The sequence below is a fragment of the Hyposmocoma kahamanoa genome, unplaced genomic scaffold, assembly GCF_003589595.1.
Source record: "Hyposmocoma kahamanoa isolate Upper Pololo Valley unplaced genomic scaffold, ASM358959v1 116, whole genome shotgun sequence".
NCBI lineage: Eukaryota > Metazoa > Arthropoda > Insecta > Lepidoptera > Cosmopterigidae > Hyposmocoma > Hyposmocoma kahamanoa.
This window is the reverse complement of record NW_020653391.1, coordinates 1,332,015-1,404,103: the sequence shown is the minus strand read 5'-3', so window position 1 is coordinate 1,404,103 and position 72,089 is coordinate 1,332,015.

Below are 72,089 nucleotides of genomic sequence, written 5' to 3'. Positions count from 1 at the left end.
GATATTTTGTGATTCCCCCGCATAAAACCACCTAATACAACAACAACAACAGGATTAGTAGGCTGCAGAAGTTGTGTAGCGCGTCTGCCATGTTTGCGGAAGCGCAGACCGCCTTTTTTATAATATTAAGTGATGGCACAAACAAGCGTCCATCTAGTGGTAAACGACACGCCTAGTTTCATAATAATAATAACAATTTCTTGAAAACCCCGTATCGCGGGTGCCATGGACACACACATAGGTAGACAACCACAAATTACACCCAAACTTACGAGAGAAATAAATATAGGCCATGCAAATATTTCTCTCGGCCCTGGAATCGAGTCCCGGCCCTCTGCCTAGCAGCCCAGCATGGTCGCCGTTCGGCCACAGAGGCAGTTGTAGCGCAGCAGTTGCAGTGCTACTCAGAGCTTTAAATCGCAAAGTCAAGTGCACTGTCACTGCACCCTGAGACATAACGTCGGGGATAGTGCAATAACGCAGAACTAGCATTGGATTATAAGTTTCCATTTCGATAAATTAGTGGCCAAATCAAATAGTATGCGTAACAGTCATGGCAACCAAATTAGCGCGATTCTATTGTTATCAGTCTGTAGATAACATAAACTAAATGATTACTGTGCAAAATTGAAAGTCGTAGCCGTTGAAATAACAAAGTAATGACGTAGAAATTTGGTTTTGTGCATATACGCACCTTTTACCAATGCTACTTACGCGGATTTGCACTATCCCCGACGATAAGTTGACAAGTACCACGTGCCTGTAACTTTACAAGCACCCTTGTATAAGGGTTGAAAGTATTTTCAAATCGGAACGCAGTAATGCAGACATTACTGCTTGGCGGCAGTATTTCCCTGAATGAACGCTTTCACAAGGTGCTCTATTGCTTTCTCTACCGTACTACGTAACTGTAGCAACGGCATACTGAGAATTGCAGGAACTCTAAGAAAACTCCTCATAGAGTTTACTAGATCGATTAAAATAATGTATTATTACAGTTTATAAGTCTCTTACTAATTAGGTATGGATTTATGTTGCCTGAAAAACAAATTATTATTATTATAAAACTGTTGATAATAGAATCTTAAAACCCCTCATCTAAAAAGTTGTCATTTTGCAGATGTGGTCTTATTACACCAAGGGATGGGGTACACGTAGCAAATACCATTGCCTTTGTATGTAATAGTAATACATTATGTATTAAGGGCGTTAAATAAGATATTATTAGAAGTCGAAGAGGCTTTCGGAGCGAGGTTCGTCATTCCTGTACAACCCGTGAAATATACAATGTTTTTCATCAAATTTGCATTTAAATAGTACGATTGCATGCAGACTAACTTGACTATAATGACCCAAGTAAAACACTGGGGCCTTTTTTTTTCTCATTGAAGCCATGATCGGTAATGAGAAGACGAAATGCCCGGGGGTTTTGTGTTTGGGGCATCATAGTCAGGTTGGCCAGCATGCAATCACACTATTTACGTGCAAGTGTGATGGAAATGTTATCATTATTAACTTACTATCGTAACGTATTTAGCAGTAGCGCTCCTTGTGAAAGAGTTCGTCCAAGGTAGTACTGCCACCTTACCTAATTCTGCCGCCAATAAGGGTGCTGGTGAAATTACAGGCACATGGGACTTGTCGACCTATGTTTCAGGGTGAACGGGTGCACTGGTAGCACTCAAATCTTTGCAATTTAAGGCTCTGAGTGGCACTGTAACTGTTAAAGACAGGCGTGTAGTTTACCATCAGATACGACTTGTTCGTCTCGTCAATTGATATTTAAAAAAAAAACAACGGGGATGATTATGACTGCTCTGAACTAAAAATATGTATTTTGTCCTTTTCTAACCGATATCAAACGGGAGGGACAGATGCGCAGAACTAACTTTAATTCGCGTTCGAGCCGTTGGGTCACTAAACTGTAGATAACGTCAATCGCGCGATTGTTTATAAGTACGCGCAATAGGTTAATCGAAATAATAACCAATACTGAAGTTGACGTGGTTAAAGTAACCAGACCGGAGTTACACTGAAGGTAACCTTTAAAATGTTACAATAAACACTGATAAAAATATAAGCGTAGAGTTATTCACGCAAAAACGTTTAAAAAAGATTGAGATTATTTCGTTTTCAATATTTTGTAACAATTTGGTGTTGATGAGGTATAACAAGTTAACGAATTTTTCTTTTATAGTTTTTTTTTTGTTTAAGATGTAGTGATGTTTTATTTAACATTAAGTTAATTGAACTTTCTTAATGCGTAGTTATCGAATTACAACTTTTCAAGTGACATGTCATCATCAACAGTTATCAAACGTTTGACATCAAAACATAAGAACCGGGTATATAAGAATTTAAAAAAAATCTAAATTAAATTTTTAATGCATATTAGGACTTTTTACTAGTTTCTTATTTACAATTATTATGAATAAAGATCGAATACAACATTGACTTACAAATAAATGGACGACGGGTCTAATACAAAAACCACGAAAAAAATGTCCCAAGTCAACCTATTCGAAATTTAAATTGTAATGTCATCGCAGTATCGCGCTGTCAGTAGAACAAATGAAGACTAAAGCGGAGTGTCGCGCTCTGTATACGATTTTAGCGCCTTACAAGTGCGGACACTTTTTAGCGCGGACCCGACGTCCATATACTTGTAAGTCAATGGAATACAAAGAAAAATTCCTTTATTCAGAGAGGACTCCAGCATGCTGATTTTGGTTCAAATTGAAATCGAACCGATCGGGTAGTCTCTAAATCAGATGGGTTTCCGAGCGAGAAGATGAACCTGATTCCTACTATACCTTTCTAATTTGTGAGTTAAATCAACTATTGTTACGATTTGAAATGTCAAAAGTTTCCGATCAGCCAGTTGTGAATTGCAATTATGCGCCTCGACTCGGAAGAGATCTCGAATCCCGTCTTCAGAAAAGGAGGAGGTTCTCAATTCGTTTGTATGTATGTTATTACGCGATCACTCCGAAATATTTGTGAACCGATTTTAATTTTTTTTTTTTTTTTTGTGGAAAGAGGGTACATCAGAAGTGGTCCCATTTAAACTTGAAGAAAATATTCCACCTTTAAAGGTGGCAAAATAGGGGATAAATGAGTATTGGGTCGGTTTTTTTAGTACTCTGCACTGAGATTACAATTATAAGAATCCTTAACTTTTTTTAAATTTATTTATTTAAAACAATTCGACCATGTTCCGTTATTACATTTTAAAATATTTATATAATTTTATAGAAATTAGCCAGTGTAATTACTGATTTTTATGGTATCGTACCCGTGTGTTATATTTTTTATAAAAAAATTTAATTGTTGTTTTCTCCTCGACAGTACTATGATTAGAGATTTGATAAAGGTTATTTCAAAGTGTTTGTACATACACGACACTCCTATTTATAATCTGTAATGGATAACGCATAAAAAATAACGGCTTAGTTTTATTACTATATGAATTATGAACAACCTAAATAAACCTATAAGAGAACTTTGCAGAAACATTATTTACACTAAAAGTGTCATATCGACGAAAATTTTACTGCCTCCTTGGTCGAACGGTTACCATGCCGGCCACGCAGACGCCTTAGGTTCCATTCCCAGGCCGGGACAAACACACTCTTTTGCAAAAAAAAACGGGCACCTAAGGAAATTTACGTTCTAAAGTCGATTTGAGTTAATTAAATGAAATTTATTTCTTTGACTTAGTCTGTATACTTATAATCGTGTAAATTAATGCGCGTGAAGTGAATTCGGGCAATTAAAAGAAAAAAAAAACGATGGATTCTTTAAAACCGATGTACACGCCCAAACAATAAGAAGTGGTCGGCAATAAAGACAAGATTTTTTTTTACTTTTTTTAATTAAATAAAGTTCAAATGTAAAAACCTAATAACGAGTGTGACCTCCTCTTGCCAAAATCACAGCTTGAATCCTTCTGGGCATGCTTTCCACGATGTTTTTAATAACGTTTTGAGGAATACGTTCCCACTCTTCTGCAATAACTCTTTTTAGCTCCCTGATGTTTTGTGGAGCAGGTTGCACTGATCTTACCCGTCTCTTTAGAACATCCCAGACATGCTCAATTGGATTAAGGTCAGGACTTCGAGCTGGCCAATCTAAACGACGGATCCCAACTTCTTGCATGTACGCTTCCACGTCGCCAGAACGGTGCGGGCGAGCATTGTCGTCCATAAAAATGGAATCTTCCCCAAGTGCAGTCAATGTGGGTTGTGCATATGGAATTAGGACTTCCATTATGTACCGGTGTGCATTTAATGTTCCATTTTCTATGAAAACTAACTCCGTACGCTCCGTCGAATTAATTGCTGCCCAAAACATAACGGAGCCTCCGCCATAAGGAGTGATTTCTTCGAAACACACTTCCGCATAGCGTTCCCGTGGTCTTCGCAGCACTCGCCGGCGTCCGTCCTCTCCACACAAAGAGATTCTAGCTTCATCAGAAAACAATACTTTATTCCAGTCCTCCAGAGTCCATGAAGCACAGTTCCGAGCAAACTGAAGTCGAGCAACACGGTGCTCACGGAGTAATTTAGGGCCCCGAGCTGGGCGGTAACTCCTGATATTGGCAGCCAAAAGCCTCCTCCTGACCGTCCACAAGCTAACTTCTACTCCTCTTACTTCTTCAAGGCTCTTCTTCAGGTCCACACTTGACGCCTTACGATTCCGCAATGCCTGACTCACCAAAAAGCGTCATCTCTTGGTTCTGTGCATCGTTTTCTTCCCTAACCGGGTCTTCTTTTGACCGAACCGGTCTCTTGATACCGTTGCCAAGTCCTCTGGACAGTTGAACGACTCACATTTAGCCGCTGAGACACGTAAGTTTGCGAACAACCTTCTTCAAGTAGGGCTATAATTTTACCGGCCCTTATCACTTTATCACTCATATCAAAAAGTGGTATTTAATGTAAAAAGAAAGATTAAATTGTTTAATTTGCAGAAAATATCCAAAATGTTTTAAAATATCGTAATCAGTTAAAAATCGTTTCAGCAATTCGCGCCATTAGTAAAGCAATTTTAGAATAATCCACAATAATCATTATTTTTCTTTTATTAATTTCAAATTTTAAATTTGGAACGTAAAGAATCATGCCAGGATACTCCAAATAACATGCCAATATATCGTCAAATTAATAAAACCTATTTCTTGGTCTTCTTCATTGAAGTAGAGAAAAAAATCTAAAGTGGCCGTTTTTTTTGCAAAAGAGTTTATTTGAATGGTCTACATTTACTTCTCTCATGAGTTGGGGTGTAATTTGTGGATGTCTTTGGCACCCGCGACACAGGGTCTCCGTAGTGCGGGGCTATGTTTGAATGATGATGAGTGTGTGCGCTATTATTATTTCTTATCAAGTATATTAATTTGGATGCATTACTTTAAGAATAGGCGAAAGCTAGTGTATGAATATGAAGGAAATGTGATGTGAAATTAGCCAACTAAATTACATAATACAATCCATTTTCTGCAGTAACTTTGTGCTTTAAGATACGAATTTGAAAAAATTAAAATTAAAGAAAATTAAATTGACTTTACTTCACGAAATCAATAGAGCTAGTTAGCTAGCTAGCTAGTTGTGAAAGAGTTCGTCCAGGGTAAGTACTGCCACCTTACCTATTTCTGCCACCAAGCAGTAATGTCAGCATTATTGTGTTACAGTTTTGAAAGGTTAGGGCGCTGGTGAAATTACAGGCACATGGGACTTATCAACTTATGCCTTTGGGTGATGGGCACATTGGTATTGCCCCTTAGATCTTTGCGATTTAAAGCTCTGAATGGCACTGCAACTGTTATGGACAGGCGTGTAGCTTACCATCAGGTACACGACTTGATCGTCCCGTCACCGTTTTGACGCATTATGTCAGAAACGATAGGCACGCACGTGTTTGTTTGTTTCTATTGTATAGACTCATGTACTGCCATCTGTTATTATATTTTTGTTAATTTATCTTTTTGGTAGCAGTAGAGGTCCTTGTGAAAGAGTTTGCCCCGGGAAGTACTGCCACTTTACCTACTTCTGCAGCCACGCAGTAATGTGAGCTAAAATGCGTTCTGGTTTTGAAGGGTAAAGGCAGCGGTGAAATTACAGGCACAAGGCACTTGTTAACTTATGTCCCAGGGTGACGTGTGCGGTAGCAGTGCCCCTCAGATCTCTGCTATAGATAGTTCGTCCCGTCACTGAGTATTAAAAAAAAACCGCATTTTGGGAATTGTGCTTCCGCTACATGTTTCACCGAAATCAGAATTTTCGTCAAAATTCTTAAGTTATATCGACTGTGAAATTTCTTTGAGTTGTCATTTCTTATAAATTTGAAAATTATTTTATCGGTTTAAAGATTCTACGAACGAAATTGGTCGATAACTTTTTTTACGTTTAAATAGGAGAGTAATCAAATTTCGCGTACACATTTATTTATTTATATTTTGGAGGGCACAAACAGCTTATATTACAATAAAATAGAGACTTAATTAAATAATTTGAAGCAAAACAGTTCCCTACTGATAAAAATACAATAATATTTGATGCATTGATAACAGTAAGACAATATAACATTAACATTATAAATATAACATAACTCACACACACATAATTTGTTTCATGTCGTTTGTATTACTTTTATGACTTTCATGTGGTAAGAGCACACGTGGCTTTATAAAATATCAAAGGTAGGATTTCTCGATGTCTCCGCGGATGGTATACCTTAAGCCTGGTTTCAGAGCGGTGCTAATTTATCTGCCGACCGTTCGCGCAGAGCACCGGAGCGGATTAACATGTGTGGCGATAGTACATCATTTTAGGGCGCGTTTCCATTATGGCTCAACTCACACTGGCGCAGAGTCGAAGCGTCGCGTTGCGTCCTGTTTTTCAACTACAACGCCTGGCGACGCCGACGCGCGACGTGTGATCCGGGCGCACTAATGTGTAACGTGTAACGTTTTATTTGTCGTTGGACAACTGTTGCGTCTAACATGTTCCCATGTCACCACTATCTGTCGTGACTGAGTCGTGGACATTTATTTTATCATTGACCGACTGCCGTGCGTAGCTAGTCCCACTAGACCGTGACGACAATTTATCGGTTCACGGCAGCCGCCTTGTCGTTTGCACGACAGAATCGCTTGAAGCTACGACTATCTGTAATCGTCTGACGACTGTCGTTCAGCTAGAAAAGTTTCCCATTATCACGACAGTCTGTTGTGATAATGGGAATTGAGTGTCGAATAACACCGTATGGGAACTCCGCGCAAGGCGCCCGTGCGTTCATTGTAGGCGACTGTCTTCCGTTACGCACTAAGTTAAGTACTCGATGCAGAGCACTGCGGATTCTACGCATGCGGATAACCCGCTGGCGGACAGTCCGCACGGACCGTACGCATAGCTGTGAAACAAGTCTTATAAATAAACAAATGACATAATCGAGTACCATCACTATCTCTGTTAATGCCAGAATATTTATGTCATTGCCACCGGCGCCCGATAGTGTTATCAATGTGACGTGAAATTATTTTATAATCGTGTCCTAAATATTGACGTTTAAAGTACTGATATACTAGTTAGTATATTAATCCTCTGCAACCTAAATGTAATATAATGTTGTTTGGTACCCTAGGTAATATTAATGAGAGCTGCTGTACTAAGAGAACAATAGTTGCTCTTTAAAAAGGAGAAGGTTCTCAATTTGTCTGTGTCTTTTTTTGTGCGTATGTTTTATGACTATAATGGTAAATAAAGATAAAGACTAGAATCGCAATGGCAAATAGGCTTTCCATAAAAAAAAAACATATTTTCACCTCTACAATACCTATATAATTGAAAAAAAGATTCATCAAAACCTCTGTCTGGAGTACCGCACTATATGGATGCGAGACATGGACAATAACAAACAAAGACAGAGAGAGATTGGAGTCATTTGAAATGCGGTGCTGGAGGCGAAAGGAATAAAATGGACTGAAGAGACATCAAATGAGGAAGTTTTGAAAAGGGTTCCTGAGGAGAGAAGTCTTTTGAATGCAATAGATAGGAAAACGGGGAAAATATTTGGACATTTCGTACTGCTATTACAATGGCGTCGTAACTCAAGCGAAATTCAAGATTATACTATTGCTGAACGCAAAATTTGATTCTCTACAGGTGAATAAAACAGTCGTTGGAATATTGTAAGAAACCATAAATATAAAAAACACTTAACTCAAAATGAGACAAAATTTTTGTGAGCTAATTCTGGACAAAACAATCCTTACTCAAGAATATGAAGTTGTTATTTCAATTTTATTTTTAAATACATTTGACAAGCAGAAAATTGTTTAGATGTCTGTAATAAACTGCAACGTATACATAAATTTTAATAATTTTTCACCGGAAGTGAGTAATTCATTTTACACCGATTTTGAAAAAGAACACTTTTTGAGTTAATACACTATTGTATTGACAGTACAATTTTGTTGTGTAATGACAAATTTGTGAGAGTGATAATTGAGCGGAGGATAGAAGGGAAAAGAAAAAGAGGAAAATCAAGAATGGCGTATAGTGAACAAATAAAAAAGAAGATCAAAGTGAACAGCTATAGAGAGGCCAAAGGACTGGTTATGAACCGTGAGGAGAGGAAAAGGCTACACTGACAACAGTCTATAACTTAAATAAGATGAAGATGTTTTATATGATTACTCCGATATTTGTGAACCTATTTCGATGATTCATTTGTCCCATTCGAATTAAAAAAAAATGTTCCACCTCTAAGGGTGACAGTGTTTTTTTTTCATAATGTCAATTGACGTGACGAACAAGTCGTGCGCCTGATGGTAAGTTACACTCCTGTCGATAACAGTTGCAGTGCCACTCAGAACTTTAAATCGCAAAGATCTTAGGGGTACTGCTACTGCGCCCGTCTCCCTGAGACATAAGTGTGCCTGTAATATCACCTGCAGCCTTACCCTTCAAAACTGGAACGTATTAATGCTGACATTACTGCTTGGCGGCAGAAAAGGGTAGAAAAAGCAGTACTTCCATGGATGAACTCTTTCACGGGAAGTTCTACTGGCATTATTCAGGTTTAAAGATTCTGCAAACGAAATCAGTACCTAGTTATTTTTAAAAATTAAATATACAGTATAACTTGTTTCATGTAATTTGTCAAGTACTATTTTTGTGACTTTCATGTCATAAAATAACTTTTGATTCACATATAAATATCTTAAATTACAAAAATAATATAAAAATGTAAACATAACATAAACCCTGTAAATAAATTGCACGAATTGCACTTTTCGGCGACGTGTGGTGCATGGTGTCTGGAAACCGACCTCGAGATCGTGAGTAGACAACACCCTTAAATCTGATGTATTCCACTATCTCCTGAAACTTCGTGGAGTACCTAAAGCAGTCTCGACAGGTAGGTACAGCAGTGTCGTCGGTATAGCCGGATGCAGCAGATGGTTCGGTCCTGTCGGTGCTGTCCCATCGAGGTTACGGCTGGAGGTTTTCCATTTCGTGTTCTTTTACAATATTGACGATTCTAAATCCAAATCTAAATTGCTTATATTTGTTTTTTCAAACAAACCAACTGTAAGGGCTTTTTACAGATCCCCCATGATTATGCCTCACTGTGAAATCCACCTATTTTTTGTTACGTAGTAGTAAATGCACTTGTGCATAGAATCTCTTAAAACCATTTTATTTTCACAATTTAGTGCAATGAAGACAAATAAAAATGACAATTGTGTTCAAGCACTGAAGTGCTAATTGGTTGCATTAGTTCCATTAACTGCGCACAGTGACCTATTCTGTGGCAAAGTTTCTTTAACACATCAAACTCGTAACAAATGTTTTTCTTAGTTAGACAATATAAATTTTCTATCAATCTAATTAAAGTGCCTCTGTAGCCGAACGGTTACCATGCTGGACTGCCACGTAAAGTGTTCGATTCCCGACCTGGGAGAAACATTTGCGTGGCCTATATTTATTTCTTCGTGAGTTTGGGTGTAATATGTGGTTGTCTATGTGTGTGTCCTTGGCACCCGCGATTGTGCGTTATTATTATAAACTATTTTCCAAACAACGACCTCGGTAACCCAACAGTTTGCACCGTGGGCTCGACATGAGGAAGTCCTGGGTTTGATTCCCGATAAGACCTGAGAAGATTATTATTATTATTATTAATTTTGGAAATTAACTTCCTAATTGATTCTGATCTGAGTGTTCTGTGTACTGCCTGCGATTTTCGTTGTTCAGGTTCTCATAGCGCAGGAAATTTCCTAGTTTGAAATAAGGTTATTTTATGATTGCTTGGTACTTTATTAGTTCGTTCGTTAGTGGGATGCACAAAAGCAGCCTTCCCACACGACGAGCCATTCCATTTATGAAAATGTTATTTATGTTAAGAAAAATAAATAAGTATATCGAGTTCTTAGGTGTTCGCGTTTGTTACACATAGGAAATGAAACTATTTTGTTTTATTTAATTAAACTATAGTGAAAAAATAGGGTGGTTTGCATCAATATTAGACATAACTGGTTGAAGACTGTACCACCTCAGTCAACCGTGTCACGTGCAAAGGGCCCGAAACGACGGTTTGTTTGAAAAAACAAATATACGCGATTTAAATCCGGAAAAATAGTTTCATTTCCTAAAAATAGAAATTTTTTTATAACATTAATACGAGGAATAAAAATAAACTAGCTTGACAGTCGTCTTCATAAAGTCTAAAATTCATTTAAGGGGCAATGCATACGCTTTTATAATAAGATTCCGATTGATATTCAAAATTTGCCATTTACGAGATTTAAAACTATTGCGAAACAAAACTTTATACCAAAGGTTATTATACAACTTCTGCGTACTTGGATGACAAAAATCCCTGGTAGTGCCCCGTTTAGCTCTTTCAGGTATTCTCGATGTAAGATGTTTAAATTAAAAATTGTAATGATAAATGATAAAAGAGTAACCCTTAGAGTTTCTTGCTCATACTTCTCAGGCGAATCCGCCTTACGAATGAGCAGTAGAGTTTAATCAGTATGACGATTTCAAGTGTAATGTGCTTACCTGTGAAATAAAGATTATTTTTGACTTTAACTTCGACGGCATCCAGTTTCAAGTGTTAGCTGCGCCTTTAAATTTCTATCACATTACGCAAAAAACCAATTTAGTAGGTTATATGTCTAAAAGTCTGCTATTTTGGACTTAACGATACTTTAATAAATCACTAGCTGATCTGGACAATGGGAAAAAAATATTTTTGCCCAGATCAGTTTGACCATCAATCTGGCCAACGGGAAACAATGGAAATCTCCTTTTATAAAATATAGTAACGATAAATGTATTCAAATGTATATTTACAAAAAGCAACCCCTAGAGTTTCCTGCTCATTCTTCTCAGGGGAATCTGCCTTACGATTGAGTTTAATCAGTATGACTATTTCAAGTGTAATTTGCTTACCTAAGAAATAAACTTTATTTGACTTTGACATTCCTGTACGTCGCACATAACCGTAAATCCTTACACCACGATGGCAAGCATATAGTGTATGCCATCGGTACGACAAGAAGAAGGCTTACTTCAACAAAAGCTATGAAGTGGGCGATCTACTACTGTCTTTGACTACCTTTTATTCATGATCATTGGTCATTCAAAATCATTTGCTCGACAATCACTTTGTTACTTTCACTTTGTGTGTCGCTATTGTTATCATGTCTATGAATAAATAAATACATTTGTAATTAAATAAAATATAATAAACGTACGTTATGACTAACATAATTATGTAATATATAGAATTATTTTACCCTATAGGGTTTAAGTTGTTGACATTTGAATAATTGTACTTTAATTTTAATTTTATTTTTATTTTATTGAATAATTGTAACCATATCATATATAATATAACATTGTACACCCGACAGGGGTATGAACTGTTGTACTCAAATTACATGTAACATCTTCTTTACCAGTTCAAACAATAAACGATTCTGATTCTGATTCTGATTCTGTTTGCACTTTGTAGTTTGTCCAAAGCAACAAAGGACTCTCCTCAGTTGACAGCGCACACAAGCGTATAACTAACATAACAGGTAATAGGTAATAAGAGGATAGGTGACTCGGAATTAGTAGAGCTGCCGTCCACTAACTAAAACGCGGCTCACTCAAACCGTTTTTAATAGCAAAAAATTAAAATTAGTTAACCTGTTCGACTTATCGGAACTTACCCTAACGATGCGTAGCTGAAATATCATCAAACAATTTCAATATTCTAAAACTGGGTTACGGCCACGTTTAAGTTAGCTGTAGAGCCTTGAAAACCGCTGTAAAGTTGCCTGCTTTTCGGTGTCCTACAGGATATAACACAGACAGAGTGCGAGAGAGTTACACGATTTAATTCCGCTTTCTCCTTTCCATCATCGGGAGCTAGATTTAGACTAGGGTTTCACCCTTATATTATCGATATTCCAAGGATTCGCACCGTTTCGCTTCCACATTTAGATGGCGAACGGTTATGGAGTAGAATTCCCTGCCTGCAGACTTGTTTCCTGAACATTATAACTAGTGCCTTTTCAAGGCGTGAGTAAATAAATAAATAATAAATAAAATAAAAAGATATTTATTTCTTCATACACTCCAAACACAATACTTAAAAACAAAATGTGGACAAAAAGGTTAAAGAAAACATTGCAGATTTTCAGTCTTCATCTGCAGCTAGCTATTCGCTTGCTAAATAGGCATTATTTAGGTGTGCATGCTCCATCTTCATCATCTTCTTTTTCATCTTTTTCACTTTCCATCTCACCTGATCTTAACCACATATTACACCAAACAGCATTTTTTATATGCTTCATTAAAAAATATTCCGTTGTAAACTGAGTACGACACTGGATTTGCACCAGATAATTAATTGGTGCAATAATTGTCCTCTTAATTGCGTCCCGCGGGCTTGCCGCTTCGTCTCCGCATTCGTAGATATTTATTTTTGCGTATATTTATCGTCATTATTAAAACACATAATAGTGAATATTCGAAGAAGGTAAACATCATACGTCAAAAATTATTTTATCACATGAAAATCATAAAAATTATACGAACTATGTAAATGTGCACCTGATGGAAACTACACGCCTTAAAACTACAAAAAAACTAAACTAAACTAAAACTTACAAGCTTTAAATCGCAAAGATCTGAGGGGCACTGCCGCTGCGCCCGTCACCCTGAGACATAAGTTGACAAGTCTCATGTGCCTGTATTGCAATTTCACCAGCACCCTTACCCTTCAAGACCGGAACACAGAATGCTGACATTACTGCTTGGCGGCAGAACTTCCCTGGACGAACTCTTTCACTCACTCACTATCTATCACTTGTATATAATTTAAGATAAAAATATTCATCGGTTATTCGACTCTGTTTAACCAGTTCTGTTCCTACCTACCAACACAATCTGGTCATATACCGGAGTACAACAGAAGCAATATCCTTTAACACCAGCAATAGTTCAGATTCTGACCGTGATTTGATTCTAAAATTAATTATTTGATTAATTGCCGCAATCGTTATAAATACAAATACTATCATCATCATATTACCTTTGTTTGTGTTTTTACATTTTTTATCTACACAGTGCAAGACATTGTTTTCTATTTGCCATCTGTCCCAATATGTGACACCTAATTTAAACTCTAACTACCAGGAACGCATCATCCAAAAGTAGCACTCGCACAGGAAACCCCTCAATTATCCAAAAAGACATCAATCCGTCCAAATTAAACGTAATTCGGCGCGCGCGACTGGCAACAAACATTATCGGCGTGGTTCGAATTTCAAATTACGCCCGTGTCGGGTGGCGCCCTCGAGAGTTGCCACGGCAACGTACAGGTGTCGTATCGATCTTTATTCAAGTTATGGTTGCCTGGTAGGTTAAAATGTTTTAGTATTTTTTTCGTTATTGTTTTAGTTTATTGTACCGTTATATGGCTTCAGTTACGAAGTCCACCTCATTATTTGACGGAGAGTATTCAGAAACTAAACAAGGAGAATATGGCCTGCTGAAGATATGTTTATGTATCGCCAACTATTTTGTAATTAATTTAGTACTTGAAAAGGCACGTGCCCAATAGACCCGTGTCCAGTAGCAGCGGTTAATAAATAGGGTATCAACATCGGAAGCAGCCATCAATGTCTTATTACTCTAACTCTTCTCTGTAATTCGCCGGTAGCAAGCTGTCGCAGTTAATTGCAAGTTGCGTAGACGCAGTATGACGTTAATACGACGCAGCAAGCGTGCTCGCGATGACAGGTGGAAGTGGCGCTAATGAGATTCACTCAGTTTATAAAAGGAATTAAAAAACAAAATATGTTGGGTTGACATTATAAGACCCATAGATTTTAACTTTCGTAGTTTTAGACGATTGTAAGAAATATATCGGACTTTTGGTATGGCCGCATCTGCAAAATGACAACTTTTCAGGAAAGAGAAAAAATTTATAACTGTTTTAAAATAAAATAAGGAGAGTTTATCAAAAAGAGAGAAAATAGAGAGGAGAAAATTTCACATATTTATATATTTGTTTCATCTAATTCGTATTATTTTTCGGACTTTCTCGGACTGCATTAATGATTATTTTGTACCTTTGATATAATACAACCATATGTGATCATTCGCCAAAAGTGCTTTTATCATTATATTATGAAAGGCATAAAACGGTAATTGGCGGACTAGTGTTCACTTCCCAATTTTCGTGGCAATTTCTATTATTTAAATATTCAAGTATATTATCGTGCAATTATTAAATAATATTTCACACTATAAAAAAATCGATTACTTAAATAATAAAAATTGCCACGGTAATTAGGTAATAAACACTAGTCCGAGAATTACCGTTTCATGATTTTCATATGATAAATGCACTTTTGGCGTACGATCACATATGGCTGTATTATACCAAAGGTACGAAATATCATCAATGCACTTCAACAATTACAATAAAATAGTAAAGACCAGTTAATATGTTAGAATAAACAAACGTACAGCAAGCGGTGTTAATGTTATGTAGCAGTTTCTTTGAAGAAACGGGATAGAAAATTAGGTCTTGCAATGTAATAGTGGTGCAACTACATGACATATTCTAATAATAGTGCTTTAAATACAACTTTTATTTTGAAAAAAGAACTGTTACACGTATCATAAAGCCTTCTCTGTCAGACTTCGTCGTTCAGAAACTATATTCCGTTCAACCATTTATTTAACTTTTGACATGCCTCTGAAGTTCGGTAATTATTGACATACAACCATAGGCAAAAAAATGCAATACTTCCTGGATTCTTTTATTTTTTAATTTTAGTGAAGCGACGTGCTCGTTATCGATTTATCGAGCCAACAGATTATGTAACGAAGATTATTCAAGTTGATAAATTTTGGTACCAGTCTAATGAAATAAATTATAAATAATTATAATATATTCTTATTGTTTATTATAATGAATCGTCGGATTCTTCTCTATATCAGAAATCATCACATGAATCCTCCTTAACATTAATTATTAACTCTTGAGTGCATAAATTGTCAAACGCGATATCACGCTCCCCATCAGACAATATCTTCTTTTTTGAACCCGTTCACATTCACGATTAAAACTTCTTCATAAATAAAATCGATTGTTATAAAAAAATCGAATCGGAAACGCATTAGTATATCACTGATTGATTAGAATATACCCATTCCCACTAAGTTCACAATACTGCACACATACTACAATACATATTTGAATTCTACGTGAGACGCACTTTAAGTTCCCGGAATAAATAAGAAAAAAATACAATAAATAGTCAAAAATGAATTTATTGTTTTTCATAATATTCTGCGTCAGCGTTAATGCACTTTTTCACACGAATGAACCAATTTTGAAAACATTTATGCCACTCCTCCGTGACAATATCTGAAACATATTTTTCATACTCTTCGACAGCCTCTTCAGGTGATGAAAATCGTTGACCGCGTAACTGGTTCTTAATTTTTGGAAATAAATAAGAGTCACAAGGTGCCAGGTCGGGAGTGTACGCGAGTGGCTCAACTCAATAAGGTCAACGTTGTTCATCTTCAAAAATTCATTTGTCTGTCTGGCCGTAAAGAACTGGCATTATCGTGGTGCAAGATGAAACGGCGTTTACGGCTATTTTTAGGGAGTTTGTCAATAACTTCCGGCAAACAAATGGTCGTGTACCAATCACTATTCACGGTACAACGATTCTCCAAAGAAACAGTAGCCATGTGTCCGGTTTTATTAAAAAAAGAAGCAATCATCCGCTTAGAGGCACTTCGCACGCGCGCCACTTTGGTTAGTTTCGGTTCATTTCGAAAGACGCATACGCTCGATTGCTGCTTTGTTTTGGGATCGTAACTATAAATCCATGATTCGTCACCTGTTACTATGTCCCACACTAAATTTGACGTCCCTTCGTTGAATCTGGTAAGCATGGCATTACACCAAGTGACGCGATCCGTTTTTTGAGCCTCAGTCAAATTGTGTGGGATCCACCGAGAGCACAGCTTTTTCACACCCAAATGTTTGTGTAGTATTGATTATGTTTAACTCATGCCTATGCCTAAAGATGCCCGAATCTTGACAGTTAGATGAAACATACTGTATTCTACAGCCAAAGAGTTCTATTTTCAAATGTCGTAATTACTTTTTAAATATTGTTTATGTAAGTGGCCAGTTTCGGAAACTTATAGTGCGCCTTAAGTACATATATACAAAGAGATAGGGGAAAGAACAAAGTTGGGAGATTAGGAAGTGTTCTTTGACGAGTCACTTGAAAGGAAGGGGATTGTTGAATAGATTCAAGGAGGTAATTCAAGCCAGATAGCAGCAACGTTGGAAGGGTTAGAGTAAAGATTCGAGATATATGATATTCCAGACATCAGTCAAACTGTATAGTTGACATAAACATGGAGCTCGTAAAACTCTTCAAATCTTTTGATAACCGATTGTAAATCGTAATAAATATATATGTGTTACGGGCAATTTGTTAAGCCCTGTCATTATGAATAATGACCAGTCTGTACTAACTATGCCCACATCAAACGGGTAATAAAATTTATTAACTGCATGATTAGGTAATTGTTTTTCTCAGTGAATATGAATAATAACCAACCACCCTGTCTTGGTCAAAGTAATAGATAGATGATAGATTTGAAAAACTTTATTTAATTCCATGACATTTTATTTGCTAAAATGAATACAATAACTATAAAATGAAACTATTTAAAAGAAAAAAATTATAGAAGGAACTTTCAACTTCACATTAAAATAATTAAACTAAATCATTTATGAAAGCCATGGAAGAAATAAAGCAAATGATCTGTAGTGTTATGTCAAAAACAAGCTTATTACCGCGAGAAGTAGGCAATTATTCACACTGCCCGGGCCAAGTGAAAAATTGACGCCATCTTAAGCCATGATGTGGCTTATTTTGCATGGTACAATTATAACGGCTACATAGAATTCCATATTAAGTAATGTACAAAAAAGTATTTTTTGTGTTATTAACCTGGAAAAATAAAAAAACGATTCCTTTTGTAGATTTGCCTGAAAATGCTTCTTTAGATATATTTCTTTGACACTCTGTTTCTTAGATTAATGCATGTAGTCGTTTTCCATAGCGCCACATATGTATCCTGTCCCGTTAGCAATAGTGAACATCATGATCATAATCTTTCATAAAATTGCGATCAAAACAAAACAATAAAAGACAAATGTAAATTAACCGTACTAGAGTTTACAGTTGTCTTGTCCTAAACTGGGACATAACTTTAAATTTAAACTGCAAAGGCCGTTTTCATTTGCATGGCGCGTGACCGTCTGTCGCTTCGTCTAGTCTTCTCATCAACTGCGATTAATTTGTACTACGAGCATGGCTTAATTCACGAGAGGTAATGACAGCGGAAGGATGAGCGGTAGCGTTTTAATTTTGGTTTAGATCATGACGGGCAGAGATCGTGCGATGATGAGAGGAAGCGTTTTAATTTACATAATGCGTGCTGTACTAATAAAGATTACAATTTTTAAAGCTTATTGTCAGTCTTTTTATACGTACAATCTGTGGCTGGACTATACGCGGAGGACATACAACGGCATGCATATCACGAAGGTGCACACAGACGGATTTGCAGCCATCATGCGCAAGAAGTGCGCCTCAATGCTACGCCGCCGGCGCGACAATCTCATCCTGAGCGTTTTGTCCGCACGCTGGCACTCGTCGGTGTTCGTTCATTGGATTTTTATTTCTTTTTGTGTTGCTGTGTTTGTATTGTGTAACTAACCCTTAGACTTAAACATTTTCTACTTTACTAACATTCTAAAATAAATGATGATTATTATTATTATGTTCTTCATTATTTTTCTCAACCTGTTGGCTTGTTTAAACCACACTTACGGATCGAAATCAAATAATGCACTAAGGCATGTATGTGAAAGATGTGTAATAAGTGCTACTTAGTCCTCTTCCATTTGTATGAACGTTTTGACAATGCGGTATGCACCCTTCAAGTGAGCGGTTTAAAAATGGTACAAACGAAATTGTTCGATGACTTTTCATGCTGAAATAGGAGAGTTATAAAATTTCACATTTTACGTTTATACGCATAATAAACTAAGATTATATCACATGTAGCTTTATTATCCGCACGAATTGATATTTATGCAGCGACGTAAAATGGTGAAACGGAATGTGTACCGAATCTAGACGTCTTGCGTGCCAGTCTTACTTGAGTGACATAATATAATCTTAGAGGATGGAAAAAATATATAATAGGTAAATTCTTCGATTCTTTGTCATTTTGGCAGACAGCTGAAACTCTCTTAACTTACGACGCGACAGCTACCATTAGCGCAGCGTGCCGGATGGCCTCAGTCTCACACCTATTTACGCTTCCTCTTGTCTGCTCGCCTGGTCCAGTCATCTCACGAACTAGGCGTTTATTTACTTTTTCACGTTATTAAATTGTTAACTAACAAAATTTGGTGACTACGTTGTCTATCTGATGCCCTGGTGTTATTGTCTTTAACGGACATCTACCTACGCAATATTAAATAGGAATAGGATAATATAATTAGAAATAAAGTTTTTTTTATGATATTATAAAGTGACGGGACGAACAAGTCCTTACCTGGTGGTAAGCGACAAGTCTATCCGTAACAGTTGCAGTGCCGTTCAGAGCTATCGCAAGATCTAGAAGAGACAAGTTTTATGTACCTCTAATTTCACCAGCACCCCTTTACTCCCGTTCATACGGCATTGCACTGCAGTATTCGATGTGCGTTTGTATGTGTGTGCGTTTTTTTGCAGGACAAACACTGTGTGAACGGTTCTATATCTAATGTACACTATTCGGTTCAGATTTATACTGTAAAAAAACGTGACGCAGTAATGTTCTCATTACTTCTTGGCGGCAGAAATAGGTAAGGTGGCAGACGAACTCATTCACAAGGCTCTACTGCTAATAAATAACATAACTTACAAACTTAAATCTTACGTACATATTACCACCGGGATTCGAACCTTTCAATTGAGAAGCAAAATGTTCTCTCACTTAGTTACCACCGCTCTATTAGTTAAGATGCCTAAAATATTGAAAGTGTGTTTCTTTTTATCAACACATACAACGACATACAGAAGGTGCAGTGATTTTTAAGTTAAAGACCGCGAAATCGAGAATGCGACCGAGAACTCATAGCTGCAAAAAAATTCTATATCAAGAAATGTTTATAGCTACTATTATAATCAAGTATTTTAAATGATTATTACACTTGCAATAAATATCAGATTTAAAAAAAGTAATCGATGCGATTTGGTAATCACTCAAAAAGAAATGGCAACACTATAAGATATTGGTAACGTTGTTAAAAAAAAAGAAATGAGGTTTCCACCTCATGAATTAATGGGAGAAAAGTCATTTTTCTGAAAAGATTTGTGTTTAAGGATTTTAAGGGGTTATATACCGGATTTCAAAACAAGAGACTTCTAACACACATAGGTCTATTGTTTTACTTTTAACCGATTCAAAAAAGGATAAGGTTCCCAATTCCACTGTATTTTTTATTGTATGTTTGTTACGCGATAACTCCATTGTGAACCGATTTTGATGATTATTTTTTGTTGGGAAGAGGGTACCTCAATATTGGTCCCATTTAAATTTGAAGGTAAAAAGAAAAGAAAGTGGCAAACTGGGGGTTGAATCCGGTTTCGCGCACTTTGCGGAACCAATTTCAAAAAAACAAATAGATGTAAGTCCACCAACTTTTGAGATCGGATTTTTTTTAAACAATTCATTGTTTTGGTTAACTTCCAAGGCGTCCATACCTGGAGAACTTTGGGAACTATTCAGAAAAGTAGAGCATGGCATATATTAACTACAACACTATAGTTCATAGCATCCTATGTCCTCGTGAACTATTGACTGATTAATTAGTAATTAACACTGCACCAAATGATGTCACTGAATAACTGCGTAGCGCATTGCAGTGTTAATGACTACACGGCATACTTTAATTCTAATGCGTTATATTGATAATATAGATACATCCTTGGTGCAATAAGGCCACATCTGTAAAATGATTTTTCGGGACAGACATTTGAAGGTTCTACGAACGAAATCTGTCGATAAATGTTTATGATTAAGTAGGAAATGCATAAAATTTCACACCCATATGTACTATCCATATATTTAACCTTTTAACTGCTACGGACAAAAACTGGTTTCGTTGCCTAGACGCCAACAATGGCTTAAATGAAAACACGTAGGGATAAATCTGTATTTAATAACTACAGGGCTTAAGGTGAAAACCAAATGTTTGCAAGTTCTCTGTAGTGTTTAAAGAAAATATCTTCAAAATTACAAAGTAAGATATTTTATTCTCAAATAATTTGTTTTATTTTGAAATTTTCATTGAATTGATGTTCAATTATTTTTTGTGAAACTACTCCACTAGTTTACAAAGATCGAACACTTAGAAAGAATTCCGTGCCAGACGCTATACCAACTAAGCCACGGAATGAACCAGCGGTCCTCACAAATTTTTCTGTGTGCTTGTTGTCGTGTCTTTGTATTTGGTTTTTCAACGACTTTTTAGTCGTAGCACCATCTATGAGAAATCTATGAAAGTTTTATTACCCAGTTAGATACCTTTACAGCTACCGACCCTGGCCGGTTTTAGTCTTTTACTTTAGTCTGTTTTCAGGATTTTATACGATCGGATGAAGTACATCCTATCATGTAACATATTAGCATATTCTTTAGACCATAGGTTTCCAACTTTAGGGTTCAACGCCCACTATCACAAAAAACATTGAAAACATGTATTTTTTATACTAACTTAACACAAAAAAAAATCACTGCGAAAAACAAATACATACATATTTGTAGCGTATTTTATACAGATAATTAGGGTTTGTTTTCAAATGCGGTAGCACCCCTTGGACTGCATTAACGCCTCCCAATTGTTTCCGAATCCCCTAGGTCTCTTCAGCGCCCACTGGGGACGACTTTGGGAAACTATGCTTTAAACAATATATTTCAGCGCATCAACTATTTTTTGTAAGACCGTTTTATTTAATAGTAAGCACCGAAACCATTCGATCTAACAAAACAGTTTTTTCGCTTCTCCTCCGATGAATTGCCTTAAAGTGTTTCAGATTCATTTAATGAAATAAACGAGATTAAAAATTGTTCAACTTCTTATAGTATCACATTGAGAATGTAAGGAAGCTAATTATGCTTGCACCATGTTGTTATGTCTAGGCCAGTAAATACTGCCAATATCGATTTGTTCGATACCACTAATAATGTTCTACGTTGCTTGTAGGGTTGCCAACTCTCTCTCGGCTTATTTGTATTAATTATTTAAGTAACACGATAGTTGATAACTCAGTAGGAACAACAGTTACTTCTCGATTGTGACCTTTAATTATGTATAAATATTCCACGATACCTCCAATTAACAATTTTCTATTAACTTTCATGAACTGCAAATTACAATTATAAATTGCTAGAAGTTTAATTTATTGGTTTTACTATTGTCGAAGAGGAAACCAAAAGAAAAAGAGATTACTACTTATCGGGCCAGACCCAAGATAATTCACTACTGAAGACGAGGCAGCATGGTCTTTGATCTTAGCCTGTCTTTTTTGGACGAACAGAACAAAAAAAATATTCTGATGCAATATTTAAACTGAAGACGAATATAAAGAAAGAAGATTTTTTTAGAAGTTTAAATTAATGGATTATACAATGATGGAAAAGAAGTTGTAAGAAATATAATTTACTTAAGGCATTAGATAGACCGCATGGTTATGGAGTAAGGAATCACAGGGGGCAAACGCTAGTCAACTTCCTCGAGCACGAGGGACTCTTCTTGATGAATTCGTTCTTCAAGAAGAAGCCTCAAAGGAAGTGGACTTGGCGAAGCCCCGACGCTGTGACTAAAAATGAGATCGATTTCATCCTGACGGACAAGAGACACATATTCAGAGATGTCTCAGTGATCAACAGGTTTAGCACCGGATCTGATCACCGACTTGTACGAGGCTCTCTGAATATCGATGTCAAACTTGAAAGAAGCCGCTTGATGAAGTCCACGCTCCGTCCTAATCCACTCCAGATCATGGCGGGCTCCGAGAAGTTCCATGAACTTCTCGAAGCGAGATTCGTCGAGCTGAAACCCACCGAGGACGTTGACGAGGCCCTACAAAGCGTGGTTGGGACGCTGAGAAGCGAGGGCATCAAATTCTGTCAATTGCAGCGTACGGGAAAGAAGTCTAAACTCTCGGATGAGACTCTGCGACTTATGACGAAAAGACGCGATGACATCCAGGCCACTTCGTCAGAGAGGTCATACCTAAACAAGCAGATTGCGAAGATGGTACGGCGTGACCTTCGGAGTTCCAATACACGCCTCATTGAGGAGGCGATAGAGCGAAACCGAGGGTCCAAAGTATTCACTCAGCAGCTTGGAAGGAGCCACCTGACGAAGCTTACAACGCACGATGGCCTAACCGTTACGTCAAAGCCGCAGATACTCGCCGAGATAGAGGACTTCTATGGCCGTTTGTACGCTGTAAATGCTCCTCGGGTCCAGCGTGACAATCACGATTTGAGAGCCACCTTGACGCGCCACTATACCGACGACCTGCCAGAAATCGGTCAAGACGAGATCGTGTTGGCTCTAAAACAGCTTAAAAATGGAAAAGCCCCCGGTGAAGACGGAGTTACTTCGGAGCTTTTGAAGTCTGGAGGAGTTCCTATTATCCAGGAACTTCAGAAGCTCTTTAACTTGGTCATTCACTGCGGGAGAACTCCACGGGCGTGGAACAGGAGTATTGTAGTTCTCTTCTTTAAAAAGGGAGATAAAACTCTACTGAAAAACTACCGACCCATCTCACTCCTGAGTCACGTCTACAAGCTGTTTTCTAGAGTCATCACGAATCGCCTCGCAAGAAGACTCGACGAGTTTCAGCCACCGGAACAGGCCGGGTTTCGGGGAGGATATGGCACCATAGACCACATACACACAGTGAGGCAGATTATACAGAAGTCCGAAGAGTATAATCGGCCCCTGTGTTTAGCTTTCGTGGACTATGAGAAGGCCTTTGACTCTGTCGAAACCTGGGCTGTCCTGGAATCCTTACAGCGGTGCCAAGTGGACTATCGTTATATACAAGTGTTGAGATGTCTTTACGATGCTGCTACCATGAGTGTCCAAGTACAGGACCAGCAGTCTGAACCTATCCAATTACGCAGAGGGGTGAGACAGGGGGATGTCATATCCCCGAAACTGTTCACCGCTGCATTGGAGGATATGTTTAAGACGCTGGACTGGAAAAGGATGGGCATTAACATAAACGGCGAGTACATCTCACACTTGCGATTTGCAGATGACATAGTCCTAATGGCAGAATCGCTGGAGGAACTGGATCAGATACTGAACAGCCTAGCATCCGCCTCGCGGCGGATTGGTCTCGGCATGAACTTTGATAAAACCAAAGTCATGATCAATGACCACATTGATCCGAGACCCATCTGCGTCGATGGCCACCTTCTTGAAGTTGTTTCCGAATACACTTACCTCGGGCAGATTCTGCAGTTAGGTAGAAATAACTTCGAGAAGGAGGCCAGGAGGAGGATTCAGCTTGGCTGGGCAGCGTTTGGGAAGCTACGTCGAGTCTTTTCGTCGCCCATCCCGCAGAGCTTGAAAACAAAGGTTTTCAACCAGTGCGTCCTACCAGTTCTAACGTACGGAGCTGAGTCGTGGACACTCACGATACGGCTAGTCCACCAGTTTAAAGTCGCTCAGCGAGCTATGGAACGAGCTATGCTCGGAGTTTCTCTGAAAGATAAACTCCGTAATGAGGTTATCAGACAGAGAACCAAAGTGATCGACATAGCTCTTCGGATAAGCAAGCTGAAGTGGCAGTGGGCTGGACATATCTGCCGAAGAACCGACAACCGCTGGGGTAAACGAGTTCTTGAGTGGAGACCACGACTTGGCAAACGTAGTGTGGGACGCCCTCCAGCCAGATGGAGTGACGATCTGCGGAAGATTGCTGGCAGGAAATGGATGCGTCAAGCCGAGAACAGGGCGAAATGGCGTGCATTAGGGGAGGCCTATGTCCAGCAGTGGACTGCAATAGGCTGATGATGATGATGATGATGATTAGATAGACATTAATTTCTCGGATTTGATTTAAGGTGAAGAAGTAGATGAGGGGAGAAGAATTGACTAAAGATGTTGACTTATCTGATTTTACTAAAGACGAATATGAAGAAAGAAGAAGTTTTGTTAATGGATTGGACTAATTCTCAGAAGTTTTATTAACAGTTTATACTAATGATGAAGAAGTTATAAGAAAAAGACTTTACTAAAGAAGTTTACTTTCCGGACTAGATCAGTAACTCACTCGGAGAAGACGAGGCAGTATGATCTTTGACCTTAGCATGTCCTTTTTGGACGAATACAACAATAAAAAGTAATATTTAACTGTGGACCACCGATCTACAAAAATAAGTTGTTCAGGGCGTAGTACTACCACTATACCAATTTCTGTTAAGTGTGTTGGTGACGCTACAGGCACGTGGGACTGTCAACTTATGTCTCAGGATGACACGAACACTGGCAGTGTCCATCAGATCTTTGCAATTTATGGCTATGAGTGGCATGGCAACGGCTAAGGACAAGCGTGTCACTTACCACCAGACGTAAGATTTATTCCTCATCACTTGATATCATAAAAGAAAATCCTCCAGTATCAACAAAATAATCTCCATGATGATAATAGCTTCATTCTCAAGCAAATAAATATAATTCATTCATTCATAATAACAACAAAAGTGTTTAATACTACATTGCCATCCCTAATCAACATAGTCACAATTACAATATGAAAGCAAACAAATTAGTCCGTATTTTGCTTCGAGATTATTTGCAAAGCGATCGCCCACTAGTTAAATATAGATGTTTACTGCTCACTCATTACGGAGCGGTTACTTGATTGTTTTAGTTCGATTTTGTATGCCCATAGTTTTGTTAACTGTTTTAAATTAACGAGAATTTAGAAAGGTACGTTTGATCTACCGCCTCTCAAGCAGAGGTCTTGGGTTCGAATCTAGGTTCGCTCTTCAGAGTTTCTCAGAATTTATATGCGAAAATTTGAAAGAAAACACCGCGATGACACCTACACGTCGAAAAGATTCACAACTCTCGGGTCAACTTGGCGTGTTATGGCTTAAAACTTCGCATGAGAGGAGACCCGTTGATGATGAGAAGGAAAGTTGGTCGTAGACAAAAGTCATGACTGGAACCGTGAGTGCCACCCAACTGTTCAGTCTAGCCAGAGATAGTGACAGATATGCTGACTGCCAAGCTTCACCAGTTCGAGAAGTACTTTATGAAAAAGAAAGAAAAGGTCTACCTCGAGAGAGCCTATATGCGTGTATAATAAATATCTATATAATGCTTTAAAAACAGTGAGTTTTATATATGAACATGTCCTCTCGCTTCGAGAATTTTGATGAGAGTGATGGCAGGACGAACCAACGTAAGAATAATGAAGGAAAAGGAATTCGAGAACGATTCAAAATTTTAAAAGTAAGTGGAGGTAACGAGTAAGGAACCAGGAAAGAGAGTGATAAGAATTCAGGCTGTACATGATAATGATGATCTGTGTGTGTGTGTGTGTGTGTGTGTGTGTGTGTGTGTGTGTGTGTGTGCGTGCGTGTGTGTGTGTGTGTGCGCGCGTGTGTGTGTATGTGTGTGTGTGTGTGTATGTCCTAGCCGGTTTCGGTTACAGTGACTATTTTGAGTTTTGAGTTTGAGAGTTTGTGACTTGTTTAGAATTAGAACTACAGTTGTTTGCTCTTTCATGTGCCCTTAGATAGCTATAGTAGCCAATCTTATTGGTACATGTTCGCAAATAGTGGCGACACGTACGGACACCGTCAACAAAGTAATAAAAGATGGCTGCAGGTGTTTTAGCCTTGAGAGCATCACGTTTCGATTCTGACAGTCTCTGCTCCTCAAATTTTGTCACCTAAGTTTTCACACAGTACCTCCACTCAGAACGGTAACTCGACTGCATCTCCCACCTCGAGGGCTCAATGTTGCAACTTTTCATGTGTCTTTTCAGAAAATCTTTGTATCTCAAGAACTGCCATTGCCATTCTGGATTCAGGAAAGAAGATATGCTTCGCAACTCTAGATTCAGACATGCGCGCGACGTGTCCACGCCAACGTATCTGACGCTGCGTTAGATATCCTTCAATGCCGAAGACATTCGCCCGCCGAAACACATCTGTGTTTCTTACCAGTTCCGATCACTAGATGTTCAGATAGTCTCACAGGCACTTAATGTGGAATCTATCTAATGTGCGTATTTGGCGGCGGTACAGGACCCATGTCTTGGAATAATAGAGAAGATCGCTGAGTATCGGAAATCTTTGTGGATATCCTGAGATCGTTTGCACGCAGCACCTTGGATCGAAGTTTTAGAAGTAATAAATAAAGCATCCATCTTTTTACGCACGTATAAATAATTTTTTGACGTCAGAACATGGGTGCCTTATTCGCGATAAAGTTTCGCTTGCTATGCTTGTAGTTTTATGCTTAGTCCGTAGTATTCTGCAATACTGCGTTATAGTATAAAGGTAGCAACATTAGAGTGCGCTAAATTCTAGGAAGTAACTGAAAATTAAAAGACAAACATTTGTTATAATTAATAATAATAATAATTTAAGTAGCAGTAGAGCTCATTGTGAAAGAATTCGTCTAAGGAAGTATTATTGTGAGTGAGAGGATTATTGCGTTCCGGTTTAGAAGAGTAAGAGTGTTGGTGAAATTACAGGCACATGGGACTTTGTCATCTTATGTCTCAGGTTGACAGTGCCCCTAAGATCTTTGCGATTTAATGCTCTGAGTGCCACTGCAACTGTTTTGGATAGGCGTGTCGCTTACTACCAGGCGTACGATTTGTCACTTGTCCCGTCAATTGGCATTATAAACACGAAACACAAAGATCGAACACAAAAAAAATTCCTTCGATATGGCGTGACCACCTGTTATAATAATTTCAAGAAACTATAAAACATTATAATATGCGTTGCAATCAATAAGACAAAAATTAATTTCATTTCATTTTCATTTCCACTTTTAACTTGTATAATGTTTGTAAAAGACAATTACAACCTCTATTTTTGGTTGCTACGTTGTCGGGTAAGTTTCAATTGTTGTGCAATTTATCGTAAAGCAAATATAAACAGACAAATACCTTTTACCTCGTCAACATATTTTAGTAACTGGATCATCATCACGCACCGCCCAAGATCCCAAATAATCCTATAAAACCATCCCTTACAAACTGCCCTCGGGAAAATCATCAAATATAATGAACTCTATACCTCCCTGGAGAATTTAAGGGTTAGAAAAATATGGACCTTAAAACAAGGGTGTAAGGGTTAGAGATTAAGGGTTGTTTAGAGGAAATTATTTGGAATGACGCTTGTTATTTTGAGGGTACCGTAATGAATTTAATTTTGCGAGGGTGTAGTGCTACGATTGGTTTGTTAAAAATTTTAGTTAGTGGGAAGATTAAATAGAGGGATGAAAAAAGGAGTCAGTCAGGAGTCACTGAATCAATGAATAAAAAAAGTAGAATATAATACGTTTATTCCACAAAAATCACGGCAGACTAAACACGCATTATATAACTATAATATTCTCGTATTTTGCAATGCAAAGACAAAGTGTGAATAACATATTGAACATTATATAGCAACCATCATATCTACGGTTGAGTTATATTGGAGAGGAAACTTCTAACATTTAATTTGCACAAAATTAATAACCGTAGCCAATATAAAAATAAACCGAAAACAATTTGAAAATTCAAAACAATCTAATTTCGAATGTCCGTTCGAAATGACAGCTGTCAAAGCGGTGTCATGGCGATGCAAGATGGCGTCCGGTTACCGTCGCTCTCCCGCGCATAACCGTGACCGCCGCAAAAAGAATAAAAATATAATTTCCGATTTCGAAATAGCGAGTTAGATTTAGTTTGACAGCAAACATGGCAAATAATTTTTTACTTAAGGTAAATATGTATACAATTAATTGCGTTACACGCAATTAAACTGTAACAGGTAGATACATAAAAAAGTAAGAAAGTTTTTATATAGAAAATTTCTTCGAGAGCCGTACCCTGGTGCATCGCGCCCGGAAGGCTGCCAACATTTCCTCTTTGAATTGCTAAACTTATTCTTTAGCGGAAATAAATGCCAGGCTTGTGGTTACCGGAGGCTTCCATGAGGAGATCCGATAGCACGTTCGCTAGAAATTTCGCCTGCAACCCCCAAGGACCCAGGGTTTCAACCGCAAAAGCACAAATCTGTAGCACTGAGCAAGGTTGGCGTAAGGTAAATTGCATATTGGTATATTTAATTACTTATATTCATAAGTTTCTTAGTGACTTATTTCCTAAAAAGCAAATTAAGAATAGAAACCAATTAAAGCATCACAATAGAAAACAGCCATTAAAATTCATAACCACCCCAACTCATCAACACTCTGTACAACAAATCAACTCAATTACTCAACACGATGTTATTACGACAATCTTATCTCCCCCTGCATAAGCTATTTGTCATTCGCGCCTCTTTTATAAAATAAAAACCCCTTATGTAGATCGAGAGATATGACGTGACGGCATTATGGACAGAGAATTCGACATTTTTTATGGTTTTGATTGAGCTTATTTTATTGAAAAAGGTAAATTAGGTAACTTTATACTGTCATCTCTACTTGGTCGATATTCCCCCCAGACTTAGTCGTAGTCGTCATCTTATATTATGAAGTACAGCCCAGGAATGGAATTCCTTGCCTGTGACTGTGTTTCTGAGCACATACATAAATAATTTTCAGATTAGCTTTGTGTATCTAATTTCGGTGGCAATTTTTATCATTTCAGTGTTCTAGTATTATCGTGAAATATTAAATATTATTTCATGATAATATTCTAGAATATTTAAATAATAAAAATTGCCACCGAAATTATATGGAGAAAACTAACCTTTACTCAAATAAATAAAATAAATAAAAATAAAATCAAAATTGTAAAATTTTGAGGTAAGGCGATTATCACACTGAGCGCGAGACGCGGAATCACGCGCGCGTTGGCGGAGACGCAGATCTGCGTCAACGCGTGGTTTAGTCTGCACGGTAGCAGCGGTCTAGCGGCCCCACTTCACTTAAAGTACTCCTTTGGCAGTTGATAGCCGTAGTGGTTGTATATGTAGCCGAGATCCTTCTTTGACAAGAATGGTTAATAATACAGAACTCATTCAGGACGCTGCAGTTATACTGTCTATTTGGTTTTTGTTTACTCAAATAAAAAGACATCGAAGATATTGGATACATCCCTTTTTACGAACCAGATCGATAAATGGATAATTTCAACTTCATTACAAAGATTAATAAAATATGAAGATAAATTTGGTCGATTTTTAATAGCAAATATAAATTTATCGACGTCGAAATCTACTGTAGAAAACTAAACATGTCCTCAAGTTTAAAAATCTGCGTTAAAAATTCGCGGAATTTGAGGCAGTACAGACTCTTAAAATGCGATTGAATTCGGAATTCTGAACGAGTTCGTTCTATCGTGTAATGTAAATAGTAAGTAACTTTATTAAGAAACATATGGGTAGGTATTGTTTTTTTAAATTTTTTTATGTGGAACCAGTCTCACAATAAATGTTATAACGAACGTCTGTGGTTTTACTTATACGAGCTCCTGCATTAGTCCCCGCTATGCAGATACTTCTCACATCGTAGATCCTCCCTTTGCTCCAGGGCATCCTATCTTTTTAGTAGCGTTAGATTTCTTGTGAAAGATTTCGCCCAAGAAGGTACTGCTACCTTACCGATTTCAAACGTCAAACAGTAATGTAAGAGCGTTACTGTGTCCCGGTTTTCAAGGGTAAGGGTGCTGGTGAAATTACAGGCACATGGGACTTGTAACGTATGATTAAGGGTCACATTGCCCCTGAGATCTTTGCGATTTAAAGCTCTGACTGGAACTGCAACTGTTATAGACAGGCGTGTCGCTTTACACCAGCCGCACGATTTGTTTGTCCCGTCAGTAGGTATTAGAAAAAAAATATTTTAAGTAGAAGTTGAACTCGTGAAAGAATTTGTCCTGAGACCACTTTACCTATTTCTGCCGCCAACCTGTAATAATAATAATAATAATAATAATAATAACGCTCACACTCAACATAGCCCCGCACTAGGGAAACCCTGTGTCGCGGGTGCCATGGACACACACATAGACAACCACAAATTACACCCAAACTCACGAGAGAAATAAATGTAGGCCATACAAATATTTCTCCCGGCCCGGGAATCGAACCTGGGACCTCTGCGTGGCAGTCCGGCATGGTAACCGTTCGGCCACGGAGGCAGTTAATAAGTAATGTGAGCAGTGTAAGTGTTCTGGTTATGAAGGGTAAGGGTGCTGATAAATTACAGGCACATGTCCCGTCCCGTCGTCGTCCCGTCACATGGTATCATGAAAAAGGGTTAATTAATGGTCAATAGCAAGTCCATTTACTTCAAAAAATCAAAGTTTTTATTACCTTGGTTTTGTTTGTGTGGCAGGCAGACACGCGGCAGACGCGCGCCCGCCGCGCTTTTCCGTGTGCCAGGGTTCATATAAACTCGAACATTACAAAAATTCCCGCGCCCGGACCGCTTCCGCGACCGCCTCTGTGTGGCCAGAGCTTTATCCATTTTTCTAATAGTAAACTAACGTGTTCTGCTTATCAGTCCTTAATCATTAAGTACGTCAAAATTTGATAAAATGTTTTGATAAAACTGTACCACGTATCACTTAAATATTTACGAACCTGGATATTTTTACATTACTGAATGAACAATCCCGTCCCAAGGGGCGATTTCAATTTGGTGTAACCGCATACCGCTCGATGTGGGAATAAATTAGCCAGATGACCTGATCATCGCGCCATCAGTGTCACATCTGCTTTGATATTGCTGTACGTTTTTATTTTATACTGTACAATATATCGTTAGAGAGACTTATCGTCGCCTTAGGCTCAACTCACAGTGGCGCAGAGTGGAAGCGTCGCGTCGCGTCTTGTTTCTCGACTACAACGCGCCCGGATCACAGTCCTGGACAGGTGCAGAGGCTTTTGAACATTCGTGAAGGGCGCTCATGTTCGACAGTTATACAATGGTGGATATCGATCTCATTATAATTGCTCTTATATCTGAAGCTGAAGAGGAAGATACTGAAATTATATCAGAAGCTGAAGGAGAAAAAGCAAACGAAAATTTTGGGTTCACGAGTTATGGAAGAACAGACGTATATTTGGAGATTTCAAAACACTTTATAGTGACGATTTAAGCCGGGATTCAAGATATTTTTATGATTATTATGTTGTATAGATATTTATATTTTTGGATTATAAGTAAACTAATTTTCGTCTTCATCCATAGTCGCGCACTCGTCTTGTCGCATTTCGGCACTGTGCTACGTCTGGTGTGGTCGGCGTCTGACGCGCGAAACCGCTCGACTTTAACCAAGTAACGATGATACCTTGGTCCAAGATTTTCCATCTTTCTATGATCATATATCTTCTGTTTCTTAGTGTGCCTCATCACGGCTATTCTCAATGTTTTAAGCTGACGCACGAAAGAGGGAGCGTATGCCAAGATGGTACCAGTCTCTCAAATTATTCAACCACGAGGTTTTCCATCAGCCACAACTACGCTTTCCTTGGATTTTCCCCTGAATTATTAGTTGAAGAATCCGGAATCTATTGTTCTGTATTACGTAACCAAAATACTGCAGCTTCCTTTCATTTACAGTTCTGAGTATTTCCAACTTTTTCCCATTCGACGAAGAACCTCAACATTGATAGCCTTTTGTACCCACGATATGCCAAGCATACCTCTACACAGCCACACTCAAAGGACTCCAGTTTTGAGCATTATGTTGGGGTCAAGGCTCAACAACCCATAGCAAAAAGCAAAATACTGAAGACATAACAACGAACAAGACTATTCGTATATGAAATTAATGCTTATAGTTTAGTATAATATTTTTTTCGCATGACCATTTTCATTTCTCCTTATATTTAAGGAGAAATGAGAATATGTATGAAAAAAAATTTTGATTAAATGTGATCAACTTCTTTCTTCCCATACTTATAAGAAACTGAGTCTGCATAAAAAAATTGACAATTTTATTCATTTTGTGAAAAATATTATGACATTGACCAACTTCGGCTGTCCCGATTTTTTCGTCCCGCACAATTAAATAATAACCTTTTTTAGTTTCCTACCCGTCACATAGTCTTAAATTTTGTAATATGGTATTTGAATTTAAACAATATTTTAATGTAGTTTTTAAACTCCGGAAATGATAATCTTATCTAATTACATGCTCCGGAACCATATTGTAAAAACTATTACAGTTCCCCATAAAAGGGTCATAGTTAAACGAAATCGTGGTACCATGAGTTTGGACTTGGCTCTAAGGTTAATATAATATAATGTTTAATGTAGTCTCTCTTGTCTCTCCATTATCTACTCGATGTGTTGTACTACACGTGAGGTGGGTGCCTGAAGACCTATTATACAGGCTAGACCTAGTTTAGGCTCCAGTCTCCCACAAATGTAACTAATCTAAGTACCTTATTGTTAATATGCGTCATTTAGCTTTGTGAGGTGAAATAAATAATATTGTACTGTATTGTATTCGTTCATGAAACTGAGTCGATTGGCACTAAAAAAAATTTTGATAAATTTTATTCATTTTTACGGACAACTCACGTTTGACCAAAAAAATGACTATACCAAAATTGTTTTCACAAAAAAGACTTAATGGTTCCTAAGACAGTTTCCTTGTAACTTCTATGGTTTCTGATGTCCCCATACTGTCCCAGAAAACTATACACGTATTGCGTACTGTCTAGTGACTTATGACTGTTTGGGAAGTAACGATAATAACTAGGCCCAATACTATCCGTATAAGACACGAATACTTATAAATACACACGAATATTACCTTTTTATCGCGTCATCATTCTGATTTCTGCCTTTATATTGTTAAAATTTTAATTTATACCGTAAAAGATATAACTAGACTTAGGTATTATTGTGACTTCTGATAGATCTGAGTATTATTATTAGTTTTTATTTTATACCGTAGAGCGTGTCACTACAGACTTATGACCGTTTGGGAAGTAACGACGACAGCTTGGTATAAGACAACATGTTTATGATACGAGAGCACGAAACGATGGTGTACAAAATGTGAGAATTAATTGGCCAATTTACCATTTTGTTGCGGTATTTATTATTCTCACTTCTACTTATATATTGTTACGTTTTTATTTTGTATAGTAGAACACCTATATCATCTACTTATTTCCGCCAGGTAGCATTACTGCGTTCCGGTTTTGAAGGGTAAGGCTGATGGTGAAATTACAGGCACATGGGACTTGTCAAGTTATGTTTACTTATGTTAGATTATAAATAAAAAATAAATAGAAAAAATTGTATCTCTAAATAATTCAAAATTAATTCTCCTAAACTATATTATAGTTAGCCGTAAGAACTGTGGCAGTTTCATAATAACCCAGTATTTTCAAACAATATCCACCCCAACGTCAGATCGTGTCAGACCGCAATGGCTCAGGCGTGCATCGGGTGGAAGCGAACCCGTATAAGGTACAACGTTCAAACCCCGGATGCGGTTAAAAGTTCCTGTGAACCAATAGATAGAAAAGATAAAAATAAAATGTACCTAAGAATTTACGTCATACATAGAAAAGGCTTCTAGAGATTACATACTTAGCTGTAAATGGTATATAGAAGAGTCAGAGGTAAAATCCAGTGTACTTTAGTAGCAGTAGGGCTCTACTGCTAATAAAATTACTACTTTGTGTTTTAAACATCGGAGATATTATTATCACACACATATATTATATTATACGTATATATAGGAGATACGTTAAATATCCATATATTACATAGATATTTAACCTGGGATTTGTCGTGATTTTGTGGCATTGTAGACAATAAATAAACAGAGTTTTAAAATTTATATTTTCTTTAATTGGACAATTTTTATTTAACACACACCTTATTTATTTTTAATAATATCTCTAAGCAAATGTAGGAACACGAACAGACCACAATTAAATACGAAAAATAAAACTAATCCAACACAGCCATTCCTGCTATTAATCTAACTCTGACGTATTCATCGACTGAAGTAGTGGAGGCCCATAATATGATTAGGGTAGTAGCAACTCGCACATAAAGGAAGAGGTATCTTTTTAAATCGTGAGCAAATTTCACGACTCTTTAGGTAGTCACTACACTAATTAACGCAGTACGGGCTTGAAACTTGAGCCGGATAGAAAAAGCTTCATATAATGCACGTGCATTAGGAAAGAAAAGATATTGCCCGTTGCGCTTCCGTTCGGACCTGGGAACGTTTCTGTTACCCGGATATAAAGCTACTTATTGCATGGAAATAAAGCCTTTTCTGACCGGCGCAATGAGATTCTATGTCTATAAGTGTGATGATTGCCTTACCATACATGTTGCTGAAATATGTTTTCTTCCTTATTTGAATAAAACTGTGTAATAGCGCGAAAAGTACTTCCCTAATCAAGAAGTATACATTAAAAGTGATGACAAGCCAGTTATCTTTCCCACGGTGAGCATTGCTGTATGCAACTCGCGCTGCATTGCTGACTACGTACCTAAGTTTTAAGTCAAAGAATATTTATTAACAGATGAGCCAAGTGGGTTTTTAGGTTCACATGCCTAAATATGATTGGTTCCAAAATTATTTTTAAAAAGAGTTTGTGTTGCACGTCGCTTGCTCGAGCAAGAACATTTCTGTTTTTTAACCGTTCTTATCGCGAGTGGTTTAAAATTAAATTTAAATCTTAAGGGTCAAACTTGACTTGCTTTTAACCCTGTGTGGCTATCTCCGAAACCAAAAAGAAAACCTCGAGGTTGAAGAATCTGAGAGACTGATTCCACCACAGCACACGTTCCCTCTTTCGCGCGGCAGCTTCAAACATGAGAATAACCATGATGGTCGCCAATCTTCATAGAGAAGCGGTACACTAAGAAGAAGAAGACTATCTCCCAAATCAAGATCCCCGTGCTATGAGTAACTAGGTTTTATGCCCGTCCGGTATTGCTTTAAAACAGTGTTAACAAATGTATTACAATAAACAGATAATTTGTAGGACACAAAATGTGGGTAGTTTGGATATGAAACTACATGCACATTGAGCTTATCGACTTTATGTCTCAGGGTTACGCAACTGCCATAGACAGGCGTGCCGCTAAGCGGGTGGCAAGCACCCGCTTACCACCCGCTAAGTACCACCACCCGCTTACCACCGGACGCATTACTTGTTCATTTGGCATCATAAAAAAGAGCAGTTCTGTGACCACAAAAGAAAGAAGTTTAGAAACCTTTTAGGATGTTGACCAGTAAAACTAACTTATGTTCAATAAACACGATCTAGAGGGTTATTAATATCGGAATAATGTATTGTGAACATATTTAGTATTATTACTTTCTGTAGTAACTGTGTTATAATAAGGATTAAAAAAAAAACATTTTTTTAAATATATCATATGACGGGACAGACGAGTCGTGCGCCTGGTGGTAAGCTACCCGCCTATGCATAACAGATAGAATACAAATTACAGCTAACACAACAGATCAAAGGGTATTGTAACATCAAGAGCAGCAGGAACTAGAGAGAGGAAGTTTAGTTCGTAGGTCATTGGGTACACATCCTAGTAAAGTCAGGCATACCATCTGCTCCCTACTTATGGCATTATATGTGGTTTTCCTCCATCGCACGTAAAAAATAACTAAGTCTATTCGGTTTCCGTCAAATTATATACCTAGTTTCGGAAGCATTATATATCTTTAATCACTTTTGGTCAACTCTGAATCACTTTTCTTTTTCTGTTTACGGGGGAAACACTTTACGCATATCCTTGAGCCCGGGGAGGCTCAAGGGTTATATGGGACTAACCACGGAACAATAAATACAGTAGAAGTGGTTAGTTAGCGTTTGACGCGTGCCAACTGTGGGTCTTGAAAGATCTATTTGAGCTCAGTCCGCGATTTTCTCGTTGTATGGTATGGGTTGTGTCATTATTTCGTGCAAATTCTCTAAATTCCTAGAAAAATACTTTATTGTGCTGTTTTGGAGTGTAAAAATGATAGCAGCACCAAAAACATTGCGCGTGGTTGTATTTCATATCATCGTAAAGTCTTATTTTAATAAATGTTCAATTTTCATTTGTCGAAACAATTAATTATTTTATTTCATTTTAAATTTGAAACTGTGATCAACCATTATCAAGATTTCGTAATGTTTCAAATGAATGTGTGAGTTTTGGCAATATCATCAGCTTAGCGTCAGAGATATGTATGGTCTTCAAACTATGCAAGTTTATTCTTTGGCAGCACACACTGCCATTGTCAAGGTTACGTCCACAATAAATAGCAACTAAGGTAACTGTCCGGTGTCGGCGTTTAGTCGTTATTTCAGTCATTTATCAATGTAAACATGTCTTTCTCGGAATTCGTATAAGTGTCACATTACAATGATCTACTTTTCGTTTATTTTAAGTTTCCTATTTGGGACGGTATCACTTGATGTGGTTAATTACGTGATAATGTTTTATAATTTTATATGCCTTTCTGTCTTCTACTGGTATCATGACTGCGGCATCACAGTCCATTTACTCAAATATTTTGTATGGCCCTAAAAATATACATAATTTCGTTAAAAAAGAAGATGCTTATGAATATTAACCTTAGAACTAAGTCCAAACTCATGGTACAGTCGGTGCTTTCACTTATGTATCCACTATTTGTATAGCACTTAGTACAAATAGTGGATACTTAAGTGAGGGCACCGACTGTACCAAGATTTCGCAATTAAGAGCGGTTACACACGGCGACGTTAAGCAGCGATGCAAACGCGATGCAGTAGGGATGCAGTAGCTACACATCTACCCTTATACATAGGGCGCACTATAAGTTTCCGGAACTGGCCACTTACATAAACAATATTTAAAAAGTAATTACAACATTTGAAAATGTAACTCTTTGGCTGTAGAATACAGTTTGTTTCATCTGACTGTCACGTGTTTTTACATTGTGGCGCCATTTTAGAAATTGGTTGTCTACATCACCATGGATTTAACTCGTGAAAATTTTCGTACTATGATTTTCTACCACTTTAAGTGTAATTGAACAGCTCAGGATTCAAGCTGCTTTTGGCGATGTAGCACCATGCAAGACGACTATTTATGTGTAAATCTCAGTGGCGAATTTCGTGATGGTCGACCGTCCACTGCTGTGATCAACAAAAACATTATCAAAGCAGACAGGCATGTGATATAATGAGATTCGAGCATCTTTAGGCATAGGCATGAGTCAAATACAATCAACACTACACAAACATTTGGGTGTGAAAAAGCTGTGCTCTCGGTGGATCCCACACAATTTGACTGAGGCTCAAAAAACGGAACGCGTCACTTGGTGCTATGCCACGCTTACCAGATTCAACGAAGGGGCGTCAAATTTGGTGTGGGATATTGTATGTATTGTATTTCTATTTGTATTGGGTGAACACACAATGAAAAAGAAAGTTACTTAGAAGTTACTTTTCTACGTTGTAGTCTATTTAGAAGACAGCAGAAATGTAAGCAATTTCTTTGATTTTTTTCCTTTTATTTTTACTCATTTGAAGATTTCAGAGGGAGGTATTATCCGCTCTTTTTTATGATACCATGAGATGGGACGAACATATTGTGGTCCAAGAGTACCAAGACCTTATTTATGCCTTTTCTTTAATTATTCCACATACAATTGATATATCGTTCAGGCTATGACAATGTTGATACAAAAATTCGTTTGCACACCGTTCTGCGGCAATGTAAATTTATCCTTAAAGTATTGTTGTTGGTAGAAGAACTTACTTTTTCACCTCACTAGCTCGGAAAGGCTTTCTTTCTCGTTAGAAATCTGCGCGCAAAAGCGTTTTTGCCACTCTAGCGTGGAAACGGTTTTTGGAATTCGAACTTGACGATGGACTATGGTGCACCTAACTTTTTCTTTCGATGAAATAAAAAAATAATGACACGTTCAACTTCACGATTTGTCGTACATTATTTATGTAATATAAATCCGTTGGTATATTTTATTCTTATTATTGAAGACATAAAATTGACAACGATAACTAATTTCGTTTATTAAAACTCGATTTACGACTAAAATTTTGTTTCCCAGGCGCTTGTCTTCTGTTGCCGCGTGGGAGAGAGATTTCGATTTTATATTAGTTTAAAAAAAATAACGGATTTTGGTGCAAATGGTTTGATTTTAACCGACTTCAAAAAAGGAAGAATTCTCAATTCGACTGCATGTTTTTTTTCTTGTATATACATATATGTTACGCGATAACTTCGGCATTTGTGAACCGATTTTGATGATTCTTTTTTTGTTGGAAAGAGGGTACCTCAATTTGAAGAAAATATTCCTCCTATAAGGGTGGCAAACTAGGGGATAAATGATTTTTGAGGTCGGTTTTTTAGTACTCGGTACTCATTTTTTGTCCGAACTATTCAAATTTCGGAATGGTAACCCTAATTGCGTGACGTAATTTTTTCTTTTCTAAATTTGAAACACATATGTATTAAAGTAAAATCATGTAATATTTAAATGTATGATATAACTAAATGGATAATCTTTCTTCCAAGAAGGAGAAAGTTGAATTAAAAACTATTTGCCTTATTAATCTGGTTTCTTATGCAAAGAAAAAACAAAAGTGAACTTAGGTTTTATTAGCTGGATAATAATTGCCTAAAATCTAGTTTCTAACTTAACTGCGTAGTTTATATAATTTAAATATTACATTCCATAATAATCATAATATATAATAACAAAATAGTATGTGACTAAGTAACTTATAAACTTCACAACGATATCTATAGTTTAATCACTTTATTGTAGTTATTTATTTAACACCACATTGTTCAAATGTACCAGGCTATCATAACTCTTGCGTAGTAAAGTATCACACTTCTGCAAATACTGACTCAGCGGCGCGGCCGGCGGCGGCGTCAGGCGGCGGCGCCAATTCGATATCAATTTTATTCAGGCCATTGTCGCGTTGCGCGACCGCTATACGTCTTATGAATGTCTGGTACTTAATTATTGTAATTATTTTCTTATTAATTATGAATTGTTATAATTATTAATACATTTTATTTATTTGTGACGTCACGTGAGCAACAGTTCCGATAATAAGCAGGGAAATTAGTTTTACGGTATTGTTTTCACATTTTGTTCTCTTACGAACTTTTATTTCATTTATTTATTGTATTGATTCAGATATTTGCGTTAATTTAACATCTTTGTGTCTAGAGTTAGGGAGTTTTCCTTTTATGATTACGTTACAGTTAAGAAATATAACTTAAATAGATCTTTTAAGTTACAAATGATAATGCTAGGATTGCTTAGATTGTCTCAGGTTTTTAGGCCTTTTCGTGCTACAGCTTTCATCCAGCTTACTATTTTTGCAAAATATAAACGCCTGCCCTATTTGAAGTTGCAATGCAGATTTTCTGGAACTTTGTAGAAGTTGAAAACAGTTTTATTTGCAACTAGAAAACTAGCAATTTTACTCAAAGTTCAACCAGATTGTAATATTAAGGCAGAGTCAGGGATTGGGTCTTTATTGACTTTTCGTTATTTGCTCCACTTCGCATGCTTGTTGTAATAAGGTCATGTCTGCAATACGATAACTTTTCAGGAGACAAAATTGGTCGATACTTTTATGCTATAATAGGAGTGTTATAAAATTTCACATACACATAATTTTATTTTTTTCTTGCAGGTCGTATTATTTTTATATCTTTCATGTGATAAGCTACTATTTCTGCCGCGAAACAGTAGTATTAGCATTACTGTGTTCCGGTTTTGAAGGGCAAGGGTGCTAGTGAAATTACAGGCACTTGGGACTTCTCAAATTTGATCTCAGGGTGGCGGGCGCAGCGGCAGTGCCCCTCAGATTTTTGTGACACTGAAATTGTTATGGACAGGCATATAATATGTTATATGGTATATGTATATGGATGGTAAGCCATCAGGCGCACGACTTGTTCGTCCCGTCACTTGAATTATAAAAAAAAATGAAATCGCAATGATCTGCTGACGGACATTGCTACTGCGCAACCAACGTCCCGATATATAAGTTGACAAGTGTCATGTGCCTATAATTTCAACAACACACTTTATAATCTCAGTACACAGTACTAAAAAACCGACCTCAAAAGTCATTCATCCCCTAGTTTGCCACCCTTAGAGATGGATTATTTTCTTCAAATTCAAATAGGACTACTACTGAGGTACCCTCTTATCAACAAAAAAAAATCATCAAACTCGGTTTACAAATACCGTTATGGAGTTATCGCGTAACATACATCCTTTTTACTTGCACAGTGTTGCCCACCTATGACCTTTGTTCTCACTGCCTTGGGTTGGCTGGAAGAGATCTCTTTTAGAGATAAGTCCACATTTGCTGACCTTTTCTATAATTAATTTTTCTCATGTATTTTTGGTGCAATAAAGAATATATACATACATACCAAAAAAAAATCGCATTGAGAACACGCTCCTTTTTTTGAAGTCGGTTAAAGAAACCTTAAAAGTAAGACTTGAAGTAGGTAAGGTGGCAGTACTCGATTATCTCTTTCACAAGATGCTCTACTACTACTAAAATGCATAACGTGTTGGTGTTGACGATGATGGCGGTCATTGTAATTTCCATGTCCAATAACAGTAGATTGTACAACAAGTGCATAGAACGCGTCAGTTTACCCGAGCCGCAGGCGAGAGTGGATACTTAAGTCGAGGGTAAAATGGGTTTTATGAACGAGTTATACACTCTGCTTTTCACTTCGATTGCGAGGATATTAAACAGCAATATTACAAGTAAACGATTATTTAATTAAAATTGAATGTAAAATTACAACAATAAGACATCTTTAATGTGATGATTTTTTATTTTATGCACTAGAGGATAAAATCCTATTTTATGCAGCCTACACCCAGCATAAATACGAACTGTAAGAGCATGAGAAGTGAAAAGAATATTTCATTCTGTCATTGATTCACAACACTTAATTAATCTGTGTTAGACTTAGAGGATGGAAAAAATAAAGGAGTTAGATATCACATTTTTCCACATGTTTATTATACATCCATAACGTCAACAATGTGTCAGGCCACCCATTAACAGGAGAGCAGGCATATTCAACATTTTATCTGCTCATAACAGCTCGAGCGTGTAACCGTAAAAATTTCCTCGACCGTGAGTTATCTCAATAAAGAAAATTATATTTTTATATCCCTTAAATAAAGAACCAGCGTTCGATGATTTCGAAGTGCAAATATATGTACGGTAGTTATTGGAGAAACAGGAGTTTTAATTTAATAATTAAATTGGGCTGAAATAATAAAAAAAAGGAATAAAAAGTAATAAGTACCAGGACGTCGGCTCCGACTACCTATTTATAGCCTTTGAAGTCGAAACTCATGGCCCGTGGGGTCCCGGTGTCCTTCATCTGTACAAAATTTTATCCAATAACTTAATAGAGTAGATCCAGACAGTCGCCTGGGAAACCCAAGAGTTACCATGCCCAACTCATTAGCATAGCCATACAAACGAGGAACGCTGCCAGCATCTTGGGTACCTTGCCGCGGGGACCTAATTTCATTCATATAATTTGATCCTAGTCCTAGTTTCTAGTATTTTTGGCTTTTATTGTACGTTACCCGTATATTGTAACTTATTGTCTAATGAATAAGATTAAATTTAATAATTTATTGTTGATTTACAGTGGTTATTAGGAAAGTAGGAGTCTTAATTAAACAATTTATGATTAATTTGCGGTACTTGTCGGAAAAGTAAGAGTTTTAATTCAAATTTTATTATTAATTTACTATAGTTATTAAAAACTAGGAGCTTTAATTCCGTCATTGACTATGAATTTAAACAACTTCTTCTAAGGTTCAGAAACTGTTTAAAATTTTGTTGAAGATCCTAAGAATCCGAGATATTCAGACAGTGGTGAAATTAACGCCTGGTAACTGAAAAAAATAGGTTTAGTGTGAGCTTTAGTTCATGTTCATTCGGTTTTGGTTCAATGAGATACAGTTATTTCGTCATTAACTGCCGTGTCTGGCACCTTTGGTGTATTACGACCACAACTAAATAATAAAAATAAAGGCCACATCTGCAAAATGACAGTGACTATTTAAGAGAGAGATTTAAAAGCCCCACAAACGAAAATAGTCTATAAAATTTTTATGCTTGAATAGGAGAGATATAAAATTTCACGTAATATATTTATATACATAATTTGTTTTATATGGTTCGTATTATTTTTATAACTTTCATGTGATAAAAGCATTTTTGATGTACAATGATAATTGCACTGTTAATACAATAGTGTATGTATTAACTCACCAGTGTATTTTCTCAGAAACGATGAAAAACAAATTACTCACTTCCCGTCAAAGATTATTAAAATTTACGTATGGGTTATAGTTTATTACAGACCCTTAAACAATTTTCTACTTGCCAAATATATTTAAAAATAAAATGGAAATTTTTTTTTACATTTTTGAATAAGGACTATTTTGGCCTGAACTAGATCACATAAAGTGTGACTCGTTAGGAGTTACGTAGATATCTTTTAAGTATTTCTTAAAATATTCCAACGACGGTTTTATTGACGTGTAGACAATCAAATTTTACGTTCAGTAATGTTATAATATTGAATTTGGCATATTTTGACTTACAACACTATTATAATAGCAGTGCGATACGTGGCTTTATTACAAGGTACGATTTGATATTTTGAATAACGAAGTACGGATTTATTCAACTTTTTTAAAACCTACCTATATACCATCTCATTTTATGTGTAACTACTTGAAATTAAGGAAAATTCTGCCCATCTAACATGTCGTATTTTCAAGGCGCTACGGCTTTCCTTCACTTTACTCACTTTTTAAAATACTGACACCGCACCTGAATAAAGAACCATCGAGTAAGCCGTACGTAACTTAATATCTCGGAAACCGGATACCAGACAGTATGGCGCGGCCTTAAGTTTTCTTTTTCTTCATTTTTTAATAGTTTTTTTTTTTTTGAGAAAAAGGACTTTAGTCCTTTCTTCATTTTGTAGTGTGTGTGATCTTTCGGCTGACGAATGTATTGTTTTGGTAGTTCATTCGGAAAGTTGATCAGGCGAGTGCGTTTTGTAAAATGTGTAACCTAACTGAGGTAACGTATTAGACAAAATGAAGTTTTTTTATAATTTATTAGATTTTGTAAGAACATCTAGGCTAGTGTGGATTTATAGAAAAAAAAAAGTTTTCGATCTGGATGGCCCAACGGTTTTCACTATGGGCGTTCGATAATGTGTAGTTACCGGGTTCAATTCCCTGAAGGACCAATTTGGGAAATGATCTTTTCTAAATTGGTTTTGTACGGGGAAGAAAAGCAAGATATTGTTATTATATTTCAACACATGAAATACTAATACCTCAAGTGCCACAGTGGCCGATCGGTTACCATTCCTAACTGCCAGGTAGTGGCCCCAGGTTCGATTCCAGGGCCGGGAGAAATATTTTTGGATATTACCACTCTTGGAGGTGGAACATTGTCTTCAAATTTGAATGAACTAATGAGGTACTCTGTTTCCAGCAATAAAAAGAATCATCGAAATTGGTTCACAAATGTGTCACAAAAAAAAACTACGTAAATGCGAATCTCCTCCTTTTTTGAAATTGGTTAAAAATAATTACAAAACTTTTCTTAGAAACTTAAAAAGTTACCACCGCTCTTCAGCACTAGTATTTTTTATACACTGTTCCATCAGTAATTAGAAATTTCATAAGTTCATTGTTGTTGTTTGTTCATTGTTCTTTTTATTGCTTATTATTATTTTATTACATTAAATGCTGTGTACGTCTGTAATAGGTAGACATTTAAGTACAATACTAATGTAAAGTTACATGGTTACCTTTTGTTTTACTGTTACCGACTGTTGATGTACCTTATCTATAATATAAATAAATAATAAATAAAATAAATTAGTGAACAATAATTTTATTTAACTAACTTTGCCTCCCTTAACTGGACCAAGTGATAGGTACATATCAAATAGATTTGGAGTAAAAAACTTTTATATAAACCGATAGGAATAATGTCGTTTGTTTCCTTTACCACTGCAAGCCACTATTTTTAAAACAGCAACCACGCCCGTAGCAATTTAAAAAGTAAACGTTCCAAATTCGAACGCTCATTAAGAAAAAGTTGTGTAGGCCACTGCACTTACTCATGTTACCTATTTTTTTTATAAATAGAAAACAGTTTTAGAAAGAATTTAAATTTAGTCGTACAAGATAATTATAATATAAATGAATAACTGCATAAATAATACAAATTAATTAATTAAAAGCAAGGTACGGGTCTTCCTTACGAAGATAGTCCACCACCGGGTGTCAGATGGCCGGGAAATCCGGGAAAGTTACGGAATTTTGCATTTGCTCCCGTGTCCAGAAATTACTCATGAGTATCCCAAAATTCGCGAATATTCGATTGTTTTTACACAAAATAACGACATCAAGCCAAGGCCATGCCAGGCCTGAACATAATAATGTGCAACATACGTATGTTAGATAACATAGTTTTTACGGCTTTTACAATGCATTTTGCTTTTCCCTTTAGAAATACCTAACTAGTATAGTAAATCAAAGATCCAGATTTCAAGTAATTAAGCATTTATTATTCCCTTTTACAATTCAATAATTATTTATTTTTTTAATAAGTTAAAAATCAAAAATAGAATGCCAGTGCGCGCCACTCAACCTCTTTAAAAAAACTCTCCGATAAAGATGGCTCCACTACCGCCATGAGCGTGAAAATATTTTTCCTGTTTCTCGTTTTCAGCTACAATCTTTTACGTTATTTTAAACTAAAAATTAAAGTACAATAAAATAAGAAAATTACAATTAATTGCGTGACGAAATTTAACAATTAAATAGTTCACAATCGAATATTTTTATTCCCCAAAGGGGGAGGTTATTCAATTCAAGTGTATTTTTTTTTGTATGTATGTATGTACGATGAATAATTTGTGAACCAATTCTGATGACTCTTTTTTTCGTTGGAATGAGGGTACCTCAGTATTGCCCCATTCAAATTTGAAGAAAATATTCCACCTCTAATGGTGGCAAACTGGGTGATTTATACCGGTTCGCGCATTTTCCAGTTACTGATTTTAATATTACTTGGCAATTAGATGTAGTTCTACGAACTTTTGAGGGCTTTTTTTTAGTATTCTGTTCTGAGATTATGGAATCCATTATTGAAGGAATTATCAACAAACCAACATTTTGTTATAATTCGATACAAAACACAAGAATGATTGTATTTTAATAATATTTACCATATTATTCACATATAAAAGTTAATTAATATAAACACGTTTTTAAACAGCTCAAGACACTAGTAATTTTGATAATTACATTTTTCTATCGTCCTAGAACAAAAGATGTAAACGTCAAATTGTATAAACTCTCCTATTTATGCATAAAAATTTCATTCGTAGTGTCTTTAAACCTCTCCCCTGAAAACTTGTCATTTTGCAGATAAGGCCTTATATAAAACTGTATTGCAGTGCTGGCACAAGACGGTACTCCCAAAAACAGTAGAAAAAATAACCCTTCAAGAGTTGCGAGTTTACAATTTATGTCACTTTAACTAACGATGTTCAAAGTTAAAATAGCTCGAGTGTCGGATAGCAAAAATATTTATCACGTCACAGGAAGGGTTGGAATGGTTTTCGTCAACTGTCACAAGCATAAACGTCTATAGCGAGTTTGTTAGTTACATTTTGTTTTGACTTGAAATTGTTACAGTTATATGCGGAACGAAAAATTTATGTCATAGTGTACACAGTGACACACAGCTGCATAGTCAGTTTAATCATTAATGTAATTGCTCTCTCATGAAAAACCTTCAAAATTTAAAAAAAAATTATAAAAGTTGGTAAAATAAATCAAATAAACTATATAGGAAACATTTTTTTTATAATATCGAACAAGATCGTGCGCCTGGTGGTAAGCTACACGCCTGTCCATAACAGTTGTAGTGCCACTCAGAAATTTAAATCGCAAAGATCACTTCCACTTACACTGCGCCCGTCACCCTGAGACATAGGTTGACAAGTCCCATGTGCCAGTAATTTCACGAGCACCCTTACCCTTCAAAACCGGAACACAGTAATGCTGACATTACTGCTTGGCGGCAGAAATAGGCAAGGTGGCAGTGCTACCCTGGATGAACTCTTTCACAAAGAGCTCTACTGTTACTAAATATTCATTTATCGTGTTCTCAGGTTTTCGCGATTGTTACACAAATGAAATTGAACTATATTTCCACGGATCTAAACGCGTATATTTGTTTATTCACACAAAGAGGTAAAACAAAATCTTTTTATTTCAAAATTAATATACCATTTTTCATACTAAACATAACGTTGTCATGTTCACGTTCACTTGGTGATGTTCAGTCACGTACATCTTTTTTTAATCCATTTTGTCACTTTACCAAAATCACTTTTCGAATTCGTTACTGTTATTGAGTGTGCGATGTTTTAAATCATGAAAACAATTGTAGACTAATGGGCAGGGTATCCAGCGCTACCGACGGCTAAAAAAACAAAAACCACCTAAACAAAGTTTCTCAACAGCTCCAGATTGACAGTTCCCTTTGAAAAACAGCGCGCAAGTATGTACCTTTATCAACAACACATGTTCAAAATAGGAACCAACGGCCGAAAATTTAAGTTACGAACGTTCACAGAAATCTGATATTTTCGGCCAAAAATTAGGGAATATATTGTAAAAAAGCTATAGTTTTCTCCGTAACCATTCACGCATGTGCACTGCGGTTTGGAGTTACTGCAAAGAAAAAAAATGCTTTTTTTATTACCTGTCACGCTTCCAAGTGAAATATGGATAAATCGTAGAAAGGGTCAACTTTTGTTTTTTTTTCGTTTGAAATGTCGAAAATTATCGACATTTGTTAACCCTTTGGGAACCGTATATGGCCAAATAATGAATTTTCAGTTTTGAGTTTCAAACGCACCCAACAAGTGACCCATGGGGTTAAGTTCAAACAAAATTAGTTTAGTTATTTTTTAACATTTACAATGTCGTATTGTGTGACCTTTGACTTTTGAATTGTGGCTTTTTCATTCGTAATCTAAACTACAAAAAGTCAGGGTAAAAAACGATTTTTTTTTTCAATTCTTTGTATTTTTCGAGAAATTTTTCAATATTTTTTATTCGTGTACTTACGTGGGAAAGTAAAACATAATTTTATTTAAAAAAAGAGTAATATCCTTAAACAAAGTAATTCCTCGTACTTTGAAGTTGAATACTGAGCACTACCCAGAAACCAGAACTAATATTGAGAAGTTCGTGCCCATTATGGATCTCATCGGGAATCAAACCTGGGAACTCGTCAAATAGCGCACACAGTGCTAACCACTAAGGTCAAGTAATTTAACTACGTTTCGTTGACTTCAATCGATGAAATTAAAGAAACAATCTTGATTTATTATCTCCATTTCTTATTTTGATAGCACCTGTCATCGCAGAATAACAAAAATTCTTCTTTCCTGACAAACAACACGCGTGAAGAAAATGACAAATGGCTATAAGCGATGACATCTTTTAACACGTTCACAACCATCATGACGGCGCATTTAATTAAACCCATTTAGAATTAAAACTAAACCGGAGACAGATGGGCCGGCTCTGGACACTATTTAGTTTAGTTCTGTCTTTTTAGTTGACGGGCCTTTTAGGTCGTGCGGCAAGACATAGGGTTAATGTAAATTTTGTTGGAAAGCCTTTTCAAAATTAAACATAATTCGAGCTTTGACATTTAAAAAGCGATTCTAAATTTGAATAATAATATGCAACTTTTTAGGTGTTGAATGAAAGGTTTGTTTTTTATTAAATTTGCTAGATTTTAACTTTTTCTGTTTTCTTTTATCCCAGTGTTTAAAAAAAGTTTATGGAAAGTTGATTTAAAAAAATCTAAATCGTATCGCCGTCGTATCGTAACCTCAAAACTAATCACTGTTCATTTACATTAGTAATTTTACAAAATTCTATTTCCTATTGAAGTTTTGTGAAATCACTGCTTTTGAACCTTAAGTCAAAGTACCAAGGCAGCAAAAACGTGTAAGAACTGTAAAGAAAGTTGTATATGGTATAGATAAATACGGCTGACGCAGAGTGAGACGTCAATCACACGTCAAGCGTTCCCTGCTCCTATGCACTCCTGGTAGAACGAGTTTATTTAGCATTGGGCCGATACGTCACTTTTCTTGAATATTTTGGTATTTTATGGCTTATTTTCTTATTGCAATAAAACAATTACAATAATTGTAGATCATAAAGTCTGTTAATATGACAAAAGCACCTTATTTCAAAATTGCACCAACTTCTGTTTGAAAAATCGTTGAGAAGAGCAAATGCAAATGCCAAGTTTGCAAGCACATACCCATTAATCTTATTTTTACACATAGTTTAACTAAATAAATACGTATAGCAATTTTAATATTTCTCTTATAGTCCGTTTTCCTCAAACAAGTTGATGTCGCCATACAGCGAAGCATCGAACTTGCTCAAAGTAATTCTAATTCGTTTAATGAGTCGATTCAAAAATAGAACTCTTTGTCAAGAATGAACACGTTTTCCTGGTTGACAGTTTGAGAGGAAAAACAAATGAACGTTGTGTGTAGCTAAGTTATTTGAAATTGGAACATTTGAAGCAGAACACATTGTTTTATAATTTATAGAATATGTAAGGATATTGACCCTGCAACGAGTTTCGACATTTGACCATTTTGAAGCAGAACACATTATGGTCTGCTAAATGTCAGCAGATAGACCGCACAAAGATATTTGAAATAGGAACTTTATGAAGCAACACAATGTTTAATGAATGCGAGAATCTGAAGACTCCAAAATAATGAACACACGGATGTAGGTCAATGAACGTATACTAAAAATTTTTTGTGGTGTGAATTGGTACTTTATTTACAATGAAATATTGATTGCTTTGTAGGGTATAATTGAATAGAGAAACATTTTATAACTTACTTATTGTTAAAAAAACGTGTGAATTCTATTACTTGGTTTGACAAGAAGGTTAAACGGTTGACCCTTTCGCCGTTATATAAAACAGATGTTACTACCTGACTTCAACATTTGTTCTACTATAACATTTCAGTTAAATTTAAAATAGTAGTAGGTACCTGCGTGGTTTTGCTGAATAATAGTGACTTTTATTCATTTTTATTAAGGTTTATTTCACGCCCGTAAGCCGTTCCTAATGTTCTTTTGTCAATTTATTATCTTATTATTATCTATTTGTTGAGCATTGGCTACAGAGCCATCAGCTTAATTAAGCAACAAAGGATTCAGAAACTTAAAACGTAATAACACTTTAAATTAAAAATTAATTTGTCAAAAACGGTAACTACAAAATCCCGCCATTTCTCCTTTGACAATTAATGTCCAGTTTTTTGTGAACTCAAACAGAATCAATAAAAAAAAAACTTTAGATACAGATTTTTAACATTTATATATATCTATATATTTTTTATATGCCCATAAAAATATACATAATTTCAATAAGAAAGATATCCATAATATTAACCTTAGAACTAAGTCCAAACTCATGGTACTACGATTTTGTTTAACCAAGGTAAACAACTCTTTTATGTTTTTACTATTGTAAATCTTATTAGATTCCGGAGCATATATTAAGTTTATAATTTCCTAAGTTTAAAAATTACATTAAAAATATTTTGATCGAAAAATCATATTACAAAATTGAAGACTACGTGTTAGATAAAGATGTATGGAAAGACGACACGGCTCCAGAATGCACACAAATTTGATTCAAAGTGTATTCCATAGCATTTAAGTTTATTTGAAAAGAGCAATCTCTAGAGTTTCTAGCTCGTTTTTCTCAGGCAAGTCAGCGTAGTGAACGAGCAGTAGCTTAAATGTGACGTTTTCAAGTGTAAATTTATTTTACCTATTGAATAAAAAATCTTTGACTTTGACCTTGACTTAACTATCTGCCAAACACTAAAGCCACATGTGATCATACGTCAAAAACGTTTTTATCACGTGAAAGTATTGAAAATAATACGAACTACATTGAACAAATTAAATATTTATGAAATTTTGTATCTCTGATATTAACAAGATAATATAACATTTTAATTAACATACAATCAATCTTATTCGTCCCACTTTGCAATTTGCATTTTTTTTTAAATATCAAACTTTATAGAGAAGAATAGCAAGTATCTATGTGTGTGCGAGCGAATAATTATTATTAATATTATTAATTATACAGGGTATATGTATTTTAGTAATAATAATAATAACGCACACACTCAACATGGGTCAAGGGTGCCATGGACACGCACATAAACAACCACAAACTACACTCAAATTCACGAGAAACATAAGTGTAGGCCATACAAATATTTCTCCCGGCCCGGGAATCGAACCTGGGACCTCGGTGTGGTAGTCCGACATGGTAACCGTTCGGCCACGGAGACAGTTAGTAGAAGTAGAGCTCCTTGTGAAAGAGTTCGTCCAAGGAAGTACTGACACATTACCTATATCTGCCGTTAGGGGTGCTGGTGAAATTACAGGCACATTAGACTTTTCAAGTTATGTCTCAAGGTGACGGGCGCATTGGCACTGCTCCTCAGATCTTTGTGATTTAGAGCTCCAACTGCTATGGATTGGCGTGGCCAGGCCAGGCGCAAGACATGTTCGTCCCGTCATTTGGTACCGTAAAAAAGAAATACAGTATTGGTCTCCATTCCAAATAAATTTAAAAAATAATAAAAGGATTATGCTATTAGAAAGAAAGAAAGAAACATTTATTCGGCTATTTACAATTTTTTTTGCTCTTTATATACCGATACCTCAAGAAAATACTTAATAAAATCCAGACAGATAAGTCAAAATACTAACTAACCAAACATATTGGCTCCGACAAAACAGATTGAAACCACCCAACATTAGAACATAATAACTAACACAATCTGTTAAAAACAAAAAAGAAGAAGATAACCAATAGATTAAAAACTAAAGAACACAATATTAGCCGAAAAGGTTAGCCAGATAGGGTAGAGCCTCAGCTCTGGTTTTCAGCTCGAGCCTAAGAGGAGGTAGATCGTTTCAAATACTTATCTATCTATTGTATTCTGTACCATTGTATTCTATAGCCAAGTGGTACGTCTTTCCCCTAACACAAGTGACGGACGGCAGCAGGCCAGGGCTGGGTGTTCAGTACACAACGTCGAGTATTAACAAACATACGACGGCCTCCTATATCCACAAATAATCTGACATCTGTTAATTGCACGGCCATGGCCCTTAAATACTAAAAGAACACCCTTTATATTCCTTAAATGTTATGGAATTTTAAATTCGTTTAACAAATCACCCATCACCATGGCAACCAGAAAAAAATGTACAAAGGAGTCCGTAATAGTCTCATTATCACCAAGAAGTCAAAATCTGATGAGGGGATCGCATGGAAATCGAAAAAAACAAACTTTTGCAAACGTAAGCAAAGTTTTGAGGTCAGTTTTTTTTATTTCAATGAAAACTATTTAATTCAATGAACCTAACCCCGGTTTCCCGTAAAGTTGTTATTTTGCAAATGTTGCCTTATTGTACTTCTATAATAGCGTATTTCAATTTACCAAAGAACATTCCATTTATTTAAAAAACTTAACCTCAATACGTACTTTGGTTTTTTTTGCCTCTAAATCACAAGTTTGGGCAGGTGGTACATCGCCCGGCCGGCGCCGTTTATTTAACGCCACCCCCGAACTGAGGGTAGTGTGCAAACAGGAGCTGATGCAAAAATGTTGTGTCAACGTCAGCCTTCCATATCCCACTACAGAACATAAGACTCTATTAAAAGGAACGATTAGCTATTATGACCTCGTTGACAGTTTTAGTAATTGCATTTAAGCCTGCAATCTAATGCAGGGTTTCATCTCCAGAAGCCCTATGCTTGTGCAATAGAGAATAATTTGGAAAAAAAATGGCGAATGTCGATCGTAAACCACTTAACATAGAACGAGTGATCGGAGGCCGTAGAGATCGGGGTCTCAGCAATGATAATGGCACCATAGAAAGAATGAACGAAACACTCATGGACATATTTAGAGGAACGCAAAAAAAAGATTATATTATGATACTAAAAAAGAGAAATAGATTCTATTTTTAAATTCTGCTCGATTATTTTTTGGACTTTAATTTACTGAAAATTTTCTTCGCTTTTAAAATACATGACAAGTAAAAAACTAAACTAAAATCCCATATACGAATTACGAGATCAGCATCACAGCGGGCACGTGTGCTCCATTAGAGTTTTGACAGATGATTTGGCGCTCTTTTCCAGAGCACAGCTTGACGTCTCTTGTACTACTATTATTTTGAATACCCATGTAAATTACATGAAACTAAAACACATATAGACACAAAAGCTTTTATTAGCAGTAGAGCTCCTAGTAAAAGCGTTTGTCCAGAGACGTACTGCCATCTTACCTATTTCTGCCGCCAAGCAGTAATGTTAGCATCACCGTGATGCGGTTTTGAAGGGTAAGGGTGCTGGTGAAATTACCGGCACATGGGACACCGGAACATGTCGACTTATGTCTTAGGGCGTAGTGGCTGTGCCCCTAAGATCTTTGCGACTTAAAACTCTTAGTGGCACTGCAACTGTTGTGGACAGGCGTGGAGCTTACCATCAGCCGCACGACTTGCTCGTCCCATCACTTGATATTACAAAAAAAAGGTTTTAACGAGGGGGATAAGGTGCAGTGTTCTTTTTCTTTTTTTTCTTGTCTGGTGTCATTTGTGGTAGTCAAATAAATGTATTTTCTTTCGTTTTTAATTGAAATTTTACAGCAGCTGTGGTCATACGAAAATTCATGAAACCGATTTTCATTAATGCATATTCTCTCATTCTTTAAGGTAGGATAAAAGTATATGTATTAAAAAAGAAATGCCGAAGTTCGTATTTGGTGGGCCATTATAAACTGTTTGTTCCATTAAAGGGAGCGGAAGCAAACAGAGCTCTTGTTTGAAGAGGGCTCCAGCGCCCGCGCCTGCCGTTGCCGCTGCTTGACGAATCGAGAAGGGTAGCCGATAAGCGTAATGGATGTCGATTTCATGATAGTCGTCGGACATAATATTTCTTCTGCTCAATTTATATTCCGTAAAATTTAGCTTATGTAAAATAATTTATACAAAAATTTGTTCTATCCTTCGATTCTTACCTGACGCTCTCCCAAGTGAGCTACGGAACGAACCAGCAGACCTTACAAATATTTCAATGTGTTATCCTATTAAAATAATATATAATAATATAATATAATATAATTAATATTCTTATAGGGCACGGCACGGCACGGCAGGACACGCCACGTGCACACACGTACCTAATATAACATAATATAATATAATATGGAATAATTTATTTATTTTCTCTACAAACATAATAGTTAGACAAGAATTTAGATAATGTACACAGTCACATTTATTACAGTATGTTTGCAAGAGACTGGTTCCTAAACTAAGCCGAAGCCTGTAATATAGGTAACCAGGTTCCTCACCTCGGACAACAATATATATATATATATATGTATATGTATATATTCAATGTTAAGGTCAAATAAAATATGTTAAATGAAAAACAAACGACGATAGGACTGAACGTCAAAATCATTTATCTCACACCTAAAATAAATGATGGATTATAAAAATTACTATCAAACTTTTTCTCGTTGATCGACTCTATGTTTCGCCGCGTCCTATTACAAATATTTTTTTCCGTCTGACGTCACTTCATCATGTGAAATTGTAAGATTATTAATTTCTTTTTATATGACCTATAATGTAACGGGATGGACAAGTTTTGCGCCTTGTGGAAAACGAATCGCCTACCCATAACAGCTGCCTGTCACTCAGAGCTTTAAGTCGCCAAGAACTGAGAGACACTGCCTCTAGGCCGTTACCCTGAAACATAAACCATGTGCCTGTAATTTCACCAGCACCCTTACCCTCCAAAACCGGAACACAGTAATGGTGACATTACGCTTGGCGGCAGAAATAGGTAAGGTAACAGTACTTCCCTGGACGAAACTCTTTCACAAGGAGCTGTACTGCTATTAAAAATATCTTAGCGTCATTAACCCAAAATGTATAGATAGTAGGTAGACCATTTATATCTAAACTTTGGGAGAAGTTGCTTCAACCACCAATTTTTCGGAATATTTAGGGGAATTCCGACAAAAAAAATACAACATTTTGATAAATATACTCTACCTGCCCGTCCCGAATAACGTATATTTTTAATATACCTAAATGTTTTCCTGAATCCCGAAAAAAACTCAAATTTCAAGTTCTATGTCGTGATGTAAGTAACTTGTTTTCAACAAAATCATTGGTGGCGTCCATTAGTGATGTAAATGACGACATAAGGATGGCTTTTGCGTAGTTCGCACAGGTAAACATGCCACGATAAGCGTACTAATTTTGCTAGTGAAAATTGTACCCTATCGTCGGAACTAGACGATATTGTTAAAAAAGACGTTCATAAAAATGATTACATGTATCCGTGGATCTGTAGTATACCCCCTATACTACAGACTACATGTATCCGTGGATCTGTAGTATAGGGAGTATACTACAGAAGAAGTATTCATAATAAGTGGTAATTTTAAAAACGAGGCGCACAGAATCCGGACGGAGATAAAAAGAAACAATTAGTTACACAATTTTTCCGACCGCCGAACTGGAAACTCAATTAATGCCGTTACGCGGCGCGTGCCTGCGTAATTACGACAAAAATACTGGCACGCCCCACATTAAAACTAACGTCCTTGCTCGTTATGTGCGCCTGGTGGTTTTTGGGAAGGGATTCTAATTCATTCTCTTTAGGACCGACGACAAACGAGTTAAGCGAAAAGTATTAACTTACGTCCTTACTTGTTATGTAGGTACGCCTGGTATTTTTGGGGAGGGATACTAATTTGTTCTGTTTATAAAAAATTATCTATCTTATCTGTATAAAAAATTAGCAAATTTTTTTTACAATCCATCATGGCTGTGTGCGTGCTTGCTTTATAAAATATTTTTAGTTCGTGTGTATTATCTATGGAAGAATACAAAAAAAACAAAAACCGCCTTTTACCAAATCCATAATTATTGTGTTGTGAACCATATTTATATTGTACTTATTTCCTCGCAAATGTGATGAAAAATATTGTATATATGACAAACGGTAAAATAATACAAAATTCGAGTTATCAAAGCCCTTTCGTTCGATTCTTAGTCCTTTGGCTTCGGGCTTCTAGGCCCTCGTTAGTAATTTCTTCTTATTTACCATCGTCATCGAGTATATAACCATAAATAGAGACGAAATAACGGCCATATATTCTTGGTAACACATTAGCCATACAGCTCTTATAAATATCAATTCCCGTTTACACTGAAATATAGACAGGCCAACTACTGACCTGATTGTACGTCTCCGTATATTCCAAAAAATATTCTGTATTTATTGTAATAAAGCTAATATCTCTAACAATGCCGTGCTAAATAGAATAGCACGGCATTGTTAGAGATGGTGGTTTGGAAAATGATTACAAAACAAACGGAATCACATTTCATCGGTAAATAAATATTAAATATGTAATTTTGCAATTTTTGTCCATTATAGCCAACCTTAAGTTAACCGGTCGATTTGAAGTGAAACAGTTGACGACACCCATTGACGACACCCGTCAATTGTTTCGAACTCGGGCTAGCCAATCGGTGCACAGTTGTAACAATAATGATATGGCAGAATAGTTTTCAAACAAATTAAATGACATTTCGTCTCTATTTCAGGTTATATACTCGATGGCCGTCGTTAATACACAGTGTACTAATTATTCCTAAACCGGCCGTACATAGCAAAATGTCAATACCGCAATAGGCGGTGGCTACCATTTTCTGTCAGGGGAACCCGGACTGTTATATTCTTGTCATTTTCTGTTGGAGCATATCGTTCATGATGTTCTGATTACCATGGAATAATTAATACAGTATATTATATTTATAATAGCTACGTACACAGGGTGTACTAAGTTTCACGCGGCCGCAGCGACCGCAGGCGTCGCGCGGAAACCACAGCGCGCCCGTCACACGCTCTGAGCACAGTGGTACTATCTCGTAATACAAATGCACAAAACATTTTCTTTAAAATGTAGGTATGTATTCTACACTACGTATGTATGTTCTACAGGAATGTGAGGTGTTGGCAACACAAATATTGTTGTAAAATATCAACCTGTCTTCCAATGTTGAATTTTCTCTTGTAATAATTGTGCTACATATTAAATACAATAAACGCATAAAAACAAAACATGTTTATTCTTTATCAAAACCACGGTCCATGCTCCCAATATGAGGTAATCGATTGCAAACATTTAAACGTTGGTTCGGTGTGACAAATATATAGTAGGATCTCATACACTGAACAATATACACTTTCTCATACAAAGTTGCTTTACAAATTTTATTTGCCTTAATTGTTATTATTAATTATATTCTATTTACGGTACCAAATAGGTAACACTTTTGCTGCAACACCACAAATTTGCAATCAACTAGGTAACAACATATCGAATTCTTAGATTTTCGCGATTGTAAATGAAGCATCGTTTCGAGCTCTATACAGGTCCCATTGTCACGGATGACTGTTTAAAAAACAAATATACGCTATTTTAGAACCAAAAATGGTTCATTTCCGATAGATAACAACATTCTCAAAATTTTGTTACTTACCACTGGATACTTAAGATTAAACTTCTAACTAGGGTGCACGAAAAAAGCATCCATGAAATGACGGACTATGAAATGAAATGAAATTAAATAAGGTTTATTTGCATTCAATAGGTTATTAGAGGATAGTAATTTTTACATTTGAGTTCATCTATTCAGCCATTATACACAAGCATGCAAATTGAAATTTTATCTACTAAGTAGTCATTTACACCATAATATCCTTTTTTAACTAGTTGTTTTTACAGTTCAGTTGTCATTCTTTTAAATCAAATGTCAGATTTTTTATTTCAATTGGTAGTCTATTATTAATTTTCATGCACATGTCATATGAACTTTATTAAGTAGAGTGTAGTTTTAGGTATATTTTCAACAACAAGTCTGTCTGGGTTTCTTTTTGCGCGTGGATTAATTTCTATTGATTTTTTAAATAATTTTACATGCCGTTTGACAAATTTACAAACTTCATAAATGTACATGGAAGGTAAAGTCAAAATATTTAAATTCTCGAACAGCAGCTTGCAAGATTCCTGTGGGCCGATGCCGCACATTACTCGTACACATCTTTTTTTATTTATAAATGCTTGTTCGACATAAGTTCCATTACCCCATATGATTAATCCATAACGCAGAACCGACGCGATGTAGCCGTGGTAAGCAAATAAACAAATTTTTTAGAAGTAATTTGTCTGAACCTACGAAAGACGTATACAAATCTGTTCATTTTGCTACAGAACTGTGGCAAAATGAACAGATTTGCTGTGAACATGGTTAGTAAAATTAAGATTTTTATCTATTAATATACCCAAAAATTTTACTGTCTCTAGCTTTTGTAAAATCTTTCCATCATAGTTAATGTTTATATTGATTGGTCTACGTCCTTTTACAGCGAATTGAACATATTTCGTTTTTTCTAAATCGACGTGTAGATTATTTACATGCAACCAATCTACCACGGATTTTAGTGTGTCATTAATTTCAGTTTCATAGTGATTGACGTCGTTATTAATTGAATTTATGACTATCGCAATGTCATCTGCAAACATGATACATTTGTGCTTAGTTATTAATGGCAGGTTATTAATATATAGCAAAAATAATAAAGGGCCTAATATACTTCCCTGAGGAACACCAAACCTATTCAAATCATAATGTGAACAGCATGTGTCAACATATTTTTTTATCTAGGTAGTTTAACTCCACCCGTTGCTGTCTGTCATGTGGGTATGACCTAAACCAATTCAGTGCTATTTCCCTAATACCATCTTCTAACTAACTATATCAGCAATCTATCATGTGCTACGAAATCGAAAGCTTGAGACATGTCCAGAAACAATACAGTTCTGTGCTTTTTTGTGTTAAGAGCTTTAATCACTATATCGACAATATTGAAAACAGTCTTAGCAGTCGATATTCCCTTTTGGAAGCCGAATTGTTCTGGTTTTGTAATGTTAAATTTTGAGTTGTAGTCCATTAATCGAATATACATGCATTTTTCAAAAATTTTGGCTAAAATCGGGATAAGAGTAATCGAGCGGTAGTTGGATAGCTCAGATTTGTCGCCCTTCTTATAGATCGGTTTCATTATTGATAGCTTTAATAAATCAGGAAACATGCCACTTTCAACGGATAGATTTATTAAATATTTCAAAACAGGTGCCAATTCGTTCTTGCAGAGTTTAAAAATTTTTGTTGAGACTTCATCATGGCCACAAGCATTAGTATTGGTTAGAGATTGTATTATTTTAATAATGTCATAGGTTAAGACCGGTTTTATGTAAAATGAGTTTAATGTCATTTGTAGCATTGATAGATTGTCATACTTATGTTTGTCAAATTCAATATTCTTATCATTAGTAACTCTATTCATATCTGCTATACGTCTTAGGTAACCTGGGCAATAATTACGTAACGCCTATTAGCAAATCCTTTCATCACGACGGCAAACATGTCCCGCACTTAAGCATGGCGGTTGGTGGCTATTACTCGTAACACGGGTAGCGGCAATAACTTCTGGGCCACAATAATTATAGTGTATGCCGTCAATATGATATGAAGAAAGAAACATTTCTTCTTGCCTGTCCTGCTAGATACCCAAATGCACCCGGGCATGTCCTGGAACACGAGAAGACCTCCGTGGAAAGAGTCAACCAACAGTATGAGTAGTGAGTCCTAGCGGGATCCCAAGAACCGGCATCGGTAGAAGTTACATACACGGGTTCGAGTTTGAGCATACATCGGGCGAGCTTTTATCGCCGGGTTGGTCCACGGAGGAGAGTCCCACAACCCGTCAATGCCTGTGGCAGAGTATGCGTCGCGCATTTTCCTGTATATTATGAATAATAATCTCAGTACAGAGTACTAAAAAACCGACCTCAAAAGTAAGTGGAATTACGTCTATTTGCTAAGTTTTATTGAAATATCCCCTAGTTCGCTACTATACAGGACTTGACACTGGAGATAATAAAAATCGGTTCTCACTACTCAAAGTATATGGAGAGAAAAACGCCTTGAATGGAGAAATAGCAAAATCAACCATTAAAGTAATTGTTCCTAAATTAAAGTTAGGCGCTATTTATAAAAATGCATCTTCATGCGTGAACAGCCACCCTTCGAGGTGGATTACACTATGGAAGTACCCCCTTCCATAGTGTAATCCACTAAAAAACTCCAACTAAAAAAGAATCATGAAAATTGGTTCACAAATACCGGAGTTATCGCGTAACCTACATACACAAACATATACGTACAAAAAAAGAACTTACAAAAACACGAACATACAGACGAATTGAGAACCTCCTCCTTTTTTGAAGTCGGTTAAAAAAATGTTTCTTCTCTCCAGTCCATATTTTGCCATTATACATAATTGAATCTTAGATTTGCAATGGCCATTCATATAATTAAACTATATTTACATGTCATTAAATAAAGAAAATATAGACCACAGATTCCTTATCAAATAGTTATTATAACGTGTCTTTACCCTCTCTGTAGTCTCTTACCTACAATCCATTCTCACACTTTTTGCCCTCAACATTTTTGTCAGCCCAGTGTGCACTGAGAGCAGCTAGCCAGAGCATGAAATGGTCACCCAACGTAACGGACCGGTCACGGGACTCGAGCACGTGTGAAAAGCGCTGTATCCTGACACAAAGTATATTCCAGTGCCGTTACACATACTATAAAAAAAGTTTCCACTCAAAAGTTTCAAGAGGTTGTTGTTCTATCAAATTAATTTAGTATTTGTTATAAATTGCAGGCTCCACGTTGATATCGTTTATACCCAAATTGTACCAGCCATGGCATATGCCATATATTCTCATATACCATTCAAGACTATTGGCTGTTTTCTCATCTATATTCCCTTAACCTTAAGACGAAATATATTATCAGCAGTGGAATACTTTGATGTACACACAGATAATTTCGAACAATACATAGAAACTACTTTTTAAGCCACGAAGCCGATATGAATATGTCGTAAGGTAAAAATTTCATCAAAGAATTTTGACAATTATGTATCTTATAAGATTACCCTACCAAAAGTAAAACTACCAATGTCGGTGAATTAAAGATTTAAACACAAATTTTACATCTCAGAATTAATGTACCAGGCGGCCATATCACTCCAGGAGTTAATTCTCAATCAATGCTGTCTCGTTAGCGTTACCACGAGCCAGATGCACGTAACCCGATACAGCGTTCTTTTTTTATTTTATACCATCCTGGTAGAAACTTCCCGCTTTTGACAGATGAAGCGTATGAAGCCGGCCTTACGGAGGAAGTTTGTTCTTTTTTTATATTTCAGCCTCTAATAATGTGCAAGTTATTTTACATGTGGAAAAATAATTAAAAACTCTTCAAAGATATTTTAATTATATCCATTGACGAACGAATTCCCGTCGTTACGATAAATTACTATACGGTTGTAAAAAACTACGTTTGAGATACTTAATTCGCGATTTATTTTTCTTACCATACAAAGCAAATTCAGTTGATTGAGTAATAGATATAGATACTAAAGTCGGGGTAATCACATGGCAATGTTATCTGACAAGCAATTTCATGATGAGGCTTCATTTAATTTGTACTTTATGTTTATACTTTTAATTCTCGACGCAAAAAGAGGGGAGTTCTAAGTTTGAAGCCTTTATTTATGTATCTGTCTGTGGCGACATAGCTCCCAAACGACAGTATGTATTTTAAACAGGGTTTTTTACATGAAAGCTAATTTGAGTGGGATAGTTTTTTTATGATGCCACGTAACAGGACGAACAAGTTGTGAGTTTGTTGGTAAGCGACACGCCTGTGTCCATAACGGTTGCAGTGCCACTCAGAGCTTTAAATGACAAACGCCGGTCACCCTGAGACGTAAGTTGACAAATCCCGTGTGCTTGTAATTTCACCAGCACCCTTACCCTTTAAAACCTGAATGCAGTAATGCTCACATTACTGCTCGGCGGCAGAAATACGTAAGGTGGCAACAGGTACTTCCCTGGACGAACTCTTTCATAAGGAACTCTACTGCTACTCATAGTAAGCTGACTATCCATCTCCTCAACTACTTGTAGTAGGTAGAGGTATCGTATTTGGACTCATTAAATTAGTTTCCACGAGTTGTTAGCAAATGGTGACTTTATTGACATTAAGAAATAACCACACATTAGATTAGAATACGTTTATTTGCCAGAATACAGTATTTATACAGATGTTGAGTAAAATTAGTTATATTATATTCAGCCTGCACGCAGGTGTGCAAGATTAATGGTATTTCACATTTGTCTCTACAATTACAAATCAATTTGCATTTCGAATTGATATCTATTGGTATTTGTAACTTCTAAATATTCTTTATTACTTTAAAAGCAATTTGCTTTGTCAATTGTGATTTAAAAGTAAGTCCTTGTAGTGATTTCATTACATTAGATAAATTATAAAAATATTCTTATAAAGCAGTTATTCTTATAAACGAGGTTGTGTCAATTTTTTTTTTTTTAATAATCTTTGATATCCTGTATACACAGATCACATAACAAGTCAAATAATTTCTTTTTAAATATGTTTAAGGGTAAGTCTGCGATCGCTGCAGGCAAAGCATTATATAACCTTCATCAGAATTTGAAAATTTATTTAGTTTTCTAAGTGACTGTTTGTCTGTCAGTTTTCCGACAAAAAATAAAATAAATATCTTTATAGTAATTCCTAGAAAAGCAAGGAGTGTTATGGGAGGGGCCAGCCAAGCGGTTGGGGTATCTAGTTAAAAAAGTACATACTTCACGTTTTCTTGTAAATAGGGCCATTTTTTTTTAACAAACATGCATACTTCAAATACGTACAAAGCGGGAAACATTAGAATTCTTAGCTTTTTAAAAAGCGGTCTACAAGATTCTAGCTCTACATCTACACTACTCTACATATAGCTCTGACACACTTTTTCTGGACAAACACACGTTTTCTATATAAGTTATGATATAAAGATAAGTTACGTTAAGAAATAAAAGAATGTATTGACTTTTTAGATTACACTGTATATCGGGGAATTTTTAAAATTTTAATTATTTAAGCTTTTATCTATTTATTTATTTCTTAGGTTTATCAACATGTGTATACAATATTACTTATTATATCTTATCACACCTTTACAAGCAATGTACAAATACAACATGCACTAAAACATAACTATGTGTAACTAAAATTTAAAATAAAACTAACACACTTTGAAATAAAAATATGATTAGAAATTAATGCGTACACTACTTTTACTATTGAATTATTTGACTGAATTTAATAAATTAAATAGGAAATGAAACTATTTTTCCGAAATCGCTCATTTTTGTATATTAATAAACAAAAATTTTTTTTACGAATTCTGAGAGACGAGTCATGGTGAATATCAATAACGTCACTGTAATTATTTAACATCCTTCATGTACCTCTCAGAAATAAACTTACATATCCTTTACCAGTCTCCCGGGGTTCAGTTCCGTTAATTTTTTTAAACCACTGTACATTGTAATTACTTGAGTTAGTATTGTAATTATGACTATTGCAATTCTGCTAAAATCTTATTGCAAAGGCCATTGAGTCTCAATAGAGTGTCAGCGGAATGGCATTGATTGAATTTTTTATGATATCAAGTGACGGGACGAACAATTCGTGCGTCTGGTGGTAAGCGACACGTCGGTCCGTATCAGTTGCAATGTACAAATAACAAAGATCTGAGGGGCACTGCCACTGCGCCCGCCACCCTGAGACATAAGTCGACAAGTCCCATGTGCCTGTAATTTCACCAGCACCCTTACCCTTCAAAACCGGAACGCAACAATGCTAACAGCTAGGCGGCAGAAATAGGTAAGGTGGCACTTGTCTGGGTGAACTCTTTGACAAGAAGCTCTTCTGCTACTATTTGTAAGTAAGTGTTTGTCTGACACATTGGCACACTATAATTGTTATTATAAACTTTTTTAAAGTTTAGAAGTACCTTACCTCTATCTATAGAAATGTCATAGTAAGGATAAAGAAATAAATTAAAAAAGACTGTCATGTTACAATAACTGTCACTGCTGTCGTATTTATTTTATTCTCTATAATCCATTTCACTTAGAATGAATGCTATGAAATTTCCAAGTTTTACGTTTTACCAAGTTTTACGCATACTTTTTCTAACTAATCTCTCAATCAGTTTATAAAAAGAAAATAAATTTGTCAAAAACAAACAATATTTGTTGCAGTTGTCATTTTAAATAAAAATTCTAGTATATTACGTAGAAAGAAAATTAATTGATAAAGATAAAAATTACTCTAATTACTTGATGCAAAAAAGGAATACTTTACCCATAGAGATTTACACCATGAGAATTGATAAAATTTAATTGAATCAGCTATTGTGTATCTCGCGTCAATACAAGTGCATACACCTTGTATGCGAGTCGTTTTCTTTTGTTTTGAGCTTTGCGTGATGTTTTTGGAGTAATTAACCAAATTTCGTTTCGTTAATTTTATGCTTTGTTTGACTTCTTGTTTAGTTGTTATTGATTTTTTATATGTTGTGAAGTTTTATTAGTAACTTAATAACATAATAATTGAATACTTTTTAAATTTTTTATTGAATTGATGTTCAATTATTTTTTGTGAAATTACTCCACCAGTTTAATTATTAATACAAAGATCGAACACTTAGAAAAATTTCCTTTTTATTTTTGTGAAATTACTCCACTAGTTTGATATAATTATTAATACAAAGATTTTTGAGATTTTAGAGCATTGAATCCTTTTTATTTTGTTCATTATTTCTTCATTATTTATTCTGTGAATCGATTCTCTCTTCGTTTAATCGATAAGATATTTAAACCAATTTTGTTTCATTCGATTTATACGACTACATCTCTAGAAACTTCAAATCTCAAATATCACCGGAATCATGCTATTTGCTACGCGAAAAGAACTATAGGTACGTCAACATATTAAATATAGCTACAATGAATAATAAAGCGAGGAGTGTGATATATTAGCCAATAAAATTATAATAAATTTCTGCTCTACATAAAGCACAATCTACAAAACATCGCATCTCTCGATTTCTGCGAAAGGACATTTCGCAGATGCGGAGCCAAGATAAATAACTTACAATATAACACGAGTAAATAAACAACGAATCGATAAAGTTTATTAACTCGTCGCCCACACGTCGTTATGGAGTTCACATTGAGACTATGTTACTTTATGACTTAAAGGTTTATATTTAGTTCTATTGAAGGCTATTTCTGTTTCTTGTAAGACATAATGTCGTCGTTGTTTTGAAGAAAGGGCGAAAGCGCCATTTTGAAAAAAAATAAATCAGGAAAGTATGTTTAAGTTTTTCACGACTATTTTAGAATATTTACGTCTGTTTTAAATTCAATTTTAAAAACTTAATTAAAACCTGTAACACGGGAAATCTCCCATCTCACCACTCCACGCATAGTGACTCCACCTATAAAGGAATGAAAGAACTCTTCTCGCCTCCAAATGATCGGGTTGAGAAAAAACATAGCGCGAACACACATTTTACCAGCACGGTTTAGAGTGTAACTTTTCGTAGATTCTTTATTAAATGTTTTTATTAAGTGTCAAAAATTCAATAAATAGTTGCAAATTGACACTAAACTTTTCTCTCCTACAAAGCATTTGTAATGGATGTTTGTTTCCATCATAGTTTTATGGAAACAAACTCGAATTTTAAAACTGGAGGTACATATTTTAAAACCAGTCGTAAAATCTAAAACATGCTTCCCTGAAAAAAAATTAAAAATGTCGCTTTCGTCTTTTCTATAAAACACCGTCGATATACACGGTGATTTGTAAAATACTAACTACCAACCTCGCAGAGATTGTATCATACGTTTTAACTTAACTTTTAACCTAATGTTTATTTAATACCATTAACACAATTACATGTCTCACTGCTAGGCACTAGTCTCGTCTTAGGTAAAGATTTTAGGCCATAGTCCGCCACGCTAGCTAAATGCTGGTGCTGGCTTCACACGGTTGTGAACCTCTTTACCAAAAAGCTCATGGTAAATTTCAAATTTAATTTCGCACATAAATTCAGAAAAAAGCGAATAGCTTCTAAAATGGCTTCGGGCTTCTAATACACTCTCGTTAGTAATTTCTTATTAACCGAAATTATTAAATACACAATGTGCAATTACGTAAATTAAAGAGTCAAACGGATCAGTATCATGGATGTTCTTCATCCAAGTACACAGAAGTTGCACAGCCTTTTGTTTTTATTTTATTTTTGTTTAAGTATTAGATAGATTTCTTAAGTTTCCGCGATTGTTACACAGTGGAAACAAGACTACGAGTACGTTTTCGAATCTAAAACCTTTTTTTTTTTTTGCAAACTGACCAACGTTACGGGCCTTTTACGAGTTACATGGTCACGGCTGGCTGAGATAATAAAGTCATCAACAATTATTTCTAATAATTTAATGCAAACCACTCTACTCTCGACATACGTCTACTATCGAGATATCAACAACCGAAATATCTTGTCTCTCTAATTATTTATCAAAGTAATGTTCCTTCAAAGAATTTTAATAAATATTGAAACAAGTGAAAATCTGAAAGGGCTATGTCGGCAGAATACAGTGGTGGATGAAGAAACACGGCTGTATGTGGTAAAATGTGCGCTAAAATATTATTTTTAAAATGACCATAAATAATAACGTAAAAAAAGCTATTTTGTTTTTAAAATTAGCTAATGGCAAAAACTGCACCAATTTTTTGGCCAACTTATTCTCAAAAGTTTATCTGTGTTTGTTTACACGATTTTGTACACATTTTTTTTAATCATACATAGCATGATAAAACAGTACATTGTGTAAATAGAAAATTCAAGTGACACGTCACGCCTAGTGCTGTCGGTAAAACAGTATTATATTACCGACTGAAACTAGATAGTACCGTCGTGGTCGTGACCGAATAAAATATTTTGTGTGATAGTCTACTGAGCAAATTAAATATGATATGTATTTTGAACCTTATTTCTGAAGAGTAGATTTTGATTTTGAATAAAATCTAAGAGATAAATGCAGGAGACGGGCAGCAGCGTGATTCCATATATTATAATCATGTTTTTGCATTTGCCAAAGCGACATCTCAAGCGTTATTTTTTTAATGAACAGCCAATAATAAACAGCTTTAATTTTGTAGCATCAGCTGTTTATCGATTTGAGTGGTGTTCTTTTTTCTAAATTAAAAAAGGAACTCTTTCGGTGGAACGTCGGTGCCTCTCTACGTTTTTTTCTCTAAGCGCCTAAAAAAAAACAAGTCATAGTAAAAGAAAACCGGCATGCCCTAAAAGATCCTATTCGAGTCCGTGTAGTACAAATATTTGTGCGAGCATTGTTCTATGCGTTAATATGTTTGCTGTGTCTATTGTCAATATTATTTGGAGACTGTTAGAGCTGTCTTGGCTTTGAAGTGGGCACTAAACAGGCCTGTGGGGTACTAAAATGTTCTATGTTTAACCTCCGATACAAAAAGAGGGGAGTTATAAGTTAGAAACCTTTATCATAGCTACGTGTCTGTGTTTATCTGTGGCATCGTAGTTATCAAACGGATGGACTAAACTTATGAGTCGTTACTATGTCAACTCAAATTAATTTTTTTCCCGTACTAATAAGGTTCATTTTGCTTGGGTCGAGCTAGGGACACTGGCTTTCTATTTAGTTCAGTTGATATAAAAAAAATCATAGTTATATGTAAAGTACTTATTGAATACAGCAGTTTTCATGTAATATATATATATATAAATGGTATAAATGAGTAATATGTGGCTGGTAGTAAACGCCTGTCCATAACGGTTGCAGTGTCACTCGGATCTTTAAATTGCAAAGGTCTGAGGGGCACTGCCACTGCCCCCGTCACTCTGAAACATAAGTTGGCAAGTCCTATGTGCCTGTAATTTCACCAGCTCCCTTACCCTTTAAAACCGGAACCGGTAACTTATCACAAACTCGATTTTTTTTTCCGAAATAACATTTGTTCGAATTTTCATTACACCGAAAACCGAATTAAAACAAAACCGTTGTTCTTTCAGGATACGTTGGATGTTAATCGCAAAGACACGATTAGGTACGGTTAGATTAGGTTAAGTTAGATTTAAAAGAAAAAAACATTTTCCTCTCAAAATTACTTTCGAGGTTATGAAAATTCGAGCAAACGTTATTTCTGAAAAATGTCATTTCGGAATACTGATAGGTAACCTGTCGGCCGAAATAGGTTTTTTGTTTAACTTCTCTGGAAGAACTTTTCCACTAGGAGCTCGACTGTTACTACACAACGAAGACACTATCTCAGTGACATTTACTACTATTACCTACTTAATTACTATTTAAAAAAATTACATTAAAAATGTAATTAATAAACATTAGCCCAGATTTTTTTAGATTAATTCATGTAAATCGAGTTTAGTTTATGTATTGTTTCTCGCTTTTAATATTTTTAACGTAAAAAGCGCGAGTATGGGCACAATCTAAAAAGCGTCATTCTAGGCCCTAAACAAATTTCAAAGGATGATATCTGGTCCGAACTTAAAGAGCGTGTACCGTATCTTGTGTGGCTTGCTCTAAACTGTCTCAAGTGGTGGACTTACTCTTCTTGTTTACATAGATTTAATAGGTTCAGACCGGGATCAGAATGACCATTTTATGTACTTGTGTGATTTTCAATATGGCCCCTGGCGGGTTGTTCTAGTACTTTTTTCAAATAAATACTTTTTAAACCTTTCTTTTAACTTTCTTAAACAATACTAGCAGGCGCCCGCGACTTTGTCTGCGTAGAATAAATACTTGAAGTAACCTAATGTACTATACTAACTTTCATAGTTTTAGTGTTTCTCCATACAACTTGCGTCCCCTATTTTACCATCTTTAAGATATATTGTAAAAAAATGTAGGCAATGTCCTTCTCGTAACAGACAAAGTTACTATTGCATTTATAATACTAGTATGGATGAAACTCTTGAATTAAAATTTGACTCGGTAACGTTCACTTTAACTCCTTCTCTCAAGGCAGCCTGGATTTTTTTGGAGTCATATTATGTTGCGTGACCTCTTACGGTACGCTTCGCCCCATGAATGAGTAGTCCGTGCTCCACACCGAGGTGTACCCCAAGATGAGCGTGTTAATAAAAACAAAATATAAGTATCAGCCAGTATTAAATGCTTCTGTTCTTCCCCAAAAACGTGGTGTGTGTTGAGGAATTATTTCCGAGGGTTGGATCTTTGTACTAATAATTATAACAAACTAGTGAAGTAATTTCACAGAAAAAATAATTGAATATCAATTAAATAAAAATTTTAAAATAATTTAAATTGTTTTTTTTAGTTTCAGTATTGTTTTTGTTTCGTGTGTGAATTGGCAATACGAATAGATAACTGAAGTGAAATTTCGTGGTGCTCATGTCAAGCTCATACCACGTTACTACCTCCTTAGAACTTCCATTCTATTAGTTTTGGCTCCGAGTGATGATAAAGGATGGAAGGATATAGGAGGAAGGATATTGTAAATTGGTACCCTAATCGTAATAATAACAATGAACTGTAAGTATACATAATACATGGGCCGTGATAACCTAATGGTTTGACCTATCGCCTTTCAAGCAGAGCCCATGGGGTTCGAATCTGAGTGTCTCAGAATTTACCAACCAATTTACTCTCGCCTGAGAGGAGACCCATGATCATCAGTAGGATGATGCATTAAGTTATTACAAAAATCAATGTCGAATATCAACAAAATTTTCAAAAATGGATTTAAAATAGTGATCGAATATCAAAATGGCGTTCGAAATTTGAATTCAATTTGTAACAAGGTGTAACAAATGATAACAAAACTTTTTGCGCAAAACACGAAATGGAAAAGTAAATTACTTTAATTAAACGTTAGGTTTAGCGGCTTTGAATTGAAAATAATACCTATTAAAATAATATTCACATAATTACGTACTTTCACCTCTCAATAGGGCGAAGTCACGTGCCTCTCGATACATCCCCTTTGTTAATAATAAACAAAACAATTCTCCGCCACTATAATTAAGACCGTTCGAAAAACCATAATCGCCCGGTACATTGTGAAACAATTCCAATATTCAAGAGTTCAAACTATATTGGACAACAAACTTGATACTTAAACAGGGCCACGTTAAAAACATCGTTCAGAAAAAAAATATTTAATGGATTACAACGACAATTTTAATTTTCGAGTAGCAAAATATAATAGTACAAGAGACGTCAAGCTGTGCTCTGGAAAAGAGCGCCAAATCACCTGTCAAAACTCTAATGGAGGTCACGTGCCCACTATGATGCTGATCTCATAATTTGTATTGAAATAATATGAGATTTTGGCTTATTTTATTTACCTGACATTTTTTTTAAAGCGAAGAAAATGTAAGTAACGTAAAGTTTTTTTTCTTTAAATAATAGACAGACGCCTGGCCATAATCTCCGCTGATGTTAAGCGACGATGTGACCGACGCGACGATGGTACGCGTTTGCCTAAAAAATGCCTATGTCCTCTGTCTAGCCTTGAAAAGCCCCAAATTTTACTTTTCGGGAAACACAAATTTTTACCGTACACATCACATAGGAGAAAAGCAAAGCGCTTAGTGCAAATGGATGATATATCGACAAGTTGCATGAAATATATTCGTATGATATGTACGACAGGTAAGATAGGCGTAGGTTGAGATATGTTGCTAAACATGAGAGTATGTCTTTGAATTTTTGGCCAAACCAAAAACGATTTTTCCTTAATTTTATTTTAGCGACATCAGTTTTTCCGTGCACATTTATACGTAACATTCCTTTGTTAAACAGAAAAAAAATTTAAAGGTTTTTTTCCTTCGTAACTTTCCCCCTTTTGTTTTATAATTTCTAAAACGTTTTATTCAAGCAAAACAAAGTTTTCCGAGGGGAGGGGCTTCTTGTTAGGTTTCGGGTATTTTCTTTCAAATGTTTTTTCCGCTACGATGGTTCGTGGAAGGGTTGGGAAGCCACGTCAATTTAGTTGTTTATTTTAAACTTTGTTTCTTCGAAACGTTTTTCATTGAGAATTTGAAATAGAAATCCCAAGTAGAGACGAAAAAATCACCTGCGCCACGTTTTTGAGACAAATCGCTGTTGTGGTGGCTTTAAATATCAAATTTAGGATTTGTAAACTTACGGACTACGGTTTCAATTGTTTCTTCTCAAATTGTGTAAACACAGGTTATATAAAAGCTGATATGTACAAAATAAGTATGGTTTCAGTGCGTCCTGTCTAACATGAGCATTCAAAAATAATATTGAAAGCATATAGTGTACACACGCCAGCACATCAAGGTACACATTGACGTATCTTGTTCCGTTGCAATGGAGGCGATTTTCGAACAAAAATGTGTAGTCTGATGTGCCGTTGTCCGTACATTCACTCACATGAACTTAGACAGATGAAATCAGTTGTAACGTGTTTTTTTTTTTTAATAATATCATTTTAATACATCAGTTAGTAATTTACACTCGACAAAAGTTATGTGAGTCGATTTTAATGATTTTAATGGTAAAATGTAACTAGATATCAAAATGAATATACAAATGTCAAAAATGAGACTATGAATTTAGGGATTTGTCATTTAAAAATGCCACAGTGAGAGTTGTCGAACTCTTGGTACTAAAAAGCCTTATGTGATCATTATGTTAAAAGTGATTTAGTCACGTGAAAGTCATAAGAATAAAAGAAAACTACGAGAAACAAATGATTTATCTGTGAAAGAAGGATGGCGACATCTCTTATGTCTTTTGACGCAGAGTTTTTGACGGCGTGCGTTAAAGAGACCTTGTGATTCATTATCATTCACATCAAAAAAGCTAATTGAATTTAGCCTGTACAAGCCTGGGGT